Source organism: Cibotium barometz, chromosome 65 (genome assembly GCF_041138505.1).
Source record: "Cibotium barometz isolate CiBa-2024 chromosome 65, ASM4113850v1, whole genome shotgun sequence".
NCBI classification, from domain to species: Eukaryota; Viridiplantae; Streptophyta; class Polypodiopsida; order Cyatheales; family Cibotiaceae; genus Cibotium; species Cibotium barometz.
Genome location: NC_141110.1, coordinates 19,839,140 through 19,911,228, shown reverse-complemented (window position 1 = coordinate 19,911,228; position 72,089 = coordinate 19,839,140). Strand labels below are relative to the sequence as shown.

The 72,089-nt window shown below is 41.1% G+C and overlaps 3 protein-coding genes across 4 annotated transcripts in view; 2 read left to right on the top strand and 1 right to left on the bottom strand.

Moving 5' to 3' along the window:
* LOC147603022 (eukaryotic translation initiation factor 6-2-like) overlaps positions 1 to 5,306 on the top strand; it is a 10,681-nt gene extending 5,375 nt beyond the window's left edge. Inside the window, exons 6-7 of the mRNA XM_086797107.1 lie at positions 4,526 to 4,636; positions 4,918 to 5,306. Coding sequence (XP_086653233.1) covers positions 4,526 to 4,636; positions 4,918 to 5,175 — 369 coding nt within the window. The 3' untranslated portion in view covers positions 5,176 to 5,306. The remainder of the gene's footprint in view (positions 1 to 4,525; positions 4,637 to 4,917) is intronic.
* A 21,216-nt stretch (positions 5,307 to 26,522) lies between these two features.
* LOC147603021 (eukaryotic translation initiation factor 6-2-like) lies at positions 26,523 to 27,869 on the bottom strand. Of its 2 annotated transcripts, none has more exons than XM_086797081.1 (5): positions 27,705 to 27,869; positions 27,315 to 27,411; positions 27,081 to 27,166; positions 26,962 to 27,006; positions 26,523 to 26,879 (listed from the first exon to the last, which is right to left on the bottom strand). In XM_086797081.1, the coding sequence occupies exons 1-5, from the start codon at positions 27,712 to 27,714 to the stop codon at positions 26,623 to 26,625; spliced, it is 495 nt and encodes a 164-aa protein (XP_086653207.1). In that variant the 5' UTR covers positions 27,715 to 27,869; the 3' UTR covers positions 26,523 to 26,622. The 2 variants fall into 2 exon arrangements, with proteins under 2 accessions (XP_086653207.1, XP_086653208.1); XM_086797082.1 differs by having other exon boundaries at positions 26,962 to 27,014; positions 27,705 to 27,853.
* A 30,950-nt stretch (positions 27,870 to 58,819) lies between these two features.
* LOC147603020 (eukaryotic translation initiation factor 6-2-like) lies at positions 58,820 to 68,311 on the top strand. Its single transcript, XM_086797419.1, has 5 exons — positions 58,820 to 58,921; positions 60,016 to 60,076; positions 67,137 to 67,162; positions 67,501 to 67,611; positions 67,893 to 68,311. The coding sequence occupies exons 1-5, from the start codon at positions 58,820 to 58,822 to the stop codon at positions 68,148 to 68,150; spliced, it is 558 nt and encodes a 185-aa protein (XP_086653545.1). The 3' UTR covers positions 68,151 to 68,311.
* The last annotated feature ends 3,778 nt before the right edge of the window (positions 68,312 to 72,089 follow it).

Genomic DNA, 72,089 nt, shown 5'->3' with positions numbered 1-72,089 from the left:
TTTTGCTCTCCCATTATGCAACTTTTTTTTTTTTTTTTTGGGAGAGAGAGAGAGAGAGAGAGAGAGAGATGAAGCCAAAAGGTGAAGCCAAAAGGTTGAATATACTGGAGTGAATACAATCCCGAGCAAGAGACCTAATAGTCTCATAAGTGAAGGATACGAAAGGGAGCAAGTGTGTCGACACATGAACCACACAACTCAGTGAATGAACATATGAATGGGAGAGGCCAACCCACCTATCTATAGGTAAGGGGTTGGTTGTCTGGACATCAAAAAGTTGACCTAGGAAAAATGCCAAGAAAAAGAGGGAAAATAAGGGTGGCCAGCCCTCAATCAAGGGCCGTCAAAGGTATGCATGATGGAGTTGATGGTTTATTTATGGGGACGAAGTGCCTGCAATCAAAGGGCAAGTTAGAGTCAAAGAGAGTCCATGCGATCGAGGCTAAGGTAAAATTAGGTTGTAGTTTCAAAATGAAAGTTTACAGTCCTACGGACCTAATAGGATATATGGTTCAGTCATGGAAAAATTCTACACATTCTTTTTGATCCTAGGAGTACTCACAACTTCATGAATGCCAGGTTTATGAAGTTACGAGTGAAGATGCAGCCAAGTGATCACCAATAATGTGTGTCGACATGTCGTGGGGCGCATGGTTTTGGAATGAGCGAGTTGACTTTAACTATATAGAGCTAAAAAAGCCATTGGATTTCATGATTATGAATCTGGACAGAGTAGATGTTATTATAGGAAAAGAGTGGTTCCATAACCATGATGTATAGATAGATTGGAAGGGTCATGAGCCGGTTGGAAGAGGATATGATTGCTCGACAGTTGTCAATATCTTAGGATGGGACCACCTTACAGGATTAGCCAGTTGGAAGAGGATATGATTGCTCGATGGTTGTCAATATCTCAAGATGGGACAGATTTGTAAGAGTAAATTTCCTTGGGGAGCACCAGTACTTTTGAAGCACAAGGAGGACAAAAGTTAGAGAATGTGTGTCAACTTTAAAAAGTTGAATAAAGTTCCGATAAGAATATGTATCTTTTTTGTAGAGCGGATGATTCGATTGATAGGTTGCAGGGAACTGTCTATTACAAAGATAGACCTATTGGTTATCACCAGATATGGATGGATGAGGAAGGCGTCTTCAAGACGAGATTCCGCACACTTAATGGCCATAATGAGCTTCTTGTGTTTCCTTTTGGACTCACAAATGCTTTCGCAACTTTCTAGCAGATAATGAATGATTTAGGGAAATTCGTGGTCGTGTTTCTAGATGATATCTTGATATACAATCATACTCTGGAGGAGCACGTTGATTGTCTCCAAATTGTCTCCAGTATTTTGAGGCAAGAGAGTCCAATGTCAAACTCATCACGTGACTGTGATAGATTTTGGCTCTTTTGTGCAGCCAAAGCAACAACGGTATGAATGGTAACTCATATGTGAACTAGGAGCATAAAAGTCAATGCCCTCACGCCGAGCATAACCTTTGGTGACCAAAAGAGCCTTATGACGATCAATAGAATCATTAGGCTTACGTTCAATCTTATATCCCCCTCTCGATCTATACGCAAAGCAACAAGCTTATGCCACAAGCATTTTCAGCCAAGGGTAAAAAAGCATGGAAGAATGCAAACACATCTGATTTGGTTTTCAAGCCATACACCCAAGTGAACTGAGTGTAGTCATCAATGAAAGTGACAAAATATAGATGTCCCCCAAGAGATGGAGCCCGCATAGGGCCACAAACATCACCAATGTACAAGCTACGATGATCGAGTAGCTCGCATAGTGCCATCTTTGGGAAAAGAATGTCGATGCATCTTTCCAAGTAAACAACCGTCGCATACCTGCTTAACAGAGAGCTGCAAAGGAGGCAACTCATGAACCATGTTATGACCAATCACCAAACCGAGCATGCCACAACTCAGTGTCACGTAAAATTTTAGGGGTAGAGACAACCATAGCATCATTAGACTCTTGTATCCTGTCATACATCTCAACCTTGTACAAACCATTGCACAATGTACTGGACATGACAATAGAAGCTGCATCTCGACGGTCATGAACTGAGGCTTGAGCAATAGTGATGAGAAAACCAAACTTTAAACCTAGTTTTAGCAAGAGCAGATACAGAGATGAGATTCTTATGAATTTGAGGTACATACAATGTGTTATGTAAAGTGAAAATGTCACCATTGCATGCTATCAAATCGACATCCCTAATGCCTTTAATGGCATACGATGCATTACTGTACCACCTTTAGGTGCATCGTGCGAAGTGGCAAACCGCTTCTTACATGAAGTGATGTGCTTTGTAGCACCGCTATCAAAGTACCAATCATATAAGTGAGTCTTGGGTTATTATCGATTCATTGTGGTCTTGACCTGGACCAAGAGGCTTACTCTTGCATGGACGTGGTGGATCACGGGTAGTCTTGCCGAGGATCCTTGTGGGTAAGCACCGGTGGTATGGGACCATCATTGGGGTCTTTTTTGGTCCTCAAGCCTCGATTCACATTTCAATATTGAATATACTTGCAGGTCCTTGTGATCAATGAATGATTGGGCATCTCAGAAGATTGCCTTTCAGTGGACATTGAGGGTTTGCAGTGACATTTTCTTGGGGTAGATTGTTAGTTTGCTTTTAGTCATGGCTAAAAATGATGTATTCAGTATGCTCTTTGCCGAGGACAAGCTAACTATCCCATGTGGGCATATGTGATAAAGCATATACTGGTTGCAAAGAATTTATGGGTATATGTAATTGGTGCTAAGTTATGACCTCAATGAAGCTCATGTAGCCTATCTCTGGAAAGAGCTTGACATAGAGCATATGACGGAGGGTAATTCCCGTGTTACGGATTTGCCAGAGCAGTTAATCAATATTGATGAGGTGATATCTCACAATTCACTTGTTTCTACAGTTCTCGATACTCTTTCGCTCTTGATGAAGAGAAATTTAGATTTGGTCACATTTGATGATTTGGCAGCTCTCTTGTTCAGGAAGAGCAATCTCGGTCCAACTAGAATAGTATGATTGCTGCAGATCAAGCCTTTGCAACCTCTTTTCGTGGCAAAGGAAAATCTAGAGCATCTTCTAGTGCTAAGCCTAAGGGCAAGGCACCTGCCCATTCAGATCCTCTTGCCTCAAAAGAGGGTGGGGACAAAAAGAAACGGTGTAACTATTGCAGAAAAAACCTAGACATGTCATTGAAGAATGTAGAAAGCGTATTGCGAGTGAGCAAAAGAAAAAGCAGCAAGGTTTGGTGGCTACCACAGGTGACAATAAGGAAGAGGCCAACTTGGCCCATGATGGCTATGCGTTGCTTGTCACATGTAGTACTCCGTCTATGCCTTCTTCTTGTATGTCAGTTTCTGATGCTAGTGCTTATTGTTGTTATAAATAACAATCCACTGATCCAGTCTCCTCCCAAGGATCACCTAATACACATCCATAAACAAGATTAGAGAAACCAAATAAAAGGGGTGTAGGCAAGCTCACCACCCAACCTAGGGCCTAAGGTTCCACTCCCATGAGTCCATGCCAGTGCGTCTTGGCGTCCCATACCACCAATGCCGCTTGCCCACAAGGGCCCTTGGCAAGGCTGCATGTGATCCACCATGTCCATGGTAGGAGTAAGCCTCTTGGTCTAGGTCCAGACCACAATGAATCAATAATGACTCATTTTTATAGTGCTTATTGTTGCTATAAATAACAGTCCAATCATAAATAGCCAATAACCTTGGATTTATTAAATCTGAACCCTAGCCACTTGAATCCGCTTACTTTCCCTAATCCTAGGGCGGCCCGCCCCTGCCCGCTCCCCCCTGGTGGGCCAACCCTGTTGGATCAGTCCCTAAAGTACAACATCCAGCCTATACGCGTCCTCCACCTCCTCTCTGGTCCCAGCCATCTACACCTGTCCAGGTTCTGTCTAGCTTGCTCAAACTGCTGAGTATCATCTAAATTTCTAAGTGCAGTGCTCTGCTAAGGATATTTAAGCCACCTCCTTTATGGATTGAACTGAGACATTGCGAAATGAGTTACAGCAAACAGCTATTCTGCTTTGTTCAGCAGATAGCGATTGCACTCCTCTTAGTGGCTTTTGCAGAGGACGTTTCACTTAGGAGAGGTCAAGTTTAGATTGAGTTTCCCTTACATGTGCACTCACAGCGGTAAGCCCTCCTGCCATAACATAAAGTTTCTTTACTCTTTAATATGTTCGGCTGCCTATTGGGACGTGGATGATCTTTCTGCCCATGCTTTGGTGCTGACCATTACAGACGACTTGTGATTCACCTGCTGTTCCCAGTGGGGTAGTTCTTGCAGCTTGCTCATCATATTTTTATTTTTTCTTTTTTTCTTCAAAAGCTGAATATTCTAATGCAGACTTTGCTACCTTTTTAATAGGGTTCCTTAGTATCTAAACTAGACTTAGTTACAAAGGAATCTTTTTTAGGAAGTAATTTTAAAAGTGGAGCATCTTAGATCCTTGTTTGTATGGTTTTTGCAGGAAACAGAGGAGCTAATAGCTGATGTGCTAAATGTGGAGGTTTTTAGACAGACAATTGCTGGCAACATTCTGGTTGGGAGCTACTGCACTTTTTCCAATAGAGGGGGTTTGGTATGTACATGTTCTTGCTTTGTTCGCTGATTTATCATTGGTCATGGAGTTCCATTCAGGCATTAAGATTCCTGCTCATGGCGGGGAGAGGGGGACCATCATAACCACCTGTTAGGCTTGGATGAGCAATCTTACCGTCCAAGCAATGGGGATTTGCGTGTCTAGCCTCTTTATGGGCTTTACTTTGTTTGCCTTTTTAAGGTGGTGTTGTTCAAGTTGCATTTTCTGGCTTTTTAAAGGAAGGAATAGCAGCTTGTTTAATTGTCATGTTTCTGAACCAGGTTCATCCTCACACATCTGTAGAAGATTTGGATGAGTTGTCTTCCTTGCTGCAAGTGCCTTTGGTAGCTGGGACTGTGAACAGAGGATGTGAGGTGATTGGAGCAGGCTTGGTCGTGAATGACTGGACGGCTTTCTGTGGATTCGATACTACTGCAACCGAGCTTTCTGTAATAGAAAGTGTATTCAAGCTCAGGGAGGCTCAACCTAGTGCCATTGTGCAGGAGATGCGGGCATCACTGATTGATACCCTGGCATAACACATTGAGTGGAATAAATGTTGCTAAAGCTTGTTTAAGGGTCCTCCTTTGTTAAAGGGCAAGATTTGTGGGCCAATAGTCTCGTATCTGAAAGCAGTCTATTCATGCTAAGTCAAAATGCCCTTCCTCCATGCTTGTGTTAAAAATATTGTACTCTTTTTGTGGGTGCTGTGGTGGCCCTCTTGGTACTTATTTCATTGATTTTGTTTAGGAGGTCAGACAAGCCCTCTCTAGTACAGGTCCTTTGTCTGCAAGAAGGGGTTATGGTGTAGGCGTTGAATGCTTCCTCTCTACATCCGTTGTCTGTAGGGGAGTATCCTTGTGTCTCGAGGCAAGAGTTCTATTAATGGTAAGAGGAAGGCTAGCATAGGTCTTGAGGCCAAAGTTGTACATAATGCTTACAATCTATAAGCCCATAAAAAAGATGAAAATGAAGTAGGAATGTGTGGATGTTGTATGGTGGGTGCTAGGATCCTGCTCTTGGAGGATCATGAACATGCTTTTAAGGCCATGAGATGACATGGATGCTTGAGAAGGGGTTGCTTGCTGATTCCTTTCATGCGGTTAAGAAGCACCTTTGATTCCACTTTGGTTCTGGCTGTATCCATGCCCTTACGATATTTACTTATGTCATTTCTGAAACCTCTTGTGTGTTTTTGACTATCTAGTTTGCTTGTGGTTGCACATGGTTCCAAAATGGTTGTAATGTGCTTGCAGAGAGGAAGGTGGTTTGTAGGAACAGGCTGTAGGGTTTGGATAGTGCAAAGCCTATAGGGGATCAAACATGTCCATAGTGTGTGTGTGCGCGTGCAGAGAGAGATAGAGAACAACGAAAAGATTAGAGAGAACATAATGGTTACACGACTTATGGACAATGCTTTGATTGAAGTTATCACCCAAGTACAATGCCTTTTTGTAGGTTTGAAACCTTATCTTTTGACTTAACACAATCACATAGATACACACTTTTATAAGGGTTCACACGTAAGTAGGTGTTCACACACACATATACATGAATAATGCCACACACATACATGTGAACACACAACCCTCTGGGGACAAAATACGAACACAAGTGGACACATGTGAACACTTAAACATGGGTATATGCATGAAGCTCTGAATGCCTCCCTTTGGAGTGAGGGTTGCATGATTAAGAAAATTGACACAACGAGATCTATGACTAAACCACGTCTCCAATTCAAACATGTTTTGCAATGCCAACTTCTCTATGGTTGGGGACGATGAAGCTAATGACAAAAGTGTTTTTTTTGTTTGAGTCTCAGAACAAGTTTGCTCATCTTTGATCTTGCCTCCCAAAAAAAAAAAGCTTAGAAGAGGCTTAAGTTTGAGCATGACACAGGCCCAACCAAGTATGCAAAATTCAAATTCGCAAATGAGCATGGCTCATTTGCAACCGAACTTTTGAGCATGGCTCAGAAGTTCCATGTCTAAGCATGGTTGCATGCAGACTCAGCGGTCTAGGGGACCAAGGTACCTCATCTTGGAACTTCCCTTCTAGGCCTAGTTTATGGGAGCTCCAGCTAGAACATTATATATTGGTCTCTCTAATGAACCCCCTTTCACATTGAACATGGAGATCGAGGATGATGGAGCTTTGTATAAATCAAGGTATACAAGCACATAAAACATTTATAGCATATCCTTTTCGGGGGTCATCTCTATTGGAAATTTAAGAACTTCTGCTCAAGTTGTTATGGCAATGTGGATTGTGCCTTGTGCAGGATTGATGAGGATGATAAAGAACTCGGTATTGAGGCTCATGTCGGTGATATGGAAGCATTTGATGAAGACCTACAAAACTGCATGCATCCAAAAAGTGCTTTCCCCATGTGAATGGTCCCTTAGGCTTAGTAAGGTTTTGAATTTATGGCCCTTAAAAAAAAAGAAATATACAAAACCCCCTTATGTAGAGGACTTTCCACACCAAGCGGGAGCTGGCGTCAATTTGCGAGGCCACGAAACATGGCATACATTTATAGGGGTGTTCACACCTATGAAAGTGTTCACACATATACATGAATAAGGCTATACAGGTGGACATGCATACATATGAATTCATAACCCTTTGGGAATAGTACACGGACACAAGTGGGTACACATGTGAACACAAACATGGGTACATACGTGAAGCTCCGAATACCCAACATGGTTGTCATCCATCTCGATGCTGTAGCATACATGAAGACTAGCCATAGAAACCAATTCATTTCTTGGTGAAGGATTGTTTGAATAAAAAGGCAAGAGCATCATTATCCCCAAGAAGTAACGACTCCTACCCATACCCCAATCTCCACAACTACTATGGTTAGTCAAGCAACACAACTACCTCCACCTCCAATATAGTTAGCCAAAAGCTAAAATGCAAGTAACAGTGCGTTTTGGATCTAGAGTTTGCATAAACCAAGTTGTATAAGTGCTATGGGTATATAGGTGGTCCATGTGTTGTTGTATTGACAGTAGTAGCGTGAAAGGCGTTCTTGCTCAGTTCGCCACTTAATGGAACTTGCATTTATTGACATCAATAGAGAGAGGTGTGCCTCGCCCAAGGCTCGAGTTGTCCCACTCATGTTTGCATCCATTGTATATACAAAAAAATGGCTATGAAATGACCAATGGTATTAATGTAGATTCATTAGGTCCCTGCTATACAGGGGTATGATGGTGTTCTTTGACCAAATAGACCACTATCGCAAACTAGCCTACAGCTTAGCTTTGTTTTTGTGTCCATTCCAAGCTATATGGGTCACCCAATCTTGCTGGTGTTGATTAAGAGGTCAGACTCTAAAAAACATAATGTTTTAGAGTTATTGGATGTGTTTGTTTCTATGTTTACTTTTGATTTGAACTTTACTTTGTATTAGGGCATTCTATTTCATCTATTGGTAGGGTAAACCTTGGTTTTTTTGGCAATTTGCATGAAATTGGAGTCTAAGAGACTTAGATTCTCTTTGCTTTGATCCAAGAATTATCTTAGCAATTGTGATTAGGAGTGGAGTCCACTTTGAAAACATGAGCATTGAGCTCCATTAGGTTGAATTAGAGTGAGATTATCATTTTTTGTGCATGCATTTCATAAAATTTTCATAATTCATACATTGTTGCATGGAAAAACTAGAAGCATGCAGAATCATCTAAAACAATAAAAAACACTTAATTCGTTGCATTACAATCATTTACTAAGACTAGGATCCTTAATCCGTCTCTATCAAGTTTAAAAAATGATAGGAACTACCAAAAACTAGGTTAAACTAGCTCTCAGGTAGGGGATGTGAGTCCACAATCTTGTAGAAAAAGACATCAATCTGGACACGTGAGCCTGCGGACGTGAGCTACCACCACCACCACGTGAATATGCAGAAGACATGTTGCGGATGGTTTTGAAATGGGGAAGGGGAGTTGCGGGTGAGGGATTTGTGGAGACCAGGGAAAGTGTGCTCATGTGTCACTTGCTGAGTTTCTCAGTGGGATCTTTGGCTTGGGTGCCAGGAAAATCTCTTTGGTGTGGTTCCTATGTAAAGAAGACGTGGCTCAAACAAATCACTTCCAGAGCCATTAGGGTCTTCTTCCTATGTGGATTTAGGAATCGGGGTTATGGCTTCTTAAGGCACTTATTGTGGATAGTTGAAGGATCCTCCTTGTGAGCCATGGGTGATGAGATGGAGGGGTCTTGTGATGTTTCCAGCTTTTCTTGGGGTTATCAAACGGATGTTGTTTCATAAGATGGGATAAGGTTGGCGAGGCACATGGGGTGAGAGTTCTTTGCTCTGATGGCACACAACAAAGGACTTTTGTGAGCATGTGGGCATAGTGCACCTTGCATATAGGATTCTTGCATGAGCCTTGGAGTTCAAGGTTAAAGGCCTCAACCAATTTACTAGTTGGCAAGTAAGCAACTTGGTAAGAATGGTGTGAGTGACACACTGTTGTGTGGTCCCAAGCCTTTTGATGAGCAAGAAAAGTGAGCACTCAAGCTAGGGGCATCAATTTTGGCACTATCATGTCTTCAAACGTGGCTCCATTTGAGTGAATACCTTCTTTAGTGAGACCAAGTGCCAAACTTCATCCATGGCTCTTCTCCTATGTGCAATTTTGTTGAGACATCTAGGTGGTTTATAGCTCTTCTAACGAGATCCTCGATGAGAGTGATCTAGTGTTTGCAACCAATCTGGCTTCTCAACCTCCCTTCAATCAACTATGTTATGGTAGGACTGAAAGAAGTGTAGTGTGAGAGGGAGATCCATGACCCATGATAGTTGGTCTCAAACGGATGTGAGTCCGACCTTGTCATCAAGGTAGGGGATTACTTCGGGTATAGTTGAGACGGGATGACTTGATGAATATGAGGGGGCTGCGTCAAAACAAATACCGCAGTGTGATGAGTTGGGAATATATTGGTGTGGTTGCATGTGACCTTGGAATGGACTCTATATACTGTCTGTGCTCCAAAATATGTGCGTTGGGTATATAGATTGGAATTAGCAAATGTGTGTAGGCTTCAATGAAAGCTCTTGGACTTTCTAGTCATATGCTTTTGGACTTTTCAAGGTATGGCTTTACACTAGCTACACAATAGCCCAAGTTTCAATTTTTATTCCATAAGGTCACGCGGGAATCCAAGACCCTGAAAGAGCATGAGCTTCCTGTTTCTAGAGTGTAGAGATGTTCCTACATAAGATACTGCTATAGCACCATTCTAGACCCTATGGTGCTGAGTACTACACCACTCATAACAACAGCCGTGACCAACTCCACAACGTCACCTATTAGTCTCATGCCCTCAATCACAATTGTGGAAACCACGATCGCTCTGCCACTCCAGGCCTAGCTAACACATCCATATTACCTACTAGGGCCACCAGAGAAGCCTTCACTCTATACATCTCTCTCTACTTTGCCATTGCCACAAATGCACCCAAGAGAAAGGGGCCTATATTTGCAAACAACTAGACGATTGGCACCATTAGCCCATATTTCATCAGCACCCATTGAAGCTTCTATATGACCCTCCACTTATCACAATCATGTTACTCCATCTGGATTTATGCCACTACACCCACCGCCGCCCGCAAGCAACACCCTTCATACCACATGTTGCACCTTCTATACCAATTACTCTAGTAATTGCACTACCAACGGATCCAGTAGATTTTGCACAAGCATTGTGAGTATAACAGCCTAGAAGACACCTTGAAATTTTTGATCAAGTTTGTGAAGCCCTAGGTGAGAGGAATGAGCTTGCAAAGACCAACACCTACACTAAATGGCAAGGCTGATGATTGGTATCGAACCCTGAGAGTTTAGGAGTGTCTGAACTTTACGAGTCTTAGAAGGTTATTCCTATAGCATTTTGTGTGTAAAGAAGCCCTAGGTGAGAGGAATGAGCTTTCAAAGACCAACACCTACACTAAATGGCAAGGCTGATGATTGGTATCGAACCCTGAGAGTTTAGGAGTGTCTAAACTTTACGGGTCTCTCATAAGGTTATTCCTATAGCATTTTGTGCGTAAAGAAGCCTTGTGGAGTGTGGCTTCACAACTATACAAAGGTGAGAGAGAATAAGATGAGTTAGTGAGAGATTTTATTAGTTGACTTAAGCATTTGAACTCTCATGGTGCACTACATGAGCGGTTCTTGTGGGCTTAAGCATAAGGATATCTATAATGGCTTGGTCATTAGAGATATCACCACGTAGGATGAAGTCACTATTAAAATTACAGCAATGTGATGAGCTATGGTGGATCAAATGCTAGAATCAACATCATTAACAAAGTGATTAGATGTGATTAGTGAGTAATTAACTAATAGCTTAATGTAGGCATGGATAATCAATATCATTAATAAAGTGATTAGATGATAATTAAGATGTGATTAGTGAGTAATTAACTAACTAATAGCTTAATGTAGGCATGGATAATCAAAAATCAGCAAATTCTCATTAGGCCAATGCCTCAATTTATAGAGTTTACATCCAAGTATCTAATCCCACTGATTTCTCCTTGATTCACTCCACCTCTTTTGCTTGATTCTCTCCACCTCTCCCAAAATATCTCCACACCTCCTAAATCTTCTCATGCTATCCTATATTCTCTCCCAATAGATTCTTCTCACCTTTTCACAGGTTCTCTCACATTTACACATTCTCTTTTACAGCCTCTAACCAAGGGCTTGTTCCCGCACACACCCTATTCACTTGTATATTTCAACACCTCCCCTCAAGTGAATACTCCTAGCACACTTGGACCCTATACCAAGTTTCCCTCTTACTTGATAGTCCGCGATTAGTGCCTTAAGTCCCTAAACTCATAGTCCGACACTCTCTCTCTCTCTATGTGTCCAAGGCTACTACAAGTGCCCACGACCTTGACTAAAGTGCTCACATATACATCTACCACGTGGCCTACATCATCGATGGCTCAGAGGTGGTTTTACTTTGTTGGGGCAGGTTACATTGGGTTGTGGGATTTCTCTCTCTCTCTCTCTCTCAGAAAAGATGATCCGACTTCACTTCCTTAGGAGCCTCCATAAAGTTTGCCGATGTCGTTCCTTCTCCACTGGGTTTGCTGTAGTAGCAGCCTCTTGCCATGTGTCCTGGCTTTCCACAGTTGTGGCAAGTGAAGGTCCTTCCTCCTACTCTGCCTCTTCCTCATCCTCGTCCTCGAGAGAATCCTCCTCGGGTGAAGAATGCTTTTTCTTCTCCTGCTGTTGAGTCGAGCCATTTCTTCTCTTTGCCTCTGCTCTCTTGCTCTAGTAGAGCTCCTTCTATCTCGTGTAGCTTCAATTCAGGTACATTCTTTAGTGTTACTACAATATTTTCATATTCACCTTTCTCCACACTCTTCAGAAGCACTACTAGTGCCTCATCATCTTCTACCTTTTTGCCAATAGTTGCCAGTTGTTGCTTAATGTTTTTATATCTGTTTAAGTGTGTGATTAAAGGTTCACTTTCCTTCATATCCAATTTGTAGAATTGCATTAACAGATTTATCTTTGAATTTTTAGCTTGTGTGCCAAATAATTTATTGAGTTCATCCCATGCATCTTTTGCCCATTGTATCCCTGTGATGTGATGAATGATTTCATCATTTAAACTGAGTGCAATAAGTCCCAATGCTTTTTCATTCTTTCCCTTCCACTCATTTTTCCCTCTCACCTCTGTCATTCATCTCTTCCCTCAACTAGCCCCCACAAATTTTTCCTCATGAGCAAATACATGGTTTTTGTCTGCCATGTGAAACTGCTCCCCATTAAATTTGGCTCTCTTGTGCTGTACTCATGATGATGTGAAGGGGATCTTACCTCGATCCAATTTCAAGATTCATGGGCAGTGTCTACCCTTTTACAACTCAATCTGGTGTTTAAGAGATGATTACAAACAGATTTATCAGCATAAAATCACCAGAAATTACATTAAATCAAGGGTAACCAATTTGTACGAAATGGTTGGAGTATCAAACCATCTCCGAATTGCAATCTGAAGTTATAGGGATCTGTATCAGATACCTAATGGTTAATTTGAACCCTCAATTGCACCAAAATATAGTGATTAGAACTGATTAACAAATTAATCTTCTATTTTGTGTGCAGGAAACAGAGTATGCGGGGAGTCCAGATCTGAGGCCTTAAAGTTCAAATGAGCTCAAATACTTTCAAGACCATCAATAACAATTAGTCTAGTAGAGGATTAAGCCAAGAAACACAAGATTTGACCAAACATTGAATGCTTAATCTCTGTTTTACCAAAGTCACCTCCCTGCTGTGCAGATTTGATGAAGAGCTTGGATCTCACTGTAGACTTGATCAAATCAAATTCTGACTTCACCAGCTTGTAGATCATGCTTGAAAACCCTCGGGGCTAAGAGGAATTAGACCCATTTGATTGGATGAAGTAGAGATCTTATTTTTCACTCAAAAAACAGGCGCCAGTGAATCTGCGAATTTCTGGAGTTCTAGGCAGCAGTTTGCGCTTCTGATTAGATTGGCTGGAGAACCATTGAAGTGGCTATCTATGGCTAGAAGGGTTTGGGCTAATTTGATGTGTGCAAGGAGAGGGAGCTCCTCCATTGGCTGGGGGTATAGAGGGTTAGTTGAAAATAACTAAAAAAATGATTATTTCTTAATTATCTACTAATCCTAATTAACTAGATAATGGGCTCATAAACTTGATGGATTCTAGGCTTGGCTCTGAATTTCTAACAAATTCCATTAGCATTGCTTGACGTCGCTCAAAGAAAATCAAATCTTTTTTGGCAAGTATTGCTACTAAGGATCTAGTATAAAGCTCATCTACTGTTTTTATAATAAAAGTCATTAGCTACAAGTTGATAGGCTTGCTTTGTCCCGGAGAGCAACAAAATGCTCATCAAACTCCACCCGTATGCCAGTCTTGCAAACCTGATGCACTGACAACAGATGAAAACCAAGTGACGGAACATACAACACCTGGGAGGAATGCTTCCGGGAACTATCTCCATCCTGCCCTCACTGTGAATTGGGATAGTGGATGTATCTCCAGTAAGAATGTTACCAAAAAGCCTGCAGAGATCCTGTAAACTGGAACGGGAAGAAGTCATGTGCCTGGAAGCACCACTATCGAGAATCCACTCCCGAGTATCCGTTGCGCAGAGTCCTCCAATCTCCTCCCTGCCTGAAGAAAATGGAACATCGGTGTCCACCACCTCGAGGTGCACAAAAGCCGGAGTCTTATGATTGCTGCTTAGGAATCTTCATCCTTCTCGGTCTTCCGCTTGGGACACTGCCTCCAATAGTGGCCTTTCTCGCCACAATCATTACAGGTCCTCTCTGCCCTTAGTTTCTCACGATCAGTAACGGACTTCTTCTCAGAAGACTTCTCCGATGAAGCCTTACCTTTGCCCGTGTTACGGCCTTTCGATCGTTGGTCAGTTAAGGCCTCCGAACCTCCACCCTGAGGAGGGTTCGTGAATCGTTCCTCTTGGTCCAGGACCATGGGCACAAGCTCCTCCCATGTGATGATGCTGAGCCTGCCGCCACTGGTAATCAAAGACGAGTAAAATGCTGAGTACGAAGAGGGCAAGTGCGACAGCAACGTTATGGCCATGTCCTCTGATGATATCTCTTTTCCAGCCTGAAGAACCTCCTGCGAAAGCCTGCAGCTTGTTAATATGCTCCCGCATCGTCGATGACTTTGCAGGGCTCATAACCCGCATTTGTACTTCCAAGGAAATCCTCTTCATGGGCGATACCCTGTTGTAAAGAGAGGCCAAATGCTGCCATATACCTCTGGCCAGCGTCATATGCTTTACATGATTGATTACCTGCAGTGTGCAGTTGAGAAAGATAAACGAACGAACCCTGGCGTTGACACGATCCCACATCTGTGTCTGAGCCTCCCGGTCCTTTCGGATCAACGGTTTCGGATCGACGATAACTCCCCTTCCTCAACTTCCGGCCGTGGAACCCCAACAACGACGAAATCAGCGAGGTCGTAAGACTCCAGAACAGATTCCATCGTAACCTTCCATATGCCGTAGTTCTTCCCGTCCAACTGACGGTCCACCGGGAACGTGGGGAGTGTCGGGACCTCTCGGCCATCTCAAACAGATCTGCCATTGCGAGGATGTACTCTGAAAAGGGTGGGTGAGTGGGAAAAAAGAACTAAAACCTGCAAGTGGCTATCCAGCAAATCAGCCTGCCGTCCTCTTGCTTCTCCTCTTCCCGAACAGTCCCGTACGGTCCACCAATCAGCCACACAACAGTCCCCCTCTTAGAACTATCTAGAGCCTAGGCTCTGATACCATGTCAGAATACGCAGCGGAGATGATGACCAGATCTAGGAACACGAGCAAAAACGCATGCAAAAAAATACAGCACAAGAGAGAGAGAGATATAGGCGTGTAACTCTACTCTATATACACAAGAAAATCCCGGGTATGATACACAACTGGCAAGGGGGCTAGGGGCCTATTTATATACCCCCACATGAGCACTCGGCCTGCTGTAGGGAGCCAACTGTTGCTGAATCTCCACGACCAGCTAAAAACAGCCAGTCGGCCAGGTGTCAGCAGTCGGCCATCTCAGTAAGGGAGTCGTGGACCAGTGCCATCAGGCGGCCAGCTACTGGGCCCTCCTGCCACCTCAGGGCTGCCTCCCAAGCCACAGAAAAAATGGAAAAAATAGGGGAAAATGCGGGGAGTGAGGAAAAATGATAGAACACCTCATAAGGGCAGGCACACCCACAACAAAGGCCCTGGTGTATAAAACTAGACAGGAGATGACTTCTAACAGTATATCCCATGCACAGAAGTACATGAACGGATACGAGGAATGGCTTACTGTCTACATGAGAGAGCAACAGGTCATAACTTAGCACCAATTACATATACCCATAAATTCTTTGCAACCAGTACATGCTTCATCACATATGCCCACATGGGATAGTTAGCTTGTCCTCGGCAAAGAGCATACTGAATACATCATTTTTAGCCATGACTAAAAGCAAACTAACAATCTACCGCAAGAAAATGTCACTGCAAACCCTCAATGTCCACTGAAAGGCAATCTTCTGAGATGCCCAATCATTCATTGATGACAAGGACCTGCAAGTATATTCAATATTGAAATGTGAATAGAGGCTTGATGACCAAAAAAGACCCCAGTGATGATCCCATACCACCGGTGCTTACCCACAAGGACCCTCGGCAAGACTACCCGTGATCCACCACGTCCATGCAAGAGTAAGCCTCTTGGTCCAGGTCAAGACCACAATGAATCGATAATAACCCAAGACTCACTTATATGATTGGTACTTTGATAGCGGTGCTACAAAGCACATCACTTCATGTAAGAAGCGGTTTGCCACTTTGCACGATGCACCTAAAGGTGGTAGAGTAATGCATTGTATGCCATTAAAGGCATTGGGAATGTAGATTTGAAAGCATGCAATGGTGACATTTTCACTTTACATGACACATTGTATGTACCTCAAATTCATAAGAATCTCATCTCTGTATCTTCTCTTGCTAAAACTAGGTTTAAAGTTTGGTTTTCTCATCACTATTGCTCAAGCCTCAATTCATGACCGTCGAGATGTAGCTTCTATTGTCATGTCCAGTACATTGTGCTCAGCGTGAGACTTTTATGCTCCTAGTTCACATATGTGTTACCATTCGTACCGTTGTTGCTTTGGCTGCACACAAGAGCCAAAATCTATCACGGTCACGTGATGAGTTTGACGTTGGGTCTATGGAAACCTTGCTAGGGTTTCTTAGGTATGTTCTCTATTCTCATCAACAATGGTTCTATGTAAAATAATCCATGGCCATCTCGAGAAATCCGGTGTCCTACATATATGAGTTCTCTTTTAAAGAACTCACGCTTTGTATACTTAGCATACAACTTCTCCTGCCTCAAAATACTTGAGACAATCTGGAGACAATCAACGTGCTCCTCCAGAGTATGATTGTATATAAAGATATCATCTAGAAACACAACCACGAATTTCCCTAAATCATTCATTATATGCTAGAAAGTTGCAAGAGCATTTGTGAGTCCAAAAGGTAACACAAGAAGCTCATAATGGCCACACAGTGTGCGGAATCTCGTCTTGAAGACGCCTTCCTTATCCATCCATATTTGGTGATAACCAGTAGGTCTATCTTCGTAATAGACAGCTCCCTGCAACCTATCAATCGAATCATCCTCTCTACAAAAAAGATACATATTCTTATCGGAACTTTATTCAACTTTTTAAAGTTGACACACATTCTCTAACTTTTGTCCTTCTTGTGCTTCAAAAGTACTGGTGCTCCCCAAGGAAATTTACTCTTACAAATCTGTCCCATCTTGAGGTATTGACAACCATCGAGCAATCGTATCCTCTTCCAAATAGCTAATCCTGTAAGGTGGTCCCATCCTAAGATATTGACAACTGTCAAGCAATCATATCCTCTTCCAACCGGCTCATGACCCTTCCAGTCTATCTATACATCATGGTTATGGTACCACTCTTTTCCTATAATAACATCTACTCTGTCCATATTCATAATCATGAAATCCAATGGCTTTTTTTAGCTCTATATAGTTATAGTCAACTCGCTCATTCCAGAACCATGCGCCCCACGACATGTCGACACACATTACTAGTGATCACTTGGCTGCATCTTCACTCGTAACTTCATAAACTTGGCATTCATGAAGTTGTGAGTACTCCTAGGATCAAAAAGAATGTGTAGAATTTTTCCACGACTGAACCATCTATCCTATTAGGTCCGTAGGACTGTAAACTTTCATTTTGAAACTACAACCTAATTTTACCGTTAGCCTCGATCACATGGACTCTCTTTGACTCTAACTTGCCCTTTGATTGCAGGCACTTCGTCCTCATATGTCCTTGCTGACCACAACATACCTAGATGAATCTAGGAACATGCCCACATTCACCTTATAAGAAACTGCAATTTATAATCTCATGGTAGTCATCCACAAGACAATAAACCATCTCCATCATGCATAGTATGGACTAGATACTACGACATCCCCACCAATGCCCAATAGTGGAAGTAGAACTTGGTGTCAATAAATGCTCCCACACACACACACACACACACACACACACACACCCCACGCGCGCGCACACACACATAAGAGCATAAATTCATACAAAGGTCCGTGTACTAAGTTTCTGTCAGAGCTTCGGAGATACACGGCAAACTCGACCTAGCACTAAGGATCATAACAAATAGAAAGAATTATTACAACCAAAAGGTAGTTGATAGGGCATATGCAACACTAAAGATAGAAAGAAGTAACACAATATTAATTGGTTGCAACTTGGATGAAAACTTCACCATGCGAAATTCGCATATCCGCTAATAAAGCATAAAGATATACCTAGATGAATCTAGGAGCATGCCCAAATTCACCTTATAAGAAAGTGCAATTTATAACCTCATGGTAGTCATCCACAAGACAATAAACCATCAACCCCAAAAGTTTGGGATCCTATCTAATCTGTCAATGAGAGTGGTTGAGGTTTCTTTGGATATTTCTTTGCCACAATCCTATCATAAATCTTGGCATATCGAATGTTCCTGATATAGAGCTTATATCCATCTGGCAATCCATCTACAAAGAATCCCAAAATAGTAATAGGATATACGTGAGTTGTTCGAGCTTGCAACTCTCTAAGTTTATGGAGATATGTACCAAAAGGCATATTCTTCATTTCCAAGTTTTGAACTTGGAGACTATGTCATACGCATCCTCAGCCTACAAGAACTCTTTCAAGAAAACTCTCTCAAAATCTACCACATCGTGTGTTAGCATTGCATCTCTCTATGTTCCAATATTTGTTCCCTTTGACGGCCCTTGATTGAGGGCTGGCCACCCTTATTTTCCCTCTTTTTCTTGGCATTTTTCCTAGGTCAAGTTTTTGATGTCCAGACAACCAACCCCTTACCTATAGATAGGTGGGTTGGCCTCTCCCATTCATGTGTTCATTCACTGAGTTGTGTGGTTCATGTGTTGACACACTTTCTCCCTTTCATATCCTTCACTTATGAGACTATTAGGTCTCTTGCTCGGGATTGTATTCACTCCAGTATATTCAACCTTTTGGCTTCATCTCTCTCTCTCTCTCTCTCTCTCTCTCTCTCTCTCTCCCTTTCCCTCCCTCCCTCCCAAAAAAAAAAGGTTGAATAATGGGAGAGCAAAAGATCATGAAGATCTACGCGCGGAACATTTTGCCCACCACGGGCACCATGTATTGGCTCCCATTCTTGCCAGTCTTTTTAACAGAGCACTCTGTGAAGGCTTCCCACCCTCCTGGACTACCAACACCATTGTCCCCATCCACAAAGCAGGAGACCCCACGGACCCAGGTAACTACAAGACTGTCATGATTGGTCACGCAATGGCCAAAATCTATGGGGCAGTACTAGAGGACATGATGAACTCTATGTTAGAGAGGATGGGAAACAGGGCATTAGGCCAGGCAGGCTTCAGGAGAAACTTCTCCACGCTGGACCATATCTTTACTTTACAGGCTATCATATAGGAGACGAGGTCCTCAAAGAGACATGTGTATTGCTGCTTTGTGGATTTCCGCAAAGCCTTCGACTCCGTCCCTCGATCCCGTCTCATAGGACGCTTGCAAGAGCTCCAATTCTCACATGAGATGATATGGGGTGTGATGGCACTATATGAGGCAGTACTCGGCCGAGTAGGCGCTCCCAGTGGGACCTCGGGAGATATATGTAGCACTATTGGGGTTAAGCAAGGCTGCCAACTCTCACCTACACTCTTAGGCCTATACATTGATGAGATTGCAGTATTTGTGGATAGTTTCGGAGGTAGAGGTTCACCTTTGGCTCAGACACTAGTGCCCATATTGCTATATGCTGGCGACATTGTCTTGATCTCAGATCAACCGAGGGTTTAGAAAAAGGGGGGCCAGCCCACAAGCAAGGGCCATGCAAAAAGGGACCAAATGGGCACCATAAATGAGCAGAAACTGGGGATGAATGTGCTAACACCCCCTCTCAGCACCAGATGCTAAACATAACCCGAGAAGCTGAAGAAGTCGTCCTTTGTCAAAGACAAAAGAAAGCAGCAACAACAGGTACCAGGAAAGCTCCACACGCAATCTCCACAACAACTAAGCTACAATAGTAACAAAACAAGCTGCAAGGTACACTGCTCTTCTAGAAGAGAACAACCATGTAGGTTGCGTCCTGCTGCTCCAAATATCGGTGCTAAATCCAAATGTAAACATAGTGTCACAGGAATCCCTAGAAGCCTGTAGCTCCAAGAAGATAATACCCTCAAAAGAAATGGAGTCCATCTGCTCCAACTCTGTACCAAGAGTAGGCAAATGCTGAATAATAGCACCCTCCTTGAAGGTCGGCATCGCCAGATGTAAGAACTCAACTGCCCCCTCTGAAAACTGATGTCGGGACTCCACAGGCCCAACCAAATCCAAATCCCAATCCTTCAATCCCTGGAAGTACCACTGTGCCCCGGGCACGGTCACGGACACACCTGACCACAATCCAAAATCCTCACACAAAGTAAGGGAAGTAGGAACATTCACAGTAGCAAAACTAGCCAACTATCCATCTGGCAATCCATCTACAAAGAATCCCAAAATAGTGATAGGATATACGTGAGTTGTTCGAGCTTGCAACTCTCTAAATTTATGCAAATATGTACCAAAAGGCATATTCTTCATTTCCAAGTTTTGAACTTGGAGACTATGTCGTACGCATCCTCAGCCTACAAGAACTCTTTCAAGAAAAAACTCTCAAAATCTACCATATCATGTGTTAGCATTGCATGTTGCCAATATTTGTTACCTTTAACGGCCCTTGATTGAGGGCTGGCCACCCTTATTTTCCCTCTTTTTCTTGGCATTTTTCCTAGGTCAAGTTTTTGATGTCCAGACAACCAACCCCTTACCTATAGATAGGTGGGTGGGTTGGCCTCTCCCATTCATATGTTCATTCAGTGAGTTGTGTGGTTCATGTGTTGACACACTTGCTCCCTTTCATATCCTTCACTTATGAGACTATTAGGTCTCTTGCTCGGGATTGTATTCACTCCAGTCTATTCAGCCTTTTGGCTTCATCTCTCTCTCTCTCTCTCTCTCCAAAAAAAAAAAGTTGCATAATGGAAGAGCAAAAGATCATGAAGATCTACGCGCGAAACATTTTGCCCACCACGGGCACCATGTATTGGCTCCCATTCTTGCCAGTCTTTTTAAGAGAGCACTCTGTGAAGGCTTCCCACCCTCCTGGACTACCAACACCATTGTCCCCATCCACAAAGCAAGAGACCCCACGGACCCAGGTAACTACAAGACTATCATGATTGGTCACGCAATGGCCAAAATCTAAGGGGCAGTACTAGAGGACATGATGAACTCTATGTCAGAGAGGATGGCAAACAGGGCATCAAGCCAAGCAGGATTCAGGAGAAACTTCTCCACGCTAGACTATATCTTTACTTTACGGGCTATCATATAGGCGACGAGGTCCTCAAAGAGACATGTGTATTGCTGCTTTGTGGATTTCCGCAAAGCCTTTGACTCTGTCCCTCGATCCCGTCTCATAGGACGCTTGCAAGAGCTCCAATTCTCACATGAGATGATATGGGGTGTGAAGGCAGTACTTGGGCCGAGTACGCGCACCCGGTGGGACCTCGGGAGATATATGTAGCACTATTGGGGTTAAGCAAGGCTGCCAACTTTCACCTACACTCTTAGGCCTATACATTGATGAGATTGCAGTATTTGTGGATAGTTTCGGAGGTAGAGGTTCACCTTTGGCGCTCAGACACTAGTGCCCATATTGCTATATGCTGACGACATTGTCTTGATCTCAGATCAACCGAGGGTTTAGAAAAAGGGGGGCTAGCCCACAAGCAAGGCCATGCAAAAAGGGACCAAATGGGCACCATAAATGAGCAAAAACTGGGGATGAATGTGCTAACACCCCCTCTCAGCACCAGATGCTGAACGTAACCCGAGAAGCCGAAGAAGTCATCCTTTGTCAAAGACAAAAGAAAGCAGCAACAACAGGTACCAGGAAAGCTCCACACGCAATCTCCACAACAACTCAGCTACAATAGTAACAGAACAAGGTGCAAGGTACACTGCTCTTCTAGAAGAGAACAACCATGTAGGTTGCGTCCTGCTGCTCCAAATATCGATGCTAAACCCAAATGTAAACATAGTGTCACATGAATCCCTAGAAGCCTGTAGCTCCAAGAAGATAATACCCTAAAAAGAAAGAGTCCATCTGCTCCAACTCTGTACCAAGAGTAGCCAAATGTTGTATAATAGCACCAGAGGCGAAGAAATAGGAGAAAAATCCCCCTCAGAAGCTGTGAGCAAAGACAGCCCACTATGTTTCTCAAAAACATTACCAGATATATTATCTTGGCAAGGAGAAGTATGCACAGAAACTGAAGGCAGGGAAACAGGAGAAACAAACTCCTCGATGCAGTGAGCAAAACTGGCCAACTATCCTTCACTGCGCAGGAACATCTCCAAAAGAAGTATCCACAAGATCACTCGCTGCATAGCACCCAAAAGCATAAAGCATCTACCGATCACTAGCATCACCATACGGGTCACAAAGCAACTGCCACACATAGAAAGTAGAAGCATCATCAGGAGCATAGATGAAGTGTCAACGAACCGAATCCTAACAATTCAAGAGGAGAAAGCCATAGATCTGTTCGTCAGTCTTCCTCCACCAACACACATCCTCTGCAAAGGCAAGGTCCGGCAAGCACCGATTCTTGTACGAGAGAAACTCCATCAAACCATACTCCCTGAGGATAGAAGTAACCAGCAACTTCCATGACTGAAAGTTACCACCATCCAACTTGTCAGCCTCATCTAGGAAATAACAAGAGAGCGGTACGGGAGCCAAATCTGAAGTTGTCATCCTTGATCCAATCAATAGAACCAACCCTCATAAAATAAAACTGTCCAAATCAGAAAACGTTGATATAGGGTCTTTCCTCCCACCAAAACGCAGCCCTAAGAGGCTGGACAGCACCTGAGAATATGCTGTACGAGGGTGCGAGAGGGAAAGGCAACAAGGACAGTAGCTTGGGCTCTCCTCAAGAAAAAACGCACAATCTCTGAAGAAGAAGTGTCCTTCACAGGTACCAAAAGTGCCACCAAAGCCTGCAACACCAAAGACCCCCTCTGCAAAGGAGCAAACCCACGGGAGAGGAAAAACGCAGCAAAGGAAGCTGCTATCCTGAAGAAAACAGGCCGCATATGTCCCAAACTCCACGTGGAAGAGAAGAAAACTGGTCAAATACCACCTGAAGGCTGTATTGATGAAGCCAAACTGAAGGGCGTAGCAACCAGCCGGTTCAGTCCAGAAGCCGAAGCAGCAAAGGGCTGCAAATCTGAGAGAAAACACAGAGTAGAAGGTGCTGAAAACAGGGCTGAATCTGGGGCAGCAAAGAGGTTTCTAAACCGGGAGCTCTGATACCATGAAAGAGTGCACAGAGCGGAAGCAAAGTGGCACTAGAATGTGCTGAACAGAGAGTGCAAGAGAGAGAGAGAGAGATATGGAGAGAACTATGCTGAATATACTGAAGCAAAACAGTCCCAAGCAAGAGACACTACAAGTCTCATAAGTGAGGGAGCAAAATATGTACAAGACTGAATGAGAAATGAGAGGCCAGCACCCACTATTTATTTATAGTAGAGGAGGAAGCTGGCCGACTGGAGCTGCAAAACAGGCCGACTGGAGCTACTGGGTACCAAATGGGCACCATAAATGAGCAAAAACTGGGGATGAATGTGCTAACACTGGTTGGGTTTCCTCTTCCTGGCACTTTATCGTTGCAGGCAACATGTATTTCCTCGTCAACGTATGCACTCTGAGCCTAGTGGAAGCTGGTCGGCCTGTTTTTTCAGGACAGCAACCCCTTCTTGGCTGTGTTTTCCTCTCTAGTGGACACGGGATCTGGTGTGGCTGGCCGCTGGTTGCTTTGAGGCATCTTGGTACCTATGGTGACACTTCTTTCTTCTGAGTTGTGCGTTTTCTTTTCTGAGAGTTGAGCCTGAGTTTAGTGATGGCTGCCTCACCTGCTCAATATGTTTTTTGAGTCTGCCAAGTTGGATGGCTCCAACCAGACATTGTGCGCAGTGAAGGTGAAGTCGGCCTTGCGTGGAGTGGATCTCTGGACTGGCTAGTCACAACTGCCAATGCCACCTTTCCCACCCTCTCTACAGTTGGTGTGACCCACGCACACGTTGATGCTTGGGAGGCAAATGATCATCGTGTTTTCTCCTTTCTCATGTTGAATTGTCAAGATTGAGTTCTCTCTTATGTGCGTACAACAGATGCGGCACATTAAGTTTGGAAGGCCCTTGGAGATCTTTACGAGATTAAGTCTTCGAGATGGATTTTGGCTTTGGAAAAGCAGCTTATGAATCTTTCGGTCTCTACCTTTCCTTCTTTATTTGCTTCCATCACGAAGATGAAATATCTCTAGGACAAGCTTGTTGTATGTGGCAAGAATATCTCTACTCAAGATATGGCTATTCGGCTTCTCTCCAAGCTTCCAAAGAGGTTTTATGCTTATTTTCAGTCTCTTGTTTCTTCTCCTCCAAGTGTTCAAGTTATTTGGAAGGAAGTGCTTCCCTCCATTATGCAAATTGAATCTCGCTTTGAGGAGCGGACCTGCACCTCTCGTGGTTCTAATGGAGCTTTGGTTGCTCGAGATGAAGGGGAGAATCGATTGACTGCCAAGACGGGCACTATCACCTTGGGTGTTACTTCTGCTGTGCCAATTTATGGACATGGCACCATGCCCATCTTCCGCTCCTCCGACGACAAGAGGTACTTCTCTAATGTTCTTTACATTCCAGATTTAGCATTTAACCTTCTGTCAGTGAGTGCTCTTATAGCTCAAGGTGCAAAGGTGATCTTCTCTCGCCACGAGATTACTATTCATGATAAGGAGACTAGTAACATCTTGGCTCAGGGAGTCCAAGATAGTGGCTTATACAAATTGATCGCTTTCCTCTCTCATGGTTCTTCTTTGCTCTTTGGTATGCTCAGTTCGGCCATTTGACCTATCAACTTCTTCAATGAGCTTCAAAAGATGGATTGGTCAAGAGTTTACTGACCATCAAGGCTCCAGATTCCGCATGTTCCTCTTGCTTACAGGGAAAGCAACACCGATGCGCCTTTCCGAAAGAGGCAACGCACAGATCTTTGACATCACTTGCTCTTGTTCATGCAGACTTGTGTACTTGTGTGGACCGATGAGTACTGTGTCTTTGAGTAAGACATTGTACATGCTTGTGATTGTGGATGACTTCACCATATTTACTTAGGTTTTCTTTTTGAAGACCAAGGACGATGCCCTTTAGCACTTTCGTGATTGACGGATTGAGGTGGAAAAAGATACATGTTCTTCGGTCAAGGTTCTGAGAACTAACAAAGGGGGTGAGTTTACATCCCAGGAGTTTTAATAGCCTTTGCAAGGATCAAGGCATTCAAAGACAACTTACTACAACATACTCTCCATCACAGAATGGAGTTGTAGAGAGGAAGAATCGGACTATCATGGAGATGGCCCATGTTATGCTTGTGCACTCCTCTTTACCTCGACGTTTCTGGGCTGAGGCGGCTTCTACTGCTGTCTATATTCAAAACAGGTCTCCTATAGCTACACTTCCAGATAAAACTCCATATGAGGCTTTCCATGGTAAGAAGCCCTCTATTGTTCATTTGCGAGTATTTGGTTGTTCGGCGTATGTACATGTGCCCAAGGAGCATCGCTCTAAGTTGGACTCCAAGTCTCAACATATGACTTTTCTTGGATATAGTTCTGTGTCCAAGGCATATCGTCTTTATGATCAACAAGCCAGTAAAGTTATTGTGAGCTACAATGTGGTGTTCGATGAGACTCCTACATCTTCAAAGGGACCAAGCAAAGGTGAGTCTGCTGCCTGTCACCCTTGGGCCTTCACCCACTCTCTTCTTATTCTTGCCTGCAAGCTATTCTATCTCTCGAATCTCATCATGCGAAGGAATAGCTCTCCTCTGTGGGACAACATGACCTTCGATGCTATGAATGCAAGATATGGTGGGAGTGGCACAACTTACTCTAGTCTCTTCATGAATCATGTGAGTCTGTGACATGGTTTATCACTGATGACTCCAGAGGGCGTGCAGGGATTTCATTTACATGATTCATATGTATGTAATCTCGTTTGAGTCATTATTCGTCTATGCTTCTACTTAGTGCTATAATCATTGTTGGCTGTTGAATGTTCATTCATGCAGCATGCTTTTGTATACAATGATGAATCATGATCAATCTGTGTTTGCTATATGTATCATGTATGAGTCATGACGTGAGTCATATTCTATATATGTATAAATTTCCACAGTTATTTTTCAGTCTGAACGAAACCCTCATACCTCCCACCCTCATACCTCCCGTTAACTATGGTTTGTACTAACCTTGTGTTTATGCTGTGATTTAGGTGACTTCCTGGGAGGATCTTACAATCCATATGGATTGTTTCAATAAAGTGGTCTTCTTGTTGAATGGACTAGGTTCACCGATGCCAGATATTTTTGGGTGTGGACTAATCCGTTCCACCGGTGTCCATAAGTTTGATGCACATTGGTCAGGTCCCACTGGTGCCCACAATTGTCAGATATTCTGGTGTAATCTAGTTGTGATCACCAGTGGCAAAAAGAGCCACCTTGGAAAACATCTTTCAAGTCAGATCAAAGCAGATTGCATCACTCTTCATGTCAGCGTGCACCAGAAGCTCATGCAAGCTCCAATAGGAGTACAAATGTACAATCTTCTTTACTTGATATAAATTTTATTGTAGCATAGTCTAATTGAACTACACTTCCAGGATTAGTCCCCCCCCCACCCCCCAACACCTTCTTAACCAACCCTTGCATAGACACCATATACAAAACATGTATTTTCCTCCCATTTGAAATAACTAATAGGTGGCCACGATTTATTATTGAGATTCAAAACTGTCATCAGAAAGCACCGAGCACATACTCTATCAAGATCCGTATGAATCAATGCCACGTAGTCATTGCAGGCAATGCAGTTTCCAAGTGCCGACAAGCGCTCATCAATTCGCTGTACTACAACAGTGTCTGGCAAGGAGTTCCGGATGTGCTGCAACTCTGCAAGACGTTCAAGGTAATCATAAGCTCAATACCTTGAGGCACAACGAGAGTGAAGAATTACAAAGGCCTGCAACTGTACCTTGATCTGTAGTAGAGTTGGGCAAGAGTAAACCGTTCTTGTTACCTGAAGCACTGAAAGGATGTATCAACTTACTGCATCGCTTAAAGAGACAGAATAATTGAAGCCAACGGGCTCACCGACACACATTCGACCAATCACCCTCATTCCTGCAATGGAAACCTTGACAACTGGGATGGTTTCAGCTAGCTCAGCTTCAAAGGTACTGGCGCATCAAAGTGGCATAAACGAATTAGAAAGCTAGATGCCATGATTTTATGAAAAAATTGATTCACGAACAAAAGATAAGAAATAAAAAGATTTGAAATCACACCAAAAAAAGAGGAAAATCAAAGGATGTCATAAGGAAATACCTGAAAAAGTTCTCTGATCCTCCAATGGCGGTCAGGCAATACGCGTTGGTAAGTTTTGAAAACACTCCGATTTCGCTACTATTCTCGAACTGAGTCCCTGAACAAAACGCGCCAAACAAAAGCTTCAGAAATCCTTCAAAAGCCACAGCTGAATCCTTCAACAAAATTTCCGTAGGATGCGATCGGCATCAGGTCATCTAAGAGCGCCATAGTTTCATTAATATCAGGTTAAAATTCAAACAGAAAAGCATATCGAAAACCCTAAAATTCATGGGCAAAAGTCTTCCGCAGAATCTCCTGTTCGAGTGCTGCGCGAAACTCAAAAAGAACAGCAGACTTAGAAAAACCTTGGCGCCATAGCAAGAAATTGAAGGCAACAGTAAGCCTTACTTGTAGCCATGGTGAGAAAAAAACACAGATAAGTCTAAGCTGAGCCGGTCGTCGACGATGAGAAAAACAAACGCTTTGCTTGCTTGAAGCAATGGAACTGGTCGAAACCTGGACTTGAGATCCCTTTCACATGCAAGCACCCGCTTGGGCGTCCGGCACACAGACACCTTAGGAAAAAAAAAATTGAACAATAAAGACACAAATCATAATACTAGCAATCCGCAACTTTGGAAGAGCCAAAACCTAAGCATATAATTTGTGAGTAATGAGTAACAATATAATGTGTCAATGGCTCTTGAAGTTCTAGAACAACCAAAGCAAAATATAACTCCATACATGTTTTTTAAATTCCCTAACACAAATTCATATGGATTTAGAATCATGATGTGAAGCGATCTTTTTTGTAAAATCAAAAAATTGCAATCCCACTTTTTGTTATGCAAAGCAATATCGTTATACTCGTAAATTTTTGCTCATTTCCATTGTCATCATCATCACTTTCCAAATTAATGAGTTTTACTAGCTTCTTTCCTGGTCTATATGGGGTGGATCTTCATGCCTTAATTCAATCACGTTCTCTATTGTTTTGTTCATAATTTCCCTTGTTTCTTACATGCCATTTGATCATCTTCGTCATTTTCATTACTTTTCCGCTTGTTAATGAACCTATCTGATCTAGGGTGTGAGTCATCATAATTTTGATGAAAGATGAAAAATCTCATAAATGTCTCTCATTGTTGTTTAGGATAAAATAAGCCATTAATTTTCATAAAGCGACTTTTGTGCTCATCTCCATTCCTTTCCCTTTATAAGAACCCAATTTGAAGAAGGATAGTACTTGCTACCTTTATCATTCAATGCAAAATTATTTACCCAATGCATGTTTTAGATTCAATTTTTAAAACATGAATGCCCTAAATAAAATGTCGGGTTAAGTGTAAGACATACTCTATTATTCATCTCATGAGCACACTCCCTATCTTTCGTCACTAAGTCGTCTTTCTTGTAAGTCGTCTTTCATGTAATTCAACTCCTACTTCGATGTCTTTAACACTAATATATGAGATATGTCCTTCTAATGAGGTTTATCTAAGTCGTCTTTCTTGTAGTATGCTATTGTGCCATGAATAGTATGCATATTCTTTTGTATTAATGCTCTACAGGACTTCAGTGCACACTCCCTATCTTCCATCACTAAGTCCAATTTGCATATAAATCATAACTTGACTTTTACACGCCTCTTACCAATCATGTTTCTTTGCATCAACACCAACTTGCAGTAGCCATAATTGTCACTACAGGATAACACCCCTATCTCCAACATGACAAACACCTAGACACACACCCTAGCAGTTCTTCACCACACAAGAGGTACCTTATTCTCACTTCTATAAGAGGGGGTTCACATGTAGCTTTAAGAGCGGGTTTTACATGTAATTCAAGAATTCCTTTGTGGGTGCTTTGGCATCACCCCCAAGAAGATATCTGACCACCTGACAAAATGAGTGCTCTAGATAATAACTACTTGAATAAATCGACAAACTCTAAAAAGAGAAGTCTACACTTATGGCTTGATGAACTTGTAAATCATCTTGCAACCTTAGAAAACAAACTATGGGACCCTAGAAAAAGAAGGATTTGTTCAAAAAGTGAAAGAAGTGATGAAGTAGCATAAAGATGATGGTTAAGGAAGATTTCACATCAAATCAAAAGTCACAGCCAACGTTGAGGGAAATAAATTAAGGCAATCAAAAGGCCCTTTGGGTTCATGTGAGAGGCTTACTTAAAGGATGGCATATGCATGGAGATGAGGAGGTATATTTAGATGGTCAACTACATAAAGTCATGCCAATGATAAACTAGGCATAAGTATTTGCCAAAGATTCACGCGGTAATCATATAATAATTGATGAAATTTGAAAAGATTGGGGTTCTAAATTTGTCAAACTTTGAATCTCTCACCAACTCCACTACAAAGAAAAAGACACGTCCTTCTTAAGGTTTCGATTATGAAACTTGTAAAAGAACAACTCACATGCCCAGCATATAAAAATACATGAGTAGTTAGCAATCACGAGAATAACAAAAGACGAGCAGATGACGAGGAGAGTAAATGAAATAACATTTATCTTACTTTGGTATGATGGATGAGGTTCACCTTACTTGAGAGAGTGATAGATGAGGTTGGGTGTGATAGGATTGATACCAATATGTAGTGAGATAGCTTAAACTAATATGCATTGAGGTTGGGTGTGATAGCTTATACCAATATGCAATGAGGGAAAATAATTCAATGATGACATAAGAGATGCAATTTGTTGTAATACATGTGACTTTATTTGGATTCATTGAATGACCATTGTTGTTGTTATGCAATTTCTAACAAATTCCATTAGCATCGCTTGACATCGCTCATAGAAAATCACATCTTTTTTGGCAAGTATTGCTACTAAGGATCTAGTATAAAGCTCATCTACTGTTTTTATAATATAAGTCATTAGCTACAAGTTGATAGGCTTTAGATACTTTGTAGTGTACCCTTCCTTACTATAGGAGTACCCTTCCTTACTATAGGCTTTAGATGCTTTGTAGTGTACCCTTGTTGGAATTAGGGTTAGGGTTACAACAGTGCACACACAAGAGATAGAGAAGCTTGAGAGCACACAAACTCACTAGATTCGAATGAACAAATGTGTGCCGGATACAAAAGATAAGTACACACCCCAAAATGAGTAGATAAGAGGGTGTACATATGCATGGGGAAAAAAACCTCCTAGTGAGGGAAAAAGTGCCTTGGCAGTTCTGAGTGTGTTCACACACATCACTATTATATAATGCTACAAATCCCCCCTGGAGTGATGATGTGAACATGTATAGGGTATGGCTGATCAATCCTGAAAAGGCAGTAAGCCCAAAGATTTATGAAAAGCTTCGAACTTTTTACGAGGAAGAGCCCTCGTGAATAAATCTGCCATATTATCATGTGTAGGCACATAGACCAAGCTGATCTCTGGTGTAGAGAGTCTTTCCTTGACATAGTGGTAATGCACCTCAATGTGCTTAGTGCGAGCATGAAACACTGGGTTCCTTGCAATTGCTAATATGCTCTGACTGTCAGTGAAAATGGTAGTGCTAGAGGACTATCCAACACCCAAATCAGCCATAAGCCACACACACTCAACTGTAGCTGTAAAAGTTACCCTATACTTAGCTTCACAGCTGGAAGTGGCCACTGTAGGCTGCTTCTTTGCTGAGCCATGATATACATGAATCACCAAGGCGAAAGTAAAACCCACTAGTGGACGCTCGTGTGTGTCATAACATCCAACCCAATCTGAATCACTAAAAGCATACAGCTATGACTCACCCTCTTTTGGATAAAACAATCCAAATACTGAGTGAAACCCCGCTTAACAGCATGCCAATGCTTCGTACCTAGGAGTTGGCAACTCAAACACCATATCATGTCTTTAAAGGTGTAACAAACTGCCATAATTCAGGTGGCCAAATCATGCATTCCATAATTCTGCATCACTCATAGCATGAGTCGTAGAGACTGAGCAAGCATCATGCTTTGCAACTTCTCAAATACATCCATCTTGTATAGGCCATGAAACAAGGTACCTGATGCAATGATAGAATAACCATCATTTCTATCCTGAACTGTACATTTGTCATCCACAAATTTCACCATCAAGACTAACAAGGCTAAGGCTAAAACTGACAGCAAGTCCTTCTTAATGTCTGGCACATATAAAACTTTCGAAAGAGTAAATACACCCCCATTTGTAGCAGTGAGCATAACTCTACTAAATCCTTTGATAGGATATAAGGAACCATTTGCACATGTGACGGTTCCTACACTTGGGACAGATTCCAAACATGAGAACAAACCTTTTTGTGAACTAATGTGCTTACTAGCACCAATGTCAAAGTACTAAGCATCCGATGCCGCCACTAACATGCATCATGAATAGAAGGGTCATACTGCAATGTACAGTCCATGCCCAACCATCTTGAGCAAAACTTACAAATTCCTTTTTCTGTGCACTTGGTGCAGATGCATGAGACACAACCATGCCCGATTCCTTCTTTTTCTCCTTCTCTAGTCTTTTCTTGCACTCATGTATGTAGTGCCCTGGTTTCCCTGTAATAGTGACACTTGCCCTTCTTTTTAAGCTTCACCTTCTTTCTCTGCATCCTTACCTAAGGATTCTGATTTTTGCTTATATCCACCATGTGAAGAAGCTTTCCCTTGGCAACAAAAGCTTGGTCACAAACTCGCATATTAGATTTGTTTTGCCTAGATTGCTCTTCTTTGTAAGAGTATTGAAAACAGCCCATCAAATGTAAGGGCATTTAGATTTGTTTTGCCTAGACTGCTCTTCTTTGTAAGAGTATTGAAAACAGCTCATCAAATGTAAGGGCATTTAGATTTGTTTTGCCTAGACTGCTCTTCTTTATTGAAAACAGCTCATCAAATGTAAGGGCATTTAGATTTCCCTTCATCATGAATCTAAGGGTAGAGGCAAAACTCTGATAAGAATCTGGCAATGCATTGAGAACTGTGGGCACCAATGTACTATCAGGATATATCTCATCCACACTAGCAAAATGCTCCTTAAAATCTTTGATCTTGGTCAAGAAGATGTCCATTAAGTCTCCCGCATTCATGTGGTCAGACTCCACCTATTTGCGCAGATATACAACACGTGCTTCATTGCGCACCTGGTATAATGCATTCCCATGCTTGTTCTCAAAAAACAACATGTTGAATACATCACTGGTGCGCCAGCCATGACTTTCTACCAAATGCAAAATCTTTCAACACACTATAAGTACTCAGTATTCACGCAACCTTGGATGGCTCCCAAAACTGACTGAATCACCTATAAAGTGTATGAAAATTAACACAAAGTAGAGAATAGATTGTTACTTGAGCGGAAGTATGATGGTCGATGTTGTTTTAGACACTGTAGATGCTTCTGCACACCAAATCTTTGCAGATACACATCCCAAACACCCAAAATCGAGCAGAACCAATCCAAAATGACGCCTCTCTAGAACGTCTGCAAAAACCTTACGATGTCCAAAACGTGCCCAAAACACGTCCGAATCGCGCCACGGACCCCTAAAAATTCGTATACGACACATTATAGTATACACCTTCTTCTCCTAAGAGGGTATCTCAATCGAAGACTGAAAAATAGGATCGTGGGGTGAGGAGGGAGGTAGACTACTAGATCAAGTGTCAAGGAAGCTAGCTCTGATACCAATTGTTGGAATTAGGGTTAGGGTTGCAACAATGCACACACACAAGATACAGAAGCTTGAGAGAACACAAGCTCACTAGATTAGAATGAACAAATGTGTGCCAGATACAAAAGATAAGTACACACCCCAAAATGGGTAGGTAAGAGGGTGTACATATGCACGGGGAAAAAAAGTGAGAGAAAAAGTGCCCCGACAGTCCTAAGTGTGTTCACACACATCACTACCATATAATGCTCCAACCCTTCCTTATATAGGAGTGTCTTAATGTGATAAAAAAAATTGATTAAAATTTTATCAACGACCTACATATGCATGAGACAATCCCAACCTTTGTAAAGTCCTACACATAGTCAATCTAGATGAGCATGATGGAATGTCAAGCATACACATAATTTTAACAAGAGGAGCACACAAAAGTGGTAAGAGAAAAGAGTAATGATACTAGACTTTGCATACTATAATAGAGAGGACATACTGCAACTAATTATAAACTAAACGATCTCCAATTACCCAAGGAGATGAGGGTGGAGAGATCAAAAGTGTCAATGAAGTGTTAGTGGAGATTCCTCAATCATGGGTAATCTCCTTGTGTCGCTAGATGGAGTTGCAATTGTTGGTGAGGTAGGTGGTGAAGTAAGAGGTGGTAGTGACGTAGATGATCACAGGTGGGTAGATTACAATTTTTATGCATTTATCACTCCACTTATGTGTATTTTACAGAGCAATTGAATTTCATTGGTTGTAAGAATTGAACTTCTTATTTACAGTATCTCTATCACATGTGTTTGTTCAACGTGCATTTGATTATCATTTGTTCCATGCAAAACCTTCTATCACTGTTAACTTGTCCTTCCTAGTGCATGAAATTTGTCCATGATTAATTTTTTGATTGAGAGAATAGATGGAAAAGTTAGTCACCACCATATTTAATGCATGCCTTTTGACACTTTGCCCTTTAACATTTGTATTAGAGGTAAATTTATAGTCAGTATCCATCGATGTAACCCATTAAAAAATAAAACGAGAGTGTCAAGAGCCCCACACCATCTATATTACACATAAAGACTAATAGAATGGGTTGATAGCTAGCTGGCCATATATTCATTTAAAGCACCCTTGGACACATACCTACATAGAGTGTGCATTTTGCATGACCATGCCCATTATCCAAGTGTTTGTGTAGCCATATTTGGTATTGATGTGTGTGAACACCTAGGACCAGTCGAGGTACTTTTTCCCTCTTTAAGAGGTTTTTTCCCTCATGCTAGTATACACCCATCTTCTTGGGGTATACTTATCTTCTTTGTATAGCACACTAGGACCAACCAAGGCACTTTTTCCCTCTTTAGGAGGTTTTTTTCCCCATGCTAGTATACACCCATCTTGGTCTATACTTATCTTCTTTGAAAAGCACACATTCATTATCTATCTATCACATCTCATTACGTAAAGCAGATGGCAGTGTTGAGCGATACAAAGCTAGTCTTGTTACAAAGGGTTATGCACAAGAGAAAGGCATTAACTATGGTGAAACCTTTGCACCACCCACACGTCGTATGACTACCATGCAGATTATCATTACATTTGTAGCACATAAAGATTGGAATGTACGTCAGTTAGATATCAAAAGTGCTTTCTTGAATGGAGATTTGCATTAGGAGATCTATGTATCTCAGCCTTGTGGTTTTTTTTAGAAAAGTCAGGAATCAAAAGTATGCAGATTGAAGAAAGCTTTATATGGCCTTAAGCAAGCTCTCAAAGTATAGTATGAAAAGATACATGCATACTTGGTTGCATAGGGTTTTTGCAACAGCCCAACTGCTGACAGTACCCTCTATATTAAGGGGACTAAGGATTGTTTTATTGGTCATCGTTTTATACATTGATGACACGCTGCTCACAGGGCCTAATGATGATAATCATATTTTAGCTGATTTAGAGAAGTCTTTTGAGATGTCAGATCTTGGATCGTTGCACTATTACTTGGGCATTGAGTTTTGGCAATGTAATGATGGCATTGTTATGCTGCATATGAAATACATAGATGCATTGTTGAAGAGGTTATTTGCAACATCAATGTTTGTTTGCTCTCTTACAAAATTATGTATGAGTCCCCAATAGAGCTTGTGTAGAGTGCCACTTAAATCTAGGACTACATTTATTGGTGAAACACATGCTAAGAATTGTGAATTTTGTCTTTTATCATAATTGTTATAACAATTTAATCTCCTTAGCCAAGCCCCATCACTTCCACAGAAGCTCAGCATTGTTCTTAGGATTCTCTTTTAACACATTGAGCATTTGGCTCTTCTCCTTACGTAGGGGTATCTCAACTTCTTGTAAAAGCACCCAATATAATTGGAAAGAGGTTGTGGAAGAAATGACCAATAGTCGGCTCAAAGGCACACTAAGTTATGACCAATAATTGCAACTCAAAGAGGTTGTGGAAGAAATGACCAATAGTCGGCTCAAAGTCACACTAAGTTATGACCAATAATTGCAACTCAAAGGCACACTAAGTTATGACCACAATAATTGTGACTCAACAACACACTACATTATAAAGCAATTGTTTTGACACTAGAGACAAGCGATGAAGGATGCAATAATTTATAAATTTTCCCTTGGCACATGCAAGGGCACTGGTTATAGTCTTGGGAGCCTATACATGGGGAAATCATGATTCCTTAAATGCATACAATGAGCATAGTAGAGAATTTGCTTGGGTCACAAATGCAGGCACTTAGTGCTCATATGATTGTATCTATATATCGAACACCAAATTAGCTCTCTTCTTGGGTAGCGATGCGTGTTACTACCCGATAGCTCTCTTACCTCTTTTAACTTTAGCTTGGATGTACTTAGTTCCTTGATTATGATCATGTTGCATACTTGTTTCTCTCGTCTCGTCATGTCGCTTACTTTTTTCTCTCATCCTGAGTCATGATGACTCGAGATTCAAGATGGTGAAGTTATTTGATAAAAACTTGATATCGTCTGCCTATCTTCAAGCTATATGGTCATTTCGCAATATGTATCTGGAGAAGCTAGTGTGGATAAGAGCATAGTATTGTGCATATCTAGGTGGCATACTCCTTTGCACAAGTATAACAACAATTGGTAATTCATTAACCTCTCTTATATTTTACATTGAGAGTTAGATATTTAAGTTACGAGGATGCGCTGTCAATGCAATAATACACTTGATTGTAGTCATACGAGATGTGGGTGTAAAGGTCTCTTATCATAATCCATGCCCTTCTCTTGGGCATAACTGAGGATTAAGGCATACTTATCCTACATGGCATGCATCCAATCATCATTTTCATTTTTCTATATGTCCTCAAAGGAAATACATTCCTCTTCATTGCATATAATACTAACAATGATGGTGAGATATCGAGCTCAACTAGTGTTATAGTGGACATTAATGACATACCTGGGTGATAGCTTCCATACTTATGCCACTGGGAGGCCTTGATGATGGCACCACTACCATTCTTCCTTGAATGTAAGGGAGAATGGCAGTGGTACCATTCTCCCCTTCAAGGTGATGGGAAGCCTTGAGAATGGCACCATTGCAATTCTTCAAAGAACATAAGGGAGAATGGCAGTGGTCCCGAGGCGATGGGATGGGAGGCCTTTAGAATGGCAGCGGTGCCATTCTCCCCTTTAAGGTGATGGGGAAGGCCTTGAGAATGGCAGTCGTGCCATTCTCCCCTTTAAGGTGATGGGAGTGGTTGAGAATGGGAGTGGTGCTATTCTCCCTTTCAATTAAAATGATGGGATGTGCCTTGAGAATGGAACCACTGCCATTCTTCCTTAAATATAAGAGAGAAAGGAAGTGGTGCCGTTCCCCCCCTTCAAGGTGATGGGATGCCTTGAGAATGGCACTAGTGCTATTCTTCCTTGAATGTAAGGGAGATTGGCAGTGGTGCCATTCTCCCCTTCAAGGTGATGTGAGGCCTTGAGAATGGCAGCCACCCATTGCCATTCTTCCTTGAACGTAAGAGGGAGAATGGTAATAACGGTGTTATTCACCCCGTCCAGATGATGGGATAGGAGGCCTTGAGAATGGCAATGGTGTCATTTTCCCCTTTTAGGTGATGGGAGGCCTTGAGAATGGCAGTGGTACCATTCTCCCCTTCAATCAAGGTGATGGAAGAATGGCATCAGCGCCATTATTCCTTTAATGTAAGGAAGAATGAGAGTGGTGCCATTTCCCCCTTTAAGGTGATGGGAGGCCTTGAAAATGGCAACACTGCCATTCTTCCTTGAATGTAAGGGACAATGGCAGTGGTGCCACTCTCCCCTTTAGGGTGATGGGAGGCCCTGAGAATGGCAGCAGTGCCATTCTCCCCTTCAATCAAAAGGTGATGTAAATCCCTGAGAATGGCAGCAGTGCCATTGTCCCCTTCAATCAAGGTGATGGGAAGCCTTGAGAATTACACCAATGCCATTCTTCCTTGAATGTAAGGGAGAATGGTAGTGGTGCCATTCTCCCCTTCAAGGTGACGGGAGGCCTGTAGAATGGCAGTGGTGCCATTCTCCCCTTTAAGGTGATGGGAGGCCCTAAGAATGGCAGTGGTGCCATTCTCCCCTTCAATCAAAATTATGAGATGCCTTTAGAATGGCACCACTACCATTCTTCCTTGAAAGTAAGGGAGAATGGCAGTGGTGCCATTCCCCCTGTCAAGGCGATTGAGGTCTTGAGAATGGCACCACTACCATTCTTCCTTCAACGTGAGGGAGAATGGAAATGGTGCCATTCTCCCTTTCATGGTGATGGGATGGAAGGCCTTGAGAATGGAAGTCATGCCATTCTCCCCTTTAAGGTGATGGGAGGCCCTGAGAATGGCAGTCATGCCGTTCTCCCCTTTAAGGTGATGGGAGGCCCTGAGAATGGCAATGGTTCCATTCTCCCCTTGAATTAAAATGACAGGATGCCCTGAGAATGGAACCACTGCCATTCATCTTTGAATATAAGAGAGAAAGCCAGTGGTGCCATTCCCCCCTTGAATTAAAATGAGTTGGGAATATATTGGTGTGGTTGCATGTGAGCTTGGAATGGACTCTATATATTGTCTATACTCCAAAAAATGTGGGTTGGGTATATAGATTGGAATTAGAGAATGTGTGTAGGCTTCAATGAAAGCCCTTCGACTTTCTAGTCATACGCTTTTGGACTTTTCAAGGTATGCCTTTGCACTAGCTACACAATAGCCCAAGTTTCAGTTTTTTTCCCATAAGGTCACATGGGGATCCAAGACCGTGAAAGAGCATGAGCTTCCTGTTTCTAGAGTGTAGAGATGTTCCTACATAAGATGCTGCTAGCACCATTCTAGACCCTATGGTGCTGAGTACTACACCACTCATAACAATAGTCGTGACCACCTCCACAACGTCACCTATTAGTCTCATGCCCTCAATCACAATTGTGGAAACCACGATCGCTCTGCAGCTCCAGGCCTGGTTAACACATCCATATTACCTACTAGGGCCACCGGAGAAGCCTTCACGCTATATCCTCTATTAATTACATCTCTCTCTACTTTGCCATTGCCACAAATGCACCCAAGAGAAGGGGCATATATTTGCAAACTAGACCATTGGCACGATTAGCCCATATTTCATCAGCACCCATTGGAGCTTCTATATGACCCTCCACTTATCACAATCATGTTACTCCATCTGGATTCATGCCACTACACCTGCTCTGCCCCGCCGCCGCCCGCAAGCAACACCCTTCATACCACATGTTGCATCTTTTATACCAATTACTCTAGTAATTGCACTACCAACCGATCCAGTAGATTTTGCACAAGCATTGTGAGAATAACACCTGTAAGAGATAATGAACGGAGTAGATTTGGAAAGCCTACATAAATTATGAAGCTCATGCATAAACTTAACAAAGAGGGCAATCCTAGAAGACACCTTGAAATTTTTTATCAAGTTTGTGAAGCCCTAGGTGAGAGGAATGAGCTTGCAAAGACCAACACCTACACTAAATGGCAACGCTGATGATTGGTATCGAACCTTGAGAGTTTAGGAGTGTTTGAACTTTACGAGTCTTAGAAGGTTATTCCTATAGCATTTTGTGCGTAAAGAAGCCCTAGGTGAGAGGAATGAGCTTGCAAAGACCAACACCTACACTAAATGGCAAGGCTGATGATTGGTATCAAACCCTGAGAGTTTAGGAGTGTCTGAACTTTACGGGTCTTATAAGGTTATTCCTATAGCATTTTGTGCGTAAAGAAGTCTTGTGGAGTGTGGCTTCACAAGGTGAGAGAGAATAAGATGAGTTAGTGAGAGATTTTATTAGTTTACTTAAGCATTTGAACTCTCATTGTGCACTACATGAGCGGTTCCCATGGGCTTAAGCATATGGGCTTAAGCATAAGGATATCTATAATGGCTTGGTCATTAGAGATATCACCACGTAGGATGAAGTCACAACTAATGCCATCTAGCTAGAGGATAATCTAATGATAAAGGGAGTTAGAGCTTCAGATTCTAAGTTTGTTTACCAGTGGTCAAAGCACCATAAATGTAAAATCTATAGCTCAAGGTAGTACTTTAGTGAAAATTACTTGGACTAACTTATCAAAGGAAATGAAGACTAAAAAATCTCATGCTTTTTGCAAGAGGAAATGAAGACTAAAAAGCTCATGCTCTCCTAATAATGTACACATGTACCCAAGGAGAGAGCTTCACCGGTGTGTTTGATCCACCGCATGAAGGGAATACCACAAGTGAATGTCTTATTCTAAGAGGTTGTTACAATGGTAACTCTGGCTTCTATGGGTGATATGGTCATGAAGCTCAAGATTGTTGAACCCATCTATAGGATATTTCTCTAACACAACTAGATTATAGCTAGCCTTGCCAGCACCACCACAAACATTAGCCCTAGTACTTGTAATAAATCATGCCATTGTTAAGCATCCCAAACAATAACTTATATTCAAGAGCGTGAACAGTGCATCCAACATACCATTATCTCCACTAGTTTTAGGACCTTAGCCCCACCACCACCACTAAGTGTTACACCACTTCAACAAGTAAGATTTAAAGAGCCTACTGATTATTATCAAGAATATGAGGTTGACATCAAACCCATCACACACTTCTTTGAGGATCCCATAAAACTTCACCCTGACAATTATGTAGTTGATCGGAGGGGAGGAGTCAAGCTAGTTTACCAGCTTGTGCCAATGTAGGAAGGGGTCGGGACATAAATGCTATAGGAAAAAGGATACCTCTTTAGTGTTACCACTGCCAAGGTCCCATCGAGTCTAAAAGTGCCCTATAAAGTTTTCTCAACTTAACTAGGCTGCATCCTCAAACATGCCACCTGCCACTTGTAATCATTGTGGCATAGTTCATTGGATTACAACTACCCCAAAAAACCTATGATAGCAAATCTGCAAATGGGACCCATCATTACACACCACTAAACATGATTGGAGTGATTTATCAAACAAAAAAGTAATCCTTAAAAAATCTGATCTTACACCTTGAAATGCTATCACTTGGCTACAAGCTCAGAATCAACATGTACTTGACCAACGATCCATTACCTTGGTAGTAGGGTCTAAAAAGAAGAAGAGCTATAGGAGAAAGAAATCGGTTTAAGAATGGGAAAGTAGGAGAAACGAAAAACAAAAAACTTGAAAACACCATAAGAGCCAGTCTTCATAAGGGGCCTAGATGAGGACTTAGATTCCCTGGATGCACGAGCTGATTTTGAACATAGACAAAACCAAAACCAAGGAAACAAAAAATCAGACACTAAAGGAAACTAGAGCTCTTGAAAATAAATCATGCAAAGTAAAACTAGGTTCCTATCTTGACCCTGAAAAGGAGATTGAGCAAGTCCAAGAGCTTTGTGATTTAGTTACTAAGACATGGGAAGAATTAGAACCAAAACCCAAATAGAAGAGAGTCTCAGACACTATGCACCCTAGCACCTTAATACCTGACTCACAAACCCTTAAAAGTGCCAAGTGTCATCATAGCAGAGACTAAGGCATCCACTACTCATAGTTTGATTCCTAATTGGTTCAAGGGACAATTAGAGTATGATAACCCTGAGCTTATCTCAAAGATGGATATTCAAATTTCACCAACATCTTCCTATCAAAAGGGGGTGATGGTTTGCCTCTAAACATCCCTAAACTCTTAGATTTTATGGCTCCATAGATAAGCACAATTATAACCACCCAGTTGAGTGGAGATCTCGAGTTGTTTTAGCAATGAAAGCTCTTCTTAATGGAGAACTTAACATGGGATTACCACCATTCGCGGGCCGACATGCATAAGGCATGCCCCCGTTATGCGAAGGAAACACCTTGAGTCATGCCCGTATCAAAACCCCCAGTGGAAGAAGAAAACACCAAGTCTGTGTTAAAATTACACTCAATAAACTAGACCAGAAGGTGATGAGTCTAATGCATTGCTACTAGTCTACCAACGGCATCACAGGAATGGGAGTCCTAGATGGAGGTGAGGGAGTAAGCATAATTACCAAAAAATTATGGGAAAAGATGGGCAAGATGCATTGTGAAGTCGCATGTATTATTGAAGTTTTATATATTATTGTCAAGATGGCTAATGGAACGGTTGCCAAATCTATTGGATTGTTGTAAGATCTTAAGATCAAGGTGCTTAAACATTGAGTTAAACATACTTTTATTGTTATGGACTTTTGTAAATAACTTGAATCTTATGAAAGATGTCCTTTCATGAGAGAAGCCAAGACAGTACATGACTGGTCTAAGAACCATGTCTACCTCTAATTCGATGATTCAATCACTAGGGTTGATCTTGTTATCGGGGATGCGTACATCCTATGGGTAATGGAGGATTATTGGAAAATTGTTTTGACACCACCATCCATTCAGATCCTATAAAATATTGTTATACTTGTAGAGAAGAGATCGATGTAGGGAAGGACTCACCATAAGGATGGTGAAAAATAAGCCCCATAGAACCTAAAGATAATCTAAATTAGATACACATGATGGCCACAATTGATAGTTGGGGAATAAGAGGGTCTATGTGGGTTACACATGATGGTGAAGAACTCCCAAAGGTCGTAGCATTAACGAATGATTTGTGCTCTACACTCTGAGATTGAAGGGATTGGATATAGTGAGCTTGAATCCACATGGGATGACTCTAACATAGGTGCACCGGTGGGTGATGAGTCTAAAATAAAAACCAAAAGTGACACTGACTTTGCAAAAACCATGAACAAAACACAACTAACAATATCTAAAGATACCTAGGGAAGTGAAAATGAAACAGAGAGCCTAATAGTAAACCAACACTGAGTCCTAATCTAAAGAAACGAATGAACATTCTTAAAAAACTAAGGAATATCCTTAAAGATGGCAAAGATGTAAGTGTTATGTAACCAATCATCAAAAAAGGCTACAAGAAAGGATGACTACTACTGCTGCACTATGTTGCTGCATTCGATGCACATCACAAGCTCAAGGGAGAGAAATTACAGAAAGATATATATTACTACCCTCCTCCCACTGAGTTAATAGATAAAATGGATGTCATGCTGAGATGAACCAAAGCTTAGTCATTTAGCCAAGCCAAAAAGAAAAAAAGAAAAAAGAGAGCTAGCCCAAAAGGAGGAAGAATGTAAGGGAGAATGGCAATGGTGCCATTCTCCCCTTCAAGGTGATGGGAGGCCTCAAGAATGGCAGCCATTGCCATTCATCCTTGAACGTATGGGAGAATGGCAGTGGTGCCATTCTCCCCTTCAAGAGATGATGGGATGGGAGGCCTTGAGAATGGCAGTGGTGCCATTCTCCCCTTCAAGAGATGATGGGATGGGAGGCCTTGAGAATGGCAGTGGTGCCAATCTCCCCTTCAAGAGATGATGGGATGGGAGGCCTTGAGAATGGCAGTGGTGCCAATCCCCCCTTCAATCAAGGTGATTAGGCCTTATGAATGGCATCATTGCCATTCTTCCTTGAATGTAAGGGAGAATGGCAGTGGTTCCATTCCCCCCTTCAAGGTGATGGGAGGCCTTGAGAATGGCACCACTGCCATTCTTCCTTGAACATAAGGGATAATGTGTTTAAGGGAGAATGGCAGTGGTGCCATTCTCTCCTTCAAGGTGATGGGATGGGAAGCCTTGAGAATGGTTCTCCCTTTCAGGTGATGGGAGGCCCTGAGGACGGCAGTGGTGCCATTCTCACCTTCAATCAAGCTTATGGGAGGCCTTGAGAATAGCATCAGTGCCATTCTTCCTTGAATGTAAGGTAAAATAGCAGTGGCGCCATTCCCTCCTTCAAGGTAATGGAAGGCCTTTAGAATGGCACCACTGCCATTCTTCCTTGAATGTAAGGGAGAATGGCAGTGGTACCATTCTCCCCTTCAAGGTGATGGGAGGCCTTGAGAACGACACCACCATCATTCTTCAAATAACAATAGAGGGAGAATGGAAGTGGTCCCATTTACCCCTTCAAGGTGATGGGATGGGAGGCCTTTTGAATGGTAGTGGCGCCATTCTCCCCTTTCAGGTGATGGGATGGGAGGCCTTTTGAATGGTAGTGGCGCCATTCTTCCCTTTAAGGTGATGGGAGGCCCTAAGAATGGCAATGGTGCCATTCTCCCCTTCTATCAAAATGATGGGTGCCTTCACAATGGCACCACTACCATTCAAATCTGCATGAATGTAAGGGAGAATAGTAGTGGTTCCATTCACCCCTTCATGGTGATGGGAGGCCTTTAGAATGGCACCACTTCCATTCTTCCTTCAACGTAAGGGACAATGGCAGTGGTGTCATTCTCCCTTACATTCAAGAAAGAATGACTCTGGTGCCATTCTCAAGGCCTTCCATCACGTCGAAGGGGTGAATGTCACCACTGTCATTAAGGGAAGATTGGCACTGGTGTCATTCTCAAGGCATCCCATCACCTTGAAAGGGGGGGGAAATGGCACCACTGTCTTTCTTTCTTACATTCAAGGAAGAATGGCAGTGGTTCCATTCTCAAGGCTTCCCATCACCTTGATTGAAGGGGAGAATGGCACCGCTGCCATTCTTAGGCATCACCTTAATGGGAAGAATGGTACTGTTTCGATTCTCAAGGCCTCTCATCCCATCACCTTGAAGAAGAGAATGGAACCACTCCCAATGTCCTTTACATTTAAGGAAGAATGGTAGTGGTGCCATTCTCAAGGCCTACTATTACCTTGAAGGGGGAAATGGCACCACTACCATTCTCCCTTACATTTAAGGAAGACTGGGAGTGATGCCATTCTTAAGGCCTACCATCAACTTGATTGAGGGTAAAATGACACCCGTGCCATTCTCAAGGACCCCCATCACCTAAAAGGAGAGAATGGCACCACTGCCATTCTCAAGGCCTCCCATCACATCATCTTGAAGGGGAGAATGGCACCACTACCATTCTCCCTTGCATTCAAGGAAGAATAACACTAGTGCCAACCTCAAAGCATCCCATCACCATGAAGGGGTGAATGGCACCACTGCCTTTCTCTCTTACATTCAAGAAGAATGGCAGTGCCATGACTAGTATGCATATTCTTTTGTATCAATGCTCTACACGACTTCAGTGCACACTCCCTATCTTCCATCACTAAGTCCAATTTGCATATAAATCATAACTTGACTTTTACACGCCTCTTACCAATCATTTTTCTTTGCATCAACACCAACTTGCAGTAGCCATAATTGTCACTACAGGATAACACCCCTATCTCCAACATGACAAACACCTAGACACACACCCTAGCAGTTCTTCACCACACAAGAGGTACCTTATTCGCACTTCTATAAGAGGGGGTTCACCTGTAACTTTAAGAGCGGGTTTTACATGTAATTCAAGAATTCCTTTGTGGGTGCTTTGGCATCACCCCCAAGAAGATATTTGACCACTTGACAAAATGAGTGCTCTAGATAATAACTACTTGAATAAATCGACAAACTCTAAAAAGAGAAGTCTACACTTATGGCTTGATGAACTTGTAAATCATCTTGCAACCTTAGAAAACAAACTATGGGACCCTAGAAAAAGAAGGATTTGTTTGAAAAGTGAAAGAAGTGATGAAGTAGCATGAAGATGATGGTTAAGGAAGATTTCACATCAAATCAAAAGTCACAGTCAAAGTTGAGGGAAATAAATTAAGGCAATCAAAAGCCCCTTTGGGTACATGTGAGAGGCTTACTTAAAGGATGGCATATGGATGGAGATTTATTTAGATGGTCAACTGCATAAAGTCATGCCAATGATAAACTAGGCATAAGTATTTGCCAAAGATTCACGCGGTAATCATATAATAATTGATGAAATTTGAAAAGATTGGGGTTCTAAATTTGTCAAACTTTGAATCTCTCACCAACTCCACTACAAAGAAAAAGACACGTCCTTCTTAAGGTTTCGATTATGAAACTTGTAAAAGAACAACTCACATGCCAAGCATATAAAAATACATGAGTAGTTAGCAATCACGAGAATAACAAAAGAGGAGGAGATGACGAGGAGAGTAAATGAAATAACATTTATCTTACTTTGGTATGATGGATGAGGTTCACCTTACTTGAGTGTGATGGATGAGGTTCACCTTACTTGAGAGTGATAGATAAGGTTGGGTGTGATAGGATTTATACCAATATGTAGTGAGATAGCTTATACTAATTAGCATTGAGGTTGGGTGTGATAGCTTATACCAATATGCAATGAGAGAAAATAATTCAATGATGACATAAGAGATGCAATTTGTTGTAATACATGTGACTTTATTTGGATTCATTAAATGACCATTGTTGTTGTTAACCATGTTAAAATTACAGCAATGAGATGAGCTATGGTGGATCAAATGCTAGAATCAATATCATTAACAAAGTGATTACATGATAATTAATATGTGATTAGTGAGTAATTAACTAATAGCTTAATGTAGGCATGGATAATCAAAAACTAGCAAATTCTCATGTTATGACCCATGTTATTTGAATAATAATCATGGTCATTTAAATTTGTATATATTTTTTATGATGCCTATTTCTCATCATGAACACGTTAGGATTGATTGATGTGATGTCAATTGATTGTTACTACTGACATGGTTTATGTTTATGAGTTTAGGTGATGAGGTGTGCAAGGGTACCGATTTAGGTGTTGCACAGTGCGAGGGTACCGATTTAGGTGTCGCACGGATGGTGGATTGAGTCATGGCGTGTGGACCGATCTCACAATATTTTGTGGCTATATTATGGTATTTGATATTATTTTGATATCAGTGTGATGTGTGTGTGTGTGCACGCGTCAATTTATTGTACAGTGTGCATACGAGCATTAGTTGATTTATTTTGTAATGTGCATATGTGCACAAGTTAGATTATTGTATTAGAAGAATTGTGCAAACCTTAGAAGGTTTGAGGACAAAGGTTAATTGAGGACAAAGGCTAAAATTGAGGACAAAGGCTAATTAAATGGCAAAGTCCAAATATGGATGTATACTTTATTTTTGGCTGAAAGCCTACTTTTTGGAATATATAAAAATACCCACGCGAGAAGAAGCCACTCACGTTGGGGGGGGAAGATTGCACCCAGTCTTGTGTTGCCTTGTGTTAATGGTGATGTATTTCTTTCTCTTGTCTTATGTTTTGTTATATGTTTTAATTTTTAATTTAATTAAAGTAGTTGTTTTAATATTTGATATAATTTTTGTGAGTCTTTTGATTATTCTCTTCAAGAAAATTAAAGGTCTAGTTGCAGTGGTATCAGAGCTTTGGTGTAATTTAATTTTCTTGAAGGCGGTCAAAAGAGGTGAAAGAGACAAAAACAAAGGTGATTTTAGTAATTTTCTTGAATTTAAATTGAAGAAGAACACGTTTAGGGATTTTTGTTTATGTATCGATGAAATTAAGCTTGTTTTTGACCATTGGGTAATCAATCTCCATCAATCTATTGCCAAAGGATAAAACTAGGTGGAAAATCATTAGTGGGTTTCTCAAAACCATGAAACCACCTTCCTCTTCACTAATCCTCTTCCTAATCTATCTGTAAACGGATTGAAAGAGCAAGCAGAGGAGCATGGAGAGCCATAATCAGAATTGCTAAACCTTCCCTTTGCTCAGTTTCTATAATAGAGGGCTGAGAATTGTTCAACTTGTTTTCACAAAAATTACTTTTAATTTTCATTTACTTTTTTCCTCCTCTGCGCTGCGCTGCACTGGGCGCAAATTTTGGAGTAAAATATATATATATAATATATATATTTTCCCTCTCTCAACCTCCTTCGTATCCGGCAGTGACAGCGCACTTCGCGCTTCTATCTCCATCCTGCGAAGGCTTCTATCTCCAGCCGACTATGCGAAGCGTAGAAATTTTTTTTTCTTTTAATTTTTATTTTTTCTCTTCTGTCCATTCCGCCGGCTGCGTCGAGGGCTGCGAATTCAGGTTGGAGAGGGGGAATTTTTAGAATCCAATTTCCTTAATTGTGCTTAGTGATGCTTAAAAGCTTTGATTATTACAAAGCTTACATTATCTAAAAGCTTTATAAGCTTAAATTGTTTATTTTTTTTATATATTAGATGGAGTGGTGGGTGACTTCTTTTCAGCTGGTGAAAATTATTTTTTACGAGTTGTTGTTGGGAGCTGGGCTCAGATAAAGGCATTACAAGCTTTTAATAATAAAAGCTTGGATTGACTTAAAAAGCTTTATTAAGCTTATTAATTAGCATAAAAGCTTCATAGATTTTTAGGCTTTTGGCATATTTTATGGAAAAGAATCTCATATGCATATAGTTAGTTTGGATTTCTTCTACAGATTTTTAGAATTTACCTTAAGAGAAATTTTGAGACTTTAGTCAAATTCTTGTGAGTAATGTTAAGTGCGAATAATATAAACAACTTGTTAGTGAAGATATCATTAAAATGTTGCTTTAACCTATGGCTAGTTTTCTAATTTTAAAGAGTATATGGATTATTTCTTGAAAAATTATGCATTTGTGTATTGAGCTAACTTGGCATGACTCACATCTAGCTCGACATTCCATATGAGATAAGAAACCCTATCTTTTCTCTTGTTTTAAATTTTTCCTATTCTTTTAATTGTCAAGAAATGGGTGAATATCCGCACCATCGTACTATTCAGGAACAGCTTGACACCGAAGAGGTTAACGCACTCGACATACTAACCAAAGGTGGAGGTATGTGTAAAAAAAATATATTTATTGTATACAATTTCTTGTTTGCTTTTGTATCTGTTTTCTAAATATTCTTTGCTTCTAGACCTAGTTAGAAAACTTTAGCTCTTGAAAAGAATTTTAGATACAGTGACCTAACTAGAAAGATCAAGACAAGATTAGCAAAAGTTATCTTCAAGATCTAGTTGCCCAAATTCAAGTAAAAAAATAAGTGCTAGACATTTCATAGAAGATTAAGACCAATTTGAAGATTCAAGAACCAATCAAGTTTCTCCAGTCTTTGATTCAAGTTATCAATTGCTTAACCATCGAATTTAGTGATGATGAGAAAAGTAAAGAAATAGTTCTCAAGTGATTAGAAACCAAGCTTAAGTTGTATGCCAATCACAATTACGAAGTTTATACCAATTCAAGTAAAGTTTTGTCTAAATTTTCAAGTGTTCTAGTTTAAGATCTATCCAAGTACAAGATTCTTTCTAGACTAAGATTTGCTCTAAGTCAAAGATATATTCAACCACAAGATTTAAACCGTTTAAGAACAAGATTTATTCAAGAATTGTAATTATGATTAATTAAAGACTAATCTTTCAATTTTTCATCTATTCAAGTATTTTTAATCTAAGCCAAGATTCATTACTAGTATATCAAGTTCTTGCTATCAACTAGGACGCAAGAAGTCTATCTTTTTTCAAGTTCTGATTTCAAGTTTAAGATTAAGCTTAAGATCAAGATCCCCTTTAGATTTCATTGTTTACAAGTAAAGATTCACAAATTCAAGAATTATAAACCTATTCAAAGATTATAATTTTTAAAATTTAGTGAGGCAATTACAAGATTAAGATCAAGAACAAATCCCCAGAATTCATCAAGTTATTGACAGTAATGTAAGTGATTATTTTTCAATCTTAAGTTGATAAGAATTTCCATTTCGACCTAATTTATTTTTGGAATAAGACTTGTAGTTTAATTTTGAGGATAGAGAAAAGTTATGTCGGAATGAAAGTTTCAGAGGGAATTAGCTATTCCGTCTCAAACTTCTATTCTTAAGGTAGTGTCGTGTGGAATTAATCTATGGTATGGGACATTAGATTGGTTTTACATACCTACCCCAAACGTATCTATGTCTTCTATCTTTCACCAACGAGTGTTTGTATGTGGAAGGTACCTATGTGGTATGGGACACTTAGATCCTTTTTACATGCGTTCATTTGTTTGGTTTTATTTTCATTGTTTGATGTGATGATCTTGTCCTCCACTTGTACCATGAAGCCATCCACTCATTGATTATGCAACAAAGGACAGTTGATTCCCAACAGGAAGGACTATTATGACCCATGTTATTTGAATAATAATCATGGTCATTTAAATTTGTATATATTTTTTATGATGCCTATTTCTCATCATGAACACGTTAGGATTGATTGATGTGATGTCAATTGATTGTTACTACTGACGTGGTTTATGTTTATGAGTTGTGATGAGGTGTGCAAGGGTACCGATTTAGGTGTTGCACAGTGCGAGGATACCGATTGATGTGATGTCAATTGATTGTTACTACTGACGTGGTTTATGTTTATGAGTTGTGATGAGGTGTGCAAGGGTACCGATTTAGGTGTTGCACAGTGCGAGGGTACCCATTGATGTGATGTCACATCATGAACACGTTAGGATTGATTGATGTGATGTCAATTGATTGTTACTACTGACGTGGTTTATGTTTATGAGTTGTGATGAGGTGTGCAAGGGTACCGATTTAGGTGTTGCACAGTGCGAGGGTACCGATTTAGGTGTCGCACGGATGGTGGATTGAGTCATGGTGGCGTGTGGACCGATCTCACAATATTTTGTGGCTATATTATGGCATTTGATATTATTTTGACATCAGTGTGCTGTGTGTGTGTGTGTGTGCACGCGTCAATTTATTGTACATTGTGCATACGAGCATTAGTTGATTTATTTTGTAATGTGCATATGTGCACAAGTTAGATTATTGTATTAGAAGAAATGTGCAAACCTTAGAAGGTTTGAGGACAAAGGCTAAAATTGAGGACAAAGGCTAATTAAATGGCAAAGTCCAAATATGGATGTATACTTTATTTTTGGCTGAAAGCCTACTTTTTGGAATATATAAAAATACCCATGTGAGAAGAAGCCACTCACGTTGGGGGGGGAAGATTGCACCCAGTCTTGTGTTGCCTTGTGTTGATGGTGATGTATTTCTTTCTCTTGTCTTATGTTTTGTTATATGTTTTAATTTTCAATTTAATTAAAGTAGTTGTTTGGATATTTGATATAATTTTTGTGTCTTGATATAATTTAATTAAATACCCACGTGAGAAGAAGCCACTCACATTGGGGGGGGAAGATTGCACCCAGTCTTGTGTTACCTTGTGTTGATGGTGATGTATTTCTTTCTCTTGTCTTATGTTTTGTTATATGTTTTAATTTTCAATTTAAGTAAAGTAGTTGTTTTGATATTTGATATAATTTTTGTGAGTCTTTTGATTATTCTCTTCAAGAAAATTAAAGGTCCGGTTGCATCTCATTAGGCCAATGCCTCAATTTATAGAGTTTACATTCAAGCATCTAATCCCACTGATTTCTCCTTTATTCACTCCGCCTCTTTTGCTTGATTCTCTCCACCTCTCCCAGAATATCTCCACACCTCCTAAATCTTTTTATGCTACCCTTTATTCTCTCCCAGTAGATTCTTCTCACCTTTTCACAGGTTCTCTCACATTTACACATTCTCTTTTATAGCCTCTAACCAAGGGCTTGTTCCCACACACACACCCTATTCACTTGTATATTTCAACAGTCACAACTAATGCCATCTAGCTAGAGGATAATCTAATGATAAAGGGAGTTAGAGCTTTAGATTCTAAGTTTGTTTACTAGTGGTCAAAGCACCATAAATGTAAAATCTATAGCTTAAGGTAGTACTTTAGTGAAAATTACTTGGACTAACTTATCAAAGGAAATGAAGACAAAGGAAATGAAGACTAAAAAAGCTCATGCTCTCCTAATAATGTACACATGTACCCAAGCAGAGAGCTTCACCGATGTGTTTGATCCACTGCATGAAGGGCATACCACAAGTGAATGCCTTATGGCTTCTGTGGGTGATATGGTCACGAAGCTCGAGATTGTTGAACCCATCTATAGGATATTTCTCTAACACAACCAGATTATAGCTAGCCTTGCCAGCACCACCACAAACATTAGCCCTAGTACTTGTAATAAATCATGCCATTGTTAAGCATCCCGAACAATAACTTATATTCAAGAGCCTGAACAGTGCATCCAACATACCATTATCTCCACTAGTTTTAGGACCTTAGCCACCACCACCACTAAGTGTTACACCACTTAAACAAGTAAGATTTAAAGAGCCTACTAATTATTATCAAGAATATGAGGTTGACATCAAACCCATCACGCACTTCTTTGAGGATCCCATAAAACTTTACCCTGACAATTATGTAGTTGATCGGAGGGGAGGAGTCAAGCTAGTTTACCAGCTTGTGCCAATGTAGGAAGGGGTCGAGACATAAATGCTATAGGAAATAGGATACCTCTTTAGTGTTACCACTGCCAAGGTCCCATCGAGTCTCAAAGTGCCCTGTAAAGTTTTCTTAACTTAACTAGGCTGCATCCTCAAACATGCCACCTGCCACTTGTAATCGTTATGGCGTAGTTCATTGGATTACAACTACCCCAAAAAACCTATGATAGCAAATCTAGCAAATCTAGCAAATCTGCAAATGGGACCCATCATTACATCATAAAACATGATTGGAGTGATTTATCAAACAAAAAGGTAATTCTTATAAAAACTCATCTTACACCCTGAAATGCTATCACTTGGCTACAAGCTCAGAATCAAGATGTACTTGAACAAGGATCCATTACCTTGGTAGTAGAGTCTAAAAAGAAGAAGAGCTACAGGAGAAAGAAATCGGTTTAAGAATGGGAAAGTAGGAGAAACGGAAAACAAAAAACTTGAAAACACCATAAGAGCCAGTCTTGATAAGGGGCATGGATGAGGACTTAGATTCCCTGGATACACGAGCTGATTTTGAACATAGACAAACCAAAACCAAGGAAACAAAAAATAAGACACTAAAGGAAACTAGAGCTCTTGAAACTAAATCATGCAAAGTAAAACTAGGTTCTTATCTTGACCCTTAAAAGGAGATTGAGCAAGTCCAAGAGCTTTGTGATTTAGTTTTTAAGACATGGGAGGAATTAGAACCAAAACCCAAATAGAAGAGAGCCTCAGACACTATGCACCCTAACACCTTAATACTTGACTCACAAACCCTTAAAAGTCCCAAGTGTCATCATAGCAAAGACTAAGGCATCCACTACTCATAGTTTGATTCCTAATTGGTTCAAGGGACAATTAGAGTATGATAACCCTGAGCTTATCTCAAAGATGGATATTCCAATTTCACCAACATCTTCCTATCGAAAGGGGGTGATGGGTTTGCCTCTAAACATCCCTAAACTCTTAGATTTTATGGCTCCATAGATAAGCACAACTATAACCACCCAGTTGAGTGGAGATCTCGAGTTGTTTTAGCAATGAAAGCTCTTCTTAATGGAGAACTCAACATGGGATTACCACCATTCGCGGGCGACATGCATAAGGCATGCCCCCATTATGCGATGGAAACACCTTTGTTAAAATTACAACAATGTGATGAGCTATGGTGGATCAAATGCTAGAATCAACATCATTAACAAAGTGATTAGATGATAATTAAGATGTGATTAGTGAGTAATTAACTAATAGCTTAATGTAGGCATGGATAATCAAAAACCAGCAAATTCTCATTAGGCCAATGCCTCAATTTATAGAGTTTACATCCAAGCATCTAAACCCACTGATTTCTCCTTGATTCTCTCCACCTCTTTTGCTTGATTCTCTCTACCTCTCCCATAATATCTCCACATCTCCTAAATCTTCTCATGCTACCCTTTATTCTCTCCCAGTAGATTCTTCTCACTTTTTCACAAATTCTTTCACATTTACATATTCTCTTTTACAACCTCTAACCAAGGGCTTGTTCCCGCACACACCCTATTCACTTGTATATTTCAACACCTCCCCTCAAGTGAATACTCCTAGCACACCTGGACCCTATACCAAGTTTCCCTCTTACTTGATAGTCTGCAACCAGTGCCTCAAGTCCCTAAACTCATAGTCCTTGACACTCTCTATGTGTCCAAGGCTACTACAAGTGCCCGCGACCTTGACTAAAGTGCTCACACATACATCTACCACGTGGCCTACATCATCGGTGGCTCAGAGGTGGTTTTACTCTGTTGGGACAAGTTACATTGGGTTGTGGGGTTTGTCTCTCTCTCTCTCTCAGAAAAGATGATCCGACTCCTCTTCCTTTTAGGAGCCTCCATGAAGTTTGCCGATGTCGTTCCTTCTCCACTGGGTTTGCTGTGTAGCAGTCTCTAGCTATGTGCCTTGGCTTTCCACAGTTGTGTGGCAAGTGAAGGTCCTTCCTCCTACTCTGCCTCTTTCTCGTCCTCGTCCTCGAGAGAATCCTCCTCGGGTGAAGAATGCTTTTTCTTCTCTTGCTACTGTTGAGTCGAGCCATTTCTTCTCTTTGCCTCTGCTCTCTTGCTCTAGTAGAGCTTCTTCTATCTCGTGTAGCTTCAATTCAGGTACATTCTTTAGTGTTGCTACAATATTTTCATATTCACCTTTGTCCACACTCTTCAGAAGCACTGCTAGTGCCTCATCATCTTCTACCTTTTTGCCAATAGCTGCCAGTTATTGCTTAATGCTTTTATATTTGTTCAAGTGTGTGATTAAAGGTTCACTTTCCTTCATATCCAATTTGCAAAATTGCATTAACAGATTTATCTTTGAATTTTTAGCTTGTGTGGCAAATAATTTATTGATTTCATCCCATGCATCTTTGGCCCATTGATTTCTCCTTGATTCTCTCCACCTCTTTTGCTTGATTCTCTCCACCTCTCTCAGAATATCTCCACACCTCCTAAATCTTCTCATGCTACCCTTTATTCTCTCCTAGTAGATTCTTCTCACCTTTTCACAGGTTCTTGCACATTTACAAATTCTCTTTTATAGCCTCTAACCAAGGGCTTGTTCCCGCACACACCCTATTCACTTGTATATTTCAACAACCTTGAGTCATGCCCGTATCAAAACCCCCAGTGGAAGAAGAAAACACTAAGTTTGTATTAAAATTCCATTCAATAGACTAGACCTCTAATTCGATGATTCAATCACTAGGGTTGATCTTGTTATCGGGGCTGTGTACATCCTATGGGTAATGGAGGATTATTTGACAATTACACCACCATCCATTCAGATCCATTAAAATATTGTTGTACTTGTAGAGAAGAGACCGATGTAGGCAAGGACTCACCGTAAGGATGGTGAAAAATAAGCCCCATAGAACCTAAAGATGATCTAAATTAGATACACATGATGGCCACAATTGATAGCTGGGGAACAAGAAGGTCTATGTGGGTTACACATGATGGTGAAGAACTCCCAAAGGTTGTGCCATTAACGAATGATTTGTGCTCTACACTCTGATATTGAAGGGATTGGATATAGTGAGCTTGAATCCACATGGGATGACTCTAACATAGGTGCACCGGTGGTGATAAGTCTGAAATGGAAACCAAAAGTGACAGTGACTTTGCAAAAACCATGAACATAACACAACTAACAATATCTAAACATACCTCAGAAAGTGAAACTGAAACACAGACTTATAGGTATGAAACCAACACTGAGTCCTAATCTAAAGAAAGGAATGAACATCCTCAAAAAACTAAGGAACATCTTAAAAGATGGCAGAGATGTAAGCGTTATGTAGCTAATCATCAATAAAAGGCTATAAGAAAGGATGACTACTACTACCCAATGGCTATGTTGGTGCATTCGATGCACATCACAAGCTCAGGGGAGAGAAATTACAGAAAGATATATATTACCACGCTCCTCCCACACTGAGTTAATAGCTAAAATGGATGTCATTGTTGAGATAAACCAAAGCTTAGTCATTTAGCCAAGCCAAAAAAAAGAGAGCTAGCCCAAAAGGAGAAGGAAGAATGTAAGGGAGAATGGCAGTGGTGCCATTCTCCCCTTCAAGGTGATGGGAGGCCTCAAGAATGGCAGCCATTGCCATTCATCCTTGAATGTATAGGAGAATGGTAGTGGTGCCATTCTACCCTTCAAGATGATGGGATGGGAGGCCTTGAGAATGGTAGTGGTGCCAATCTCCCCTTCAATGGGAGGCCTTGAGAATGGTAGTGGTGCCAATCTCCCCTTCAATCAAGGTGATTGGAGGCCTTGCAAATGGCATCACTGCCATTCTTCTTGAGTGTAAGGGAGAATGGCAATGGTTCCATTCCCCCCTTCAAGGTGATGGGAGGCCTTGAGAATGGCACCACTGCCATTCTTCCTTGGGATAATGTGTTTAAGGGAGAACGGCAGTGGTGCCATTCTCTCCTTCAAGGTGATGGGATGGGAAGCCTTGAGAATGGTAGTGGTGCCATTCTCCCTCTCAGGTGATGGGAGGCCCTGAGGACGGCAGTGGTGCCATTCTCACCTTCAATCAAGCTTATGGGAGGCCTTGAGAATAGCATCACTGCCATTCTTCCTTGAATGTAAGGCAAAATAGCAGTGGCGCCATTCCCCCCTTCAAGGTAATGGAGGCCTTTAGAATGGCACCACTGCCATTCTTCCTTGAATGTAAGGGAGAATGGCAGTGGTACCATTCTCCCCTTCAAGGTGATGGGAGGCCTTGAGAACGGCACCACCATCATTCTTCAAATAACAATAGGGAGAATGGAAGTGGTCCCATTCACCCCTTATTCAAGGTGATGGGATGGGAGGCCTTCAAAAAGATAGTGGCGCCATTCTTACCTTTAAGGTGATGGGAGGCCCTAAGAATGGCAATGGTGCCATTCTCCCCTTCTATCAAAATGATGGGTGCCTTTAGAATGGCACCACTACCATTCAAATCTCCATGAATGTAAGGGAGAATGGTAGTGGTTCCATTCACCCCTTCAAGGTAATGGGAGGATGGCACCACTTCCATTCTTCCTTCAACGTAAGGGACAATGGCAGTGGTGTCATTCTCCCTTACATTCAAGGAAGAATGACAGTGGTGCCATTCTCAAGGCCTCCCATCACCTCGAAGGGGTGAATGGCACCACTATCATTCAAGGAAGATTGGCATATTCTCAGGGCTTCCCATCACCTGAAAGGGGAAAATGGCACCATTGCAATTCTCAAGGCCTCCCATCCCATTGTTTGGACGGGGAGAATAACACCGCTACCATTCTCCCTTATGTTCAAGGAAGAATGGCAGTGGCTGCCATTCTCAAGGCCTCCCATCACCTTGAAGGGGAGAATGGCACCACTGTCATTCTCCCTTACATTCAAGGAAGAATAGCACTAGTGCCATTAACAAGGCATCCCATCACCTTGAAGGGGGGGAATGGCACCACTTCCTTTCTCTCTTATATTTAAGGGAGAATGGCAAGGTTCCATTCTCAGGGCGCATCCCATCATTTTGATTGAAGGGGAGAATAGCACCACTCCCATTCTCAAGGCCTCCCATCACCTCAAAGGGGAGAATGGCACTATTTCTATTCTCCCTTACATTGAAGGAAGAATAGTAGTGGTGCCATTCTCAAGGCCTCCCATCAGCTTGAAGGGAGGAATGGCACTACTACCATTCTCCCTCTTACATTCATGGAAGAATAGCAGTGGTGCCATTCTGAAGGCACCCATCATTTTGATTGAAGGGGAGAATGGCATCATTGCCATTATTAGGGCCTCCCATCACCTTAAAGGGGAGAATGGCACCACTGCCATTCTAAAGGCCTCCCATTCCATCACCTCGGGACCACTGCCATTCTCCCTTATGTTTTTTGAAGAATTGCAATGGTGCCATTCTCAAGGCTTCCCATCACCTTGAAGGGAAGAATGGTACCACTGCCATTCTCCCTTCTTACATTCAAGGAAGAATGGTAGTGGTGCCATTGTCAAGACCTCCCAGTGGCATAAGTGCAGAAGCTATCACCTTGGCAAGTTATTAATGTCCACTATAACACTAGTTGAGCTCGATATCTCAACATCATTGTTATTATATGCAATGAAGAGGAATGTATTTCCTTTGAGGACATATAGAAAAATGAAAATGATAATTGGATGCATGCCATGTAGGATAAGTATCCTCAGTTGTGCTCAAGAGAAGGGCATGGATTATGATAAGAGACCTTTACACCCACATCTCATATGACTACAATCAGGTGTATTATTACATTGACAACGCATCCTCCCGACTTAAATATCTAACTCTCAATGTAAAATATAGGAGAGGTTAATGAATTACCAATTGTTGTTATACTTGTGCAAAGGAGTATGACACCTAAATATGCACAATCATATGCTCTTATCCACACTAGCTTCTCCGGATACATATTGCAAAATGACCATATAGCTTGAAGATAGGCAGACGATATCAGGTCTTTATCAATAACTACACCATCTTGAATCTCGAGTCATCTCATGACTCAGGGGATGAGAGAAAAAAGTAAGCGACATGACGAGACGAGAGAAACAAGTATGCAACATGATCATAATCAAGGAACTAAGTACATCCAAGCTAAAGTTAAAAGAGGTAAGAGAGCTATCGGGTAGTAACACGCATCGCTACCTAAGAAGAGAGCTAATTTGGTGTTTGATATATAGATACAATCATATGAGCACTAAGTGCCTGCATTTGTGACCCAAGCAAATTCTCTACTGTGACCCAAGAAAATTCTCTACTGTGCTCGTTGTATGTGTTTAAGGAATCATGATTTCCCCATGTATAGGCTCCCAAGACTATAACCAGTGCCCTTGCATATGCCGCCAAGGGAAAATTTAGCTTTACCATCACCACCTATTCGAGCTAATGTGGCTAGCCTATGCAAAATGTGCAAAGCAATCCAAAGGATATGTATAGAGTACCCAACATATGTATATTGCCACCACCGAGCCATAGGATATTGTGCCACACTTGTACATTATTCAAGGAGCTACACCCCAATACCAATTTTCCAAACCATTGTTCAATGGAAAGGACATGACACTAACTCAATAATGAGGAGGGTCCCAATGCAATGTTTCCATTGTTCAGGACCCCACAGAGTGACAAAGTGCTTGCTTAAGATTAATACGCCAACTCACCACAAACTCATGTGCAAATGAGGAAGTGTTACAGCTTACACCTATTCTAAATATGGAGTGGATCATTTAATCAAGGAACGTGTGTATAAATAAAGCGGAGAGGCATCAACTTCTACCAATCCTACCATAGTTCTCTGCATGATTAGTGTACAATTTAGAAATATAATGGTTCCATTAAATGTTTAACTCGTGCCTAAACTTGACGATAGAGTAAAAATGAGGTAGGTGCTAAGTTATCGATCTTAGCCATCTAAACCACGTAGAAGAAGGCAGATTAAAAAATAGGTAAGAATGAAACTATGGTCCAGATTTAGGATGGTCTAAACAAAGGGAACATATATTCAAATTCAACTCAATCCAATGAAGATGTGTGCAGCTCACCTATGCTAATAACCATGGTGTTTATAAATGCTACGCATGAAAGGGAAACAATTAGCTCAGATGAGGAGGAGGAGGAGGCCAAGCGCATAATGCTTTACAAATATGCAAAATGGAAGGTTTACAAATAATGCCCAACCACCCCCTAATGCATCAAGTTGACAAGCTGCACGTTGAGGTTACATACGGGGTGTTGACATCTGTACTGCTTGAAGGCATAGAGAATTGCCTAGCATCACCATATGAGAGCATTGATACTTATCATGCAAAGTATCTGTAAAGCAACCAAAACCCATAAGAATTATCTTGTGGTATGTACCTTCTTAGGCTACTGTGCCACACCATTTGAGTTGATGGAGTAGATTTTAAGTGCATGAAAATGTTTATTGTGACTACAACTCATCCACTAGCCCATTTGAAAGAGGCACGTACTTTTAAGCTAGTTTGTGGACTGATCTTGTTCACATAACACTCCTTTTTATATGTATACAAGCTACATAAAATCCACCTCCGTTATATCCTAAGGCAGCATGCCCCCCTTAACGATAAATTATTGCACCCTTCATCACTTGTATTTAGTGTGTGTTTAAATCAAAACAATTGCTCTATAACTTAGTGTGCTGTTGAGTCATAATTATTGTGTTCATAACTTAGTGTGCCTTTGAGTTGCAATTATTGGTCATAAAACTTAGTGTGCCTTTGAGCCGACTATTGGTCATAACTTAGTGTGCCTTTGAGCCGACTATTGGTCATAACTTAGTGTGCCTTTGAGCTGACTATTGGTCATTTCTTCCACAACCTCTTTCCAATTATATTGGGTGTCCTACGTCAAATGATCAATGTGTTAAAAGAGAATCCTAAGAACAATGTTGAGCTTCTGTGGAAGTGATGGGGCTTGGCTAAGGAGATTCAATTGTTATAACAATTATGATAAAAGACAAAATTCACAATTCTTAGCATGTGTTTCACCAATAAATGTAGTCCTAGATTTAAGTGGCACTCTACACAAGCTCTATTGGGGACTCATACATAATTTTATAAGAGAGCAAACAAACATTGATGTTGCAAATGACATTGTTCATGTAAAGAAGATATAATTTATGTGATAGTACATGGGATTATTAATGATTTCGTAGACGCCCAAGTACAATTTGTTAAGTATAGTGGCAAGAAAGGTGCACTCATTATGTTTTTTACTTTGTTTCTACTTTAGATAATACACTATGAAAAGAAAATACAAGACCATGATGCATCAATTACCATTGAGTTGGGTGGTAAGAAAGGGTCTTATTATAGCGGTTATTTTCCTTGAGTTTGTAACTAAAGCTACTCTTCCAACACTCATGGATCAATAATGAGTTTGTAACTAAAGCCACTCGTCCAACACACATGGATCAACAATGAGGTTGTGGAGCTTTAACTATGTTACTTTGGTGAGCCATTAACACAAGGATGTAAGTGCATTGATGTGATGAATAATAAGAAGTGCACAACGTATGGATTATCATTCCACTTCAAAGGCTTACAAAAAGTTTTAGGCTAGCCTTCAATGCCATCATCTCTAGCCAAGGATAACATCTCATGTATTGCCAAATTCATTGCAAGGATATTGAGAAGTTTGCAAAGGATTAGCACCATCAGGATAATGATGAGAATGAGTGAGCTTCAATGGGTTTCCAAGGGGATGCAAAGGCCTACTATATAAGTAAGTAGTGATTGGGCATCTAGACACCACTTTAAGATAGGGTTAACAAAATGACCATGAGGTAATTGGGACCATTGAGAGGGGAACATATGTTGATTATTTCAATTAAGTGTTTCTCAAAAATTTGCTTGAATCCTACCGCCATCCATCACTATCACAATCAAGAGGCAGCAAGAAGGATAGGCATAATGGAGAAATTAACTTGTGTACATACACAAAAGCAAAGACACAAAGGCACCATCACATTCAAGATGAAGTGAGAAGGATTCCCACATTAGAGAAATCTACATATTTACATACACGTAAGTAAAGAAACAAAGAGTCATGTCATAATAAAATAAGGTCATGCAATAGAAAAAGATATCTTAAAGTCATGGATTCCTGTAGAAGAGAATATAAGGAAGAGCCATAACACAGTGGTGTGTCATATATTTTAATTGTAAGATATTTTAAAGGGCTTAGCAATAAATATTATCATGAACACATCATTCTCCATCATGCCAATAATCACTTGCATATCTAAAGGTTTGGGATGCTAGCTAGGAAACAAGTGGGTGTAATATTTTAGCAAGATTTTTGAGCCAAGGTGAGCTTTTAATCCTAGTGAAGATTTGGAAAGCTTTAAGATCGTTACAAAGAAAATTATTTTGGTGAGATTTTTTGCATCCATATTTTTTGTTTATTTAAATACACCGGGCAATTTTGGATACATAGTCTACCTTGTACCTTTTAGATACAACCATCGTTTTTTGAACACCATTTTCATAGCTCTAAAAACTTATAAAATATAAAAGATGAAAATAGCATAACCTGCATCACAACAAGAGATGCATGATGAGAGCCTGCACGTGTTTTGCTAGGCAAAGGAATGGCCAATTTGTTGTCACGTAGTACTTGCACCAGCCATTTTGGCATACTTTTACACTCTGTAATTTCCCTTCTTTCCTCATCAACTGCATCATCCACAATTGCCTCATCAAAATAGGCTGATCTATGAGCTCAAAAACATGCTGATTTGTAACCTGTGTGGGGGGCTGATTTTCAGCATTCCTTGGATTACCCAAATGCTCTATATCAATGCATCCTGCATGAAACAATGTAAGGAGAGTGTTGAATATGTCATGTGAACATATATTTTGCTATTTTTTATATGAAAGTAAGGATTTGGGTAATCCAAGGAATGGTGATTTTTAGCATTCCTTGGATTACCCAAATGCTCTATATCAATGCATCCTGCATGAAACAATGGAAGGAGAGTGTTGAATATGTCATGTGAACATATATTTTGCTATTTTTTACATGAAAGTAAGGATTGAATTGCATCTTCCACAAATACAACATCTCTACTTGCAAGAATCTGCAAGTAGCAGGATGATAGAGACAGTAACCCTTACTTTTCGAGCTGTATCCCACAAAAATACAATTAACAGTCTTATCATCAAGCTTGCTACCAAGTTGCTTAGACACAAGTGCATAAGCAAGACAACCTAGAGTGCTTTCAGCTTCACAGGGATAATTGAATGCAAAGCTTTTGAAGGACACCAATTGAATGCAAAGCCTTTGAAGGACACCAATTGAATGCAAAGCCTTTGTAGGACACCAATTCAAAACATATGTTGCACACATGGCTGCTTCTTCTAGCTAGAAACTATGAGGTAACTCCTGACTTTTGACCATACAACGTGCCATCTCCATGAGAGACATGTTTTTACATTCCATCATTTTGTTGCGGTGCGTAGGACACAGTACATTCGTGTTTTATCCCATTCTTAGACATGTATGCATGAAACTCCTTATACATATACTCCCCTCCCCCCCTCCAATCAGTACACGCAGTGTACTAATCTTACATGAAGAAGCATTTTGAACCATAGCAGCAAAGTACCTAAAGCACATAAAAACCTCTGATTTCTATTTCAATAAATATACCCAGGTATGCTTGGAATAATCATCAATAAATGTGACAAAATAGAGGTGGCCCCCAATAGATGGTGTCCTCATAGGACCACATACATCACTATGTATAAGCTACAATTTTTGCACAGCTCTAAATGAACCATCTTTGGATATGATGCCCGCTACATTTTTCCAAGAATACAGCCCTCACAAACATGTTTGATAGGGGCTTCAAGATGTGATAGCTCATACACCATGTCATGTTATGCAAACGTAGCAAACTATCAAAGTTCAAGTGACCAAAGCGTGCATGCCACAACTTAGCATCTCCCATTTCTAATAATACCCAAGCAAGTAATCACGTAACTTGCAAAGTGCTAAGTGCTCTTTAATGTAACGAAGGTGGTTGCTAATAAGGTTGTTGACAATGGAGACCTGAAAGGTGTATGAAAGGAATGCAAAGTATAGTGAGTAGAAATTTTACTTGCAAGATGTAGAGATCGATGTCATTGAAGTGAAGCCCATAGATGCTTTCTCATATATCTGCGCGCTCGTCTGTAGTAGTTCCGATGAAACTACTCCAGAATTTGATAAAAAACAATGTAAATTTGGTTCTCAAAGATGTCTGTAAAAAATCAAAAACTGTGTGAACGATCCCCAAAACACACCCAGAACAAAAATTTGATCGAAAAAATCAGTACCAGTACAAACTACTGCACACTTCACAGTCCTCTTTCTTCTCCCAAAAGGGCTCCTTGATCCGATTTAAGAAGGCAGGTAACTTGGGGTAAGGGGTAGGCAATAGCACAGGTGCAAGGAGCGTGTATGCTCTGATACCAAATGTTTGAAATAGGGTTGCAAGAATGCACGCATACGTGCCCGTGCACACACACACACACACACACACACACACACACACACACACACACTCGAGAATCTCAAGCGAGCACACAAATGAGATGATAGATAGATAATGAATGTGTGCTATACAAAGAAGATAAGTATAACCCAAGATGGAAAAATCCTCTTAAAGAGGGAAAAAGTGCCTTGGCTGGTCCTAGTGTGTTCACACACATCAATACCAAATATGGCTACACAAACACTTGGATAATGGGCATGGTCATGCAAAATGCACACTCTATGTAGGTATGTGTCCAAGGGTGCTTTAAATGAATCTATGGCCAGCTAGCTATCAACCCATTCTATTAGTCTTTGTATGTAATATAGATGGTGTTTAAGGGGGCTCTTGACACTCTCATTTTATTTTTGAATGGGTTACATCAATGGATACTGACTATAAATTTACCTCTAATACAAATGCTAAAGGGCAAAGTGTCAAAAGGCATGCATTAAATACGGTGGTGACTAACTTTTCCCTCTATTCTCTCAATCAAACAATCGTGGATAAATTTCATGCACTAGGAAGGACAAGTTAATAATGATAGAAGGTTTTGCAGCATGGAACAAATGATAATCCTACAAATGCACATTGAACAAACACATGTGATAGAGATAATGTAAATAAGAAGTTCAATTCTTACAACCAGTGAAATTCAATTGCTATGTAAAATACACATAAGTGGAGTGATAAATAAATGCATAAAAATTGTACTCTCTCCACCTGTGATCATCTACTTCACTGCCACCTCTTACTTCACCACCTACCTCACCAGCAATTGCAACTCCATCTAGCAACACAAGGAGATTACCCATGATTGTGGAATCTCCACTAACACTTCATTGACACTTTTGATCTCTCCACCCTCATCTCCTTGGGTAATTGGGGATCCTTTAGTTTATAATTAGTTCATAATGTAGTGCAGTATGTCCTCTCTATTATGGTATGCAAAGTCTAGTATCATTACTCTTTTCTCTTTGTGTGCTCCTCTCGTTAAAATTATTTGTATGCTTGACATTCCATCATGCTCATCTAGATTGACTATGTGTAGGACTTTACAAAGGTTGGGATTGTCTCATGCATATGTAGGTCGATAAATTTTTAATAATTTATTTGTTGATCACATTAAGACACTCCTATACAAGGAAGGGTTGTAGCATTATATGGTAGTGATGTGTGTGAGCACAGGACCGCCGGGGTACTTTTTCCCTCATTAGGAGGTTTTTTTCCCTGTGCATATGTACACCCTCTTACCTACCCATTTTGGGGTGTGTACTTATCTTTTGTATCTGGCACACATTTGTTCATTCTAATCTAGTGAGTTTGTGTGCTCTCAAGCTTCTCTATCTTGTGTGTGTGCATTGTTATAACCCTAACCCTAATTTCAACAATTGGTATCAAAGCTAGCTTCCTTGACACTTGATCTAGTAGTCTGCCTCCCTCCTCACGCCATGACCCTATTTTTCAGTATCCGATTGAGATACCCTCTTAGGAGCAGAAGATGTATACTATAGTGTGCTGTATACGAATTTTCAGGGGTTCGCGGCATGATTCAGACATGTTTTGGGCACGTTTTGGGCACCGTAAGATTTTTGTAGACGTTCTAGAAAGGCGTCATTTTGGATTGGTTCTGCTCGATTTTGGGTGTTTGGGCTGTGTAGCGGCAAAGATTTGGTGTGCAGAAGCATCTACAGTATCTTCAACAAACATCGACCATTATACTTCCGCCCCAGTAACAATCTATTCTCTACTCTGTGTTAATTTTCATACACTTTACAGGTGATTGAGTAGTTGGAAGCCATCCAAGGTTGCATTCAGTGAATACTGAGTACTTGTAGTGTGTTGAAAGATTTTGCATTTGGTAGAAAGTCATGGCTGGCGCACTAGTGATGTATTTAACATATTGTCTGCTGAGGACAAACTTGATGGGACTAACTACCCATTGTGGTCCTATATGATGAGGCATGTACTGGTTACTAAATGCCTTTGGAATGTGGTAAGTGTGGTAGTGAAACTCGTCCTGTTTCACATCTGCCAGTGCAACTAGGTGCTGCAAATACATTTAAAGTAGAATCAGATACAGATGTGGCTCCTCCACATGCACCACCAGTACCTCCCACTGCTGGTCAAACGAGATGGGATGGAAGAGATGCACAGGTACATACATTGCTTGCACTTTCTGTGAAGCGAAGCATTATTGCTCATAGTCAATCATGTAAGACTTCAAAACAGGCATGGGATGCACTTGCTGCATTATACCAGGTGCGCAATGAAGCACGTGTTGTATATCTGCGCAAATAGTTGGAGTCTGACTACATGAATGAGGGAGACTTAATGGATATCTTCTTGACCAAGATCAAAGATTTTAAGGAGCAGCTTGCTAGTGTGGATGAGATATATCCTGATAGTACATTGGTGCCCACAGTTCTCGATGCATTGCCAGATTCTTATCAGAGTTTTGCCTCTACCCTTAGATTCATGATGAAGGGAAATCTAAATGCCGTTACATTTGATGAGCTGTTTTCAGTACTCTTGCAAAGAAGAGCAGTCTAGGCAAAATAAATCTAATATGTGAGTTGGTGACCAAGCTTTTATTGCCAAAGGGAAAGCTTCTTCACATGGTGGATATAAGCTAAAATCAGAAGTGGCAGAATCGGATGCTTGGTACTTTGACAGTGGTGCTAGTAAGCACATTAGTTCACAAAAAGGTTTGTTCCCATGTTTGGAATCTATCCCAAGTGCAGGAACTATCACATGTGCAAATGGTTCCTCATATGCTGTCAAAGGAGTTAGTAGAGTTGTGCTCATTGCTACAAATGGGGGCGTATTTACTCTTTCAAAAGTTTTATATGTGCCAGGCATTAAGAAGAACTTGCTATCAGTTTTGGCGTTAGCCTTGTCAGTCTCTTGACGGTGAAATTTGTGGGGAATAACAAATGTATAGTTCAGGATAGAAATGATGGTTATTCCTCATTGCCTCAGGTACCTTGTTTCATGGCCTATACAAGATGGATGTATTTGAGAAGTTGCAAAGCATGATGCTTGCTCAGTCTCGACGACTCGTGTAACAATCCACTGATCGAGTCTCCTCTCCCAAGGATCACCTAATACACATCCATAAACAAGATTAGAGAAACAAAATAAAAGGGGTGTAGGTAAGCTCACCACCCAACCTAGGGCCTAAGGTTCGACTCCCATGAGTCCATGCCAGTGCGTCTTGGCGTCCCATATCATCACTGCTGCTTGCCCACAAGGGCCGTCGGCAAGGCTACATGTGATCCACCATGTCCATGGTAGGAGTAAGCCTCTTGGTCTAGGTCCATACCACAATGAATCAATAATGACTCATTTATATAGTGCTTACTTGTTGCTATAAACAACAGTCCAATCATAAATAGCCAATAACCTTGGATTTATTAAATCTGAACCCTAGCCACTTGAATCCGCTTGCTTTCCCTAATCCTAGGCGCCCCTGCCCCCCCCCAGCAGGCCAACCCTGTTGGATCAGTCCCTAAAATACTAGATAGTAGATACATAACAACATCCAGCCTATACACGTCCTCCACCTCCTCTCTGGTCCCAGCCATCTACACCTGTCCAGGTTCTGTCTAGCTTGCTCAAACTGCTGAGTATCATCTAAATTTAAGTGCAGTGCTCTGCTGAGGATATTTCAGCCGCCTCCTTTATGGATTGAACTGAGAAATTGCCAAATGAGTTACAGCAAACAGCTATTCTGATTCACTCTCTTACCTTGGTTCAGCAGATAGCGATTGCAGTCCTCTTAGAGGCTTTTGCAGAGGACGTTTCACTTAGGAGAGGTCAAGTTTAGATTGAGTTTCCCTTACATGTGCACTCACAGCGGTAAGCCCTCCTGCCATAACATAAAGTTTCTTTACTCTTTAATATGTTCGGCTGCCTATTGGGACGTGGATGATCTTTCTGCCCATGCTTTGGTGCTGACCATTACAGACGACTTGTGATTCACCACCTGTTCCCAGTGGGGTAGTTCTTGCAGCTTGCTCATCATATTTTTATTTTTTCTTTTTTTCTTCAAAAGCTGAATATTCTAATGCAGACTTTGCTACCTTTTTAATAGGGTTCCTTAGTATCTAAACTAGACTTAGTTACAAAGGAATCTTTTTTAGGAAGTAATTTTAAAAGTGGAGCATCTTAGATCCTTGTATGTATGGTTTTCGCAGGAAACAGAGGAGCTAATAGCTGATGTGCTAAATGTGGAGGTTTTTAGACAGACAATTGCTGGCAACATTCTGGTTGGGAGCTACTGCACTTTTTCCAATAGAGGGGGCTTGGTATGTACATGTTCTTGCTTTGTTCTCTGGTTTATCATTGGTCATGGAGTTCCATTCAGGCATTAAGATTCCTGCTCATGGCGGGGAGAGGGGGACCATCATAACCACCTGTTAGGCTTGGATGAGCAATCTTACCGTCCAAGCAATGGGGATTTGCGTGTCTAGCCTCTTTATGGGCTTTACTTTGTTTGCCTTTTTAAGGTGGTGTTGTTCAAGTTGCATTTTCTGGCTTTTTAAAGGAAGGAATAGCAGCTTGTTTAATTGTCATGTTTCTGAACCAGGTTCATCCTCACACATCTGTAGAAGATTTGGATGAGTTGTCTTCCTTGCTGCAAGTGCCTTTGGTAGCTGGGACTGTGAACAGAGGAAGTGAGGTGATTGGAGCAGGCTTGGTCGTGAATGACTGGACGGCTTTCTGTGGATTCGATACTACTGCAACCGAGCTTTCTGTAATAGAAAGTGTATTCAAGCTAAGGGAGGCTCAACCTAGTGCCATTGTGCAGGAGATGCGGGCATCACTGATTGATACCCTGGCATAACACATTGAGTGGAATAAATGTTGCTAAAGCTTGTTTCCATTGGTTGATATGGTTTCACTTGCTTGAGTTACTTTAAATCGCTTTGCCATCTTACCCGCACACGAACATGTGCTTAACTTTTATAAGATGACGTTGGAATATATACAATAGCCTTACCGTGAGCTTAATGTCAAATATGGACTTAGTGTACATAGTTACTTAAGACTAGTAATAGACATCGGATTATTTTTAAGTTTGGCCAACCTAGTGTGAAAATTAGTCACTTGTATATAAGTAATTTTTTATAGTAAGCAATGGACAAGTATTCCCTTGCAATAGTTTACTTGTGAGATCTCCTTCTTCCCTTTTCTTGCTTGCTTGCTTTTATGCTTTTGAATCTTGCTTGCTTGATGGATGGATGCTAGTTAGGTTTGATTGTAGGTTCTCTTCTTGCAATAGATTCTTCTTCCCCCACCTTTGTGCGAGAGAACTATCACAAAGGACCACCTCTTCTCGCTTCCATCTAGCCATTAAGAGCTCTCCCTTCATCCTTGTAGCAAGGAGCATTCCAGCATGGTAATAGAGTGAGGAAACGACGGACGAGTTAGTGCACCCACATGGGAAGATACATTTGTGGCCCTAAGGAAAAACCTAACAACACATGCTTCAACAAGGCTAAGATAAGCTCTTGGCTTGAACATATTTGGCGCCACTATCGCAAACTAGCCTACGACTTAGCTTTGTTTTTGTGTCCATTCGAAGCTATATGGGTCACCCAATCTTGCTGGTGTTGATTAGGAGGTCAAACTCTAAAAAACATAATGTTTTAGAGTTATTGGATGTGTTTGTTTCTATGTTTGCTTTTGATTTGAAGTTTACTTTATATTAGGGCATTCTATTTTATCTATTGGTAGGGTAAACCTTGGTTTTTTGGTGATTTGCATGAAATTGGAGTCTAAGAGGCTTAGATTCTCTTTGCTTTGATCCAAGAATTATCTTAGCAATTGTGATTAGGAGTGGAGTCCACTTTGAAAACATGAGCATTGAGCTCCATTAGGAGTGAGATTATCATTTTTTGTGCATGCATTTCATAAATTTTTTATAATTCATACATTATTGCATGGAAAAACTAGAAGTATGCAAAATTATCTAAAACAATAAAAAACACTTAATTCGTTGCATTATAATCATTTACTAAGACTAGGATCCTTAATCCCTCTCTATCAAGTTTAAAAAATGATAGGAACTACCAAAAACTAGGTTAAACTAGCTCTCAGGTAGGAGATGTGAGTCCACAATCTTGTAGAAAAAGACATCAATCTGGACATGTGAGCCTGCGGACGTGAGCTTGGACATGTGAGCCTATAGATGTCAATATGGACACGTGAGCTTCGATACATGAATCTACAGAGGTGAGCTTGGTGGATACGTGAGCTTAGACACATGAACTTACAAACATGAGCCTGGAGGTAGGTATACCTAATATAGTACAAATAAATCATTATAGCTATAAAGACCTGTATGGACGCACCTACCCATGTCCTTGGAAGATTTTCCTTAGTAATTATTAAAAAAATTAAAACATAATTAATACGTAAAAATGTATACCAAACATGTCTTAGGCCCAAATCCTAGATTTTCGTGTCCTAAGTAGGGCTATTTCATACTAAGAAAGTACGTAAGTCAAGTTCATATACAAAAAAAGATGTGGGTACAATGTATACATGAACACACATACATGAGCCAAGAGATGTTTGACAAGAGAGTCGAGCCCATACACATGAGCCTAGAGATGTGAGCTCAGACATGTGAGACTAGAGACATAAATATCCTAGACACGTGAACATATAGACGTGAGCTCACAAATGTGCTCGCTCTCCCAGAAGAGGCCATTATAGAAGTACCTTTATCACGGAACCAAGTTCTACTTCTTCTCCGTTTGGACGAGGAATAGGGAACTCAAGGAAGGGTAAAGAGTGAATGTTTGGGACTTCCTCATCAAAAGTGATCCACTAGTCACATAATGTGCCTTTAGTGGCAACGAGCCTACAGGCTCAAGGCCAGGTTGGTGGAGGACAAGTGCCATTAGAGATTGTGTAGCCCAAAATTCTAGGGCAAGAGATCTCGTACCTTGAAACATAGGGTATTATACAATAAGATCCCTTATGTACCATCACCACGTGAATATGCACAAGACATGTTGTGGATGGTTTTGAAATGGGGAAGGGGAGTTGCGGGTGAGGGATTTGTGGAGACTAGGGAAAGTGTGCTCATGTGTCACTTGCTGAGTTTCTTGGTGGGATCTTTGGCTTGGGTGCCAAGAAAATCTCTTTGGTGTGGTTCCTATATGTAAAGATGACATGTGGCTCAAACAAATCACTTCCAGAGCCAATAGGTGTGAGAGGAGAAGGGAGTGAGCGCGAGAGAGAGTGAGAGCAAGAACACACAATGGTGGGTGTGTAAAATGAGAGTGGTGTGGTACACTCCACAACCCCTCGTGTTTTATATTAGAAAGGTACAAAACCCTAAGTACAAGTATGTACACACATAAGGGTGTCATAGGGGTCTAGGCATAAATGGGCCTTTACCCCCAACAATCTCCCACTTAAAGGCCAATGTGCCTAAAAGTGATGTATAAAATACAACAATGTACAGGCCAAAAGACAAATGGCCTATCCGACACCCATGAGTTTGATACAATGTGCATGCTTCTTTGAGGGCAGACTCTTTGTCAAAACATCTGCAGAGTTATCATCTGTGTGCACTTTCACAAGCTCAAGTAGCTTACCATCAAGCACCTCACGGATAAAATGATACTTCACATCAATGTGCTTAGTCTTGGCATGAAACACAGGGTTCCTAGCCAACATGATAGCACTTTGACTGTCACAGTGCAACACTAGAATCCCTCCTGAAATACCCAAAGCTCCCACTAGACGAGAAAGCCATAAAGCCTCCTTGCATGCCTCAGCGGGCTACAACATGCTCTGCCTCAGTGGTAGACAAGGCAATGCATTTCTGCATTACGAGAAATCCAAGAGATTGCACCACCAGTGAATGTAAAAACATAACCTGTGGTAGACCGTCTGCTGTCTGCACAACCTACATAGTCTGCATCCACAAATCCTTGGATAGATGCATCTGACTTACCATAGCATATGCACACATCTTGAGTACCCTTCAAGTACCTCATTACACCCTTCACTGCATCCCAATGTTTTTTGCCAGGGTTGGCCATAAACCTGCTAACAACTCCCACTGCAAATGCAATATCTGGTCGTGTAGCAACCATAGTGTACACAAGACTACCAACTACAGAAGCATAAGGGATCTTGGCCATGGCAGCCCGCTCGTCATCTGACTTAGGGCTGTCATCCTGTGAAAGTTTCACATATGGAGGTAAAGGAGTAGAGAGACTCTTCACCTCATCCATGCTGAAACGTTTCAACACCTTCCCAATGTATTCTTTCTAAGACAAGTAGAGAGTTCTCTTACCCCTGTCCCTAAGAATACGCATGCCAAGTATATGATTGGCATTACCAAGATCTGTCATCTCAAAAGTCTTATGCAGCTCCTTCTTTAGTGCAACCAATTCCTGATTGCAACTCCCTGCAATAAGCATGTCATCCACATTACCAAGATCTGTCATCTCAAAAGTCTTATGCAGCTCCTTCTTTAGTTGCAACCAATTCCTGATTGCAACTCCCTGCAATAGGCATGTCATCCACATACAAAATGAGGATGAGAAGACTCCCATCTGAAGCCTTCTTGGTGTATAGGCAGTCATCCTCCTCACTTCTTTTGTACCCCTGAGAATTCATGAAAGCATCAAACTTATGATACCATTCCCTGGGTGCCTGCTTCAAGCCATAGAGACTCTTTTGGAGCTTACAGACAAGACCCTCTTTCCCTTTGACTGCAAAACCCTCTAGCTGCTGCATATAAATCTCCTCATAGAGA

Bases quoted from the DNA above. Each gene is read 5' to 3' on its own strand.
- LOC147603021 (XM_086797081.1), bottom strand. The intron at 27,167-27,314 runs GTATTTCCTTAT...TTGATGCGCCAG, and splicing joins GGATCAGAGAACTTTTTCAG to TACCTTTGAAGCTGAGCTAG. The intron at 26,880-26,961 runs GTACAGTTGCAG...AACGTCTTGCAG, and splicing joins CAACTCTACTACAGATCAAG to AGTTGCAGCACATCCGGAAC.
- LOC147603020 (XM_086797419.1), top strand. From the start codon at position 58,820: ATGGTGTTTATAAATGCTACGCATGAAAGGGAAACAATTAGCTCAGAT. The intron at 58,922-60,015 runs GTTTACAAATAA...TTTCTACTTTAG, and splicing joins ACAAATATGCAAAATGGAAG to ATAATACACTATGAAAAGAA. The intron at 67,612-67,892 runs GTATGTACATGT...TTTCTGAACCAG, and splicing joins TTTCCAATAGAGGGGGCTTG to GTTCATCCTCACACATCTGT.